Source organism: Pseudorasbora parva, chromosome 16 (genome assembly GCF_024679245.1).
Source record: "Pseudorasbora parva isolate DD20220531a chromosome 16, ASM2467924v1, whole genome shotgun sequence".
NCBI classification, from domain to species: Eukaryota; Metazoa; Chordata; class Actinopteri; order Cypriniformes; family Gobionidae; genus Pseudorasbora; species Pseudorasbora parva.
Genome location: NC_090187.1, coordinates 24,886,769 through 24,947,716, shown reverse-complemented (window position 1 = coordinate 24,947,716; position 60,948 = coordinate 24,886,769). Strand labels below are relative to the sequence as shown.

The following is a 60,948-nucleotide window of genomic DNA, read 5'->3' as shown; positions in this document are numbered from 1 at the left end:
ACACACCCTGTCTCTGATATGTTAAGGGAACAGCTGCCTATTCATTCTCATTCCTGTCTCTGGGAGCTAAAATTACATAGCTGGTGCCTGTCACACATAAAAACAATTGTCTCTGTCCTTTGTGCTTTCAGAAGCTGGTTTGACCCCGCAGGCAACACCTAAGGTAACACACATCTCTCTGTGTCAGCTACCACTTTCCTAGACATCTCTCAACACTGGATCAATAGAACAGAGATTTATTTAGTTTAGGATTGAGAGTGCAACTATACATCATTGTTTATTTTTTGTATTTCTGATTTCGCAGGTTTCACGATGGCAGACGAGTAAGTCCTTTTTATGCGCTATTTTTTGTTACTGTGAAAGCATTAACACACATCTTTGTATTATGTATTTATTTATACCATTATTATTGTCTTCTCTTTTTCTTTCTTCATTCACTAACAAATGTAAAATCTGCAGCGATGTAAGTACATTGGAGTCCAGTCTATGGAACTTTTCAGAATGAAATTACATTAACATAATTAGTTCAAACTTTTAAACCATAATTATATTATACAATAATTTTCTGATAATGGACAATGTGATTTATGCCATGTATTTTTACTTTGATTTTCTTTCATCAAAAGGCACCTGGTCCATTGTCCCCTCGGGGAGTACAAGCCAAGGTAAGGTATTCACCAGCATATTCAATAGCATATTGTGATTATAATATTGTGACATGCATTCATCTATACATTGTTGAATGACAAAACATAATGCATAAAATCTTCGATTAAATTTGCTTTAATCTCTTTATTTCCCATAATTTTTAGCCAAAATCAAAGATCTCTGCATCTCGAAAACTCTCCCTGAAGGTAATGTGTGTGTGTATGTGTGTCTGTGTGTATGTGTGTGTGTGGCCCAGGTAAACCCTATGTTATGGGGACAAATTGTCCCAACAAAGATGGCAATATCCAAAATTATTTGGACATTTTTTGTCCTTCATGAGGAAAACAACTCAGATAAATCAGAGTAAATTATAGTAGTTTAGTAGTTTTTTGGAAATGTAAAAATGCAGACGGTTTTGTGTGATGGGTTTAAGAGTAGGGTTAGTGTAGGGGGATAGAAGCTACAGATTGTACAGTATAACAAATCAGTATGTTTATGGAAAGGTTCCATGAAACATGAAAACACAAATATGTGTGTATATTACATATATTATATTATATATGTAATATATAATTATATTACATTGTAATTATATTACATTGTAGGGCCAAACATCCCCATAAGGATAGTAAAACCTGAGATCACCTATTGGGGGGACCAACCAGCGGTCCCCACTTTTCAAAAGACTTATAAATCATACAGGATGAGTTTTTTTTTTTTTTTGAGAAAGTAAAAATGCAGAATGTTTCCTGTGATGGGTAGGTTTAGGGGCAGGGGAAGTGTAGGGGGATAGAATGTACAGTTTGTACGGTATAAAAACCATTACGTCTATGGAGAGTTCCCACAAAGATAGTGAACCAGACGTGTGTGTGTGTGTGTGTGTGTGTGTGTGTGTGTGTGTGTATTTTATTTACTCAGAGGTGGACAGTAACTAAGTACATTTACTTGAGTACTGTACTTAAGTACACTTTTTGAGTATCTGTACTTTACTGGAGTATTATTTTTTTCTGGAAACTTATGAATTTTACTTCACTACATTTGAAAGACAAATATCGTACTTTTTACTCCACTACATTTCTATCTAGGTCGAAAGTCGTTTCTGTTGCAGCTCTGAAAGTCAGAGGATGATTTTTTTCCTTCTTTAAAATGTGTTTTGTTGTTCTTGTTGCAGACAGTCTATCAGGAATCACTCTTATAGGGTCACATACATTTCCCCAACTTTTTTTGAACACTGATCTGTTCATAGCAAAATGGAAGAAGACGGTTCTTAGGCACAAGTGTGTGCACTCATAGCCATAGTTTGAAAGTATGTTTCAGTTTTAAAAAAAAAAATCAAGATTGGTTTAGTTGGCATACACTTGGTGCATGTCTTATAAAATATTAAAAATATACACGTCTGGGAGAAAGAGTATGGTAAAGTTGGGAGAATATCAGATGTGTATTAGTGTATTGGATCCATGTATTCGGCCTTAAAGTAAAAGCAGCTTTGTAAAGAGCTTTGTAACTTGTATACAAGTATTTAAATGAGTTTAAGTTAGTCGTATGGTAGTATGTCAGATGGAGCATCACTGACTGGCTTAAACCATGATGACAGTGTGCATTTATACAACAATAATAAAATAATGCATTGGCATAAAAAAAGGAAATGTACTTTTATACTTATGTACTTTTGAAAACAAATACTTCTGTACTTTTACTTGAGTAAAAATCTGTTTTTACAACTTTCACTTGTAACGGAGTAATATTTGACCACTAGTACTTTTACTTTTACTCAAGTAATAGAGTTGTGTACTGTCCACCTCTGTATATACTATGGGAACTAAGCAAATGTGCATGTGGTAGATATGTTTTTTTTTAATCTACAGAATTTCTCTGTGTTCTGTTTTCTAAGATCCTTTTGCTCCAAAGAGCCATGGAGGAATTGGAACAGGAAACGCTCAATCGTGACGAGGAGAAGGTGAAATATCTGAGTGAGAAGCTTCCGCCTCTTCAAATTACCGGCCTCCAAATAGAGGAGTTGCAGGTTAGTGAAAGATACACATTACACTCTAAAAACTAATACTATGATTTACTCAATTTTTTTGGTGAAACATTTTTACACTAAAAAAAGTGAGTAAATTTTAAAGCAGTGGAATCAATTATAGACACCATAAGAACTGAGTAAATGTAAGTAAAAAAATTAAGTAGATCTGAGTAACTGCATTTGTTACATTAACAAATTCAATTGAGTAGAAAAAATTGGGTAAAAAGCATTTTAAAAACCAATATGTATGACTAATATGAACTGTTTTTATTTATGAGTATTACTAACTTGTATTAGTATAACTTTAATTTCCTCTAAACCTTTGTAAAATACTCCACAGTCCACACAAACACACTTATACATGACATGGCCTTTATTGTCGACGAGTACAGCAATAACGTTACAGCATATAACAGTTATTAGGCTACTGTTTTGACATGTAAAGAATAACAGTTATTTTACAACATTTAAACTCATGTAACAAACATTTTAGAAGTAAAAAATAAACATTTAAAAGTAATTCAAGTGTAATCAACCGGTCTGTTATCCCATTTCCACCGTATCAGCGCTGATTCTCGAGCCTGAGATGGACTAACGTTAGTGGTCTGCGGGTGGACTTTGAACTTGAGACTGCTGTCCTGCGTTTCATTTGTAGCTGAAAGATGCTGCGAGGCGCCAGACTCCATAACCTGACAATAAACAAAAAGTGCCCAGTTTTAATAAGATTTTATCGTCCAAATTCATTATATTCATTATCTTTACGAATAAAGTTGTGTGTTTTGAGCCACAAAGCAGGCGTTTCAAAGACCAACGCCACACGTTAACTTAAGGTGACTCACACTGTCCCTGTATGTTGTTTTGAATTAAATAAAATGCCTTTTAGCACAGTAATGATTATATAGATTAAAAAAAAACATACAAACCTGAATTTCAGTGGAAATGCCCCAATTCTGCGACGCTGAGAAGAAGAGAAACTGCTCTGGTGACTGAGGAGAATTCAAATATCCGCACTCACTCAACCGTCCAGCTGTCGTCGCGTCAGGGTGGGGGAGGGGCGCATTGTTTTAATCGAGTAAATTTACTCAATTTCCTCAGTGTGTGTTAAATATTAATAATCTTGATTTTAATTAAGTAATATTTGTGGTTCTTGAAACAGATCGGTTTAATTCTCCATTCTCAAATATTTTGAAATAAATTTCACAAATGTATTAAGTATATTTAAAATAAAGAATTGGTTGTTTGAATACTAAATTATTTTAGTGAAAAAAACTTAAATATAACTATACATTTTAGACAAAATTAACTGTTGGATTTTTAGTCAATTATTTTGGTATGTTTAACTAAAACCATCAAGTAAATGATATTGAGAGATTTTATTAAGTTAATAAAGTTAATTATTACTGTGATATTTACTAAGCCACTGAATTATTTTTTAGAGTGTAACATATACAATCACTCATCAAATAAAAGTTAGTTAAAATAATAATTTATACTTGAATTTAGATTTTTCAATTTAGTGAATTTAGTACTTATATTTATAATTATTTATTACCACACTGACTGGAATTATGTTTATCATGAAGCTCAAATACAAGATAGTTTGGATATATGTATTTATATTTTTTTCAGTCACCTCACAATTGGCATATTTCCAATTGTGTTATTAAGATCTGATGGCTTAAATGATATAGTGATAATTAAGAATAAGTATTTTCGCACATATCCAGAAACTGTGTCGGCAGCTCCACGCCAAAATCGATATAGTAGATGAGGAGAGATACGACTTTGAGGCCAAAGTCATTAAAAACAACAAAGATGTGAGTATAAAGTAAAATGTACCTTTTATAAATTCGCACTAAATGTTTTTTTGTAATGAACAGTGCGTGTTTGTGTGTGTGTGTAAAAGATCCATGAGCTGAAGCTGAAGGTGCAAGATTTAGGAGGGAAGTTTAAGAAACCTGCCCTGAGGAAGGTGCGTGTGTCTGCGGATGAGATGATGAGAGCGCTGCTGGGCTCCAAACACAAGGGCTCCATGGATCTCAGAGCCAACCTCAAATCTGTGAAGAAAGAAGACATTAAACAAGAGAAGGTAAACGCACAACTTTACAAATAGAATTAAATTTTTGCATTACATTAATGGGGCAAATATGCCGCAATGCTTCAGACGTTTTTCATTTGAATTGTCCTGGATAGGTTTTAGAGATTCGTCTGAATAAATGAAACCCGTTTTCAGTTTCTAGACATAACTGCACACTGCATTTCTGTTTTGTCAGGTTATGTCGGCAGAGGTGGGTGACTGGCGTAAGAACGTTGAGGCCATGTCTGGTATGGAGGGCAGGAAGAAGATGTTTGATGCTGCTGGTGGAGGACAGTAACGAGAGTGTATATGAGTGTATAATTGTGTATGTATGTGTGTGTATTTGTTATTAGTGACTGGTAAAGTCAAACTGAAGAAAATCTGACATTAGTCACCAATAAAAAAAAAATACAATAGTGCATTATACAAATCTCAAAAGAAAGATTGTAACTATATATATAATGTTTCATATGAATTATAAAAAAACATTGATTAAGCTAATTATGTGTGATTCATTATGACAGCAGACTGTGATGATATTTTTAACACACTGGAGGGATGGAACTTCATGACCTTGTGAGACTGACAGTGACTTACATATCAAGGCTGTGAGGTCAGGTCACAATCACCAGTGACAGATGACAATTGACTCATTCAGAATATTCACACTGTGTGACTGACTCTGTGTTTGTGCTCAAGGACAAGAGAAGTTAGTGTCTCCGGCAGTGATTTATTTAGTCAACACCTGTCTGAGACTGACAATAGAGATGAGTTGTGGACATGTAATGTGGCCTGGTTTGGCAGGCATACTATTATGAGTATGCCTATAGCATACAACAGTGTGGAAAGAACAGTTTTATCACCTCAAAATAGCATGACTATGTTAGGGATCAGTAAAGTTTATTCTTTTTATTCTTATCATACACATTCAGTGACAATGGAACTCATTTTTAATGTCTGTTTTAGTTCCTGTTATTCTTAGAGGTGCTTATTACATTCACATCAGTGGAATTTGCTCATGTATTTTTTAAAGGGATACTTCACCACTTTTTCATATTAAACTATGTTATTCCCTTAACTTAAACGAGTTGACACATACCTCTCTCGTCTGAGTGTGTGCACTCAGTGCGCGCAGTGACGATCTGATAGCATTTAGCTTAGCCCACTAAGCCCAGTTCATTCACTATGGTACCAAACAGAGATCAAGTTAGAAGCGACCAAACACCTCCACGTTTTCCCTTTTTAAATACAGTTACACGAATAGTTGAACCATCAAGTATGATGACATAAAACGTGGCGCTTTTCTAAGCGGATTAAAAAGGAGAACTATAATGTATGGCGGAATAGCACTTCTGAGAGTACTTTGGGGGAGGGGGAGATGTGAGGGAGGATGTTTCAGGTGTGACTTTTTACTGTGCCGAGTCGAAGTACTCTCAGAAGTGCTATTCCGCCATACATTATAATTCTCCTTTTTAATCCGCTTAGAAAAGCGCCATGTTTTATGTCATCATACTTGATGGTTCAACTATTCGTGTAACTGCATTTAAATAGGGAAAATGGGGAGGTGTTTGGTCGCTTCTAACTTGATCTCTGTTTGGTACCATAGTGAATGAACTGGGATTAGTGGGCTAAGCTAAATGCTATCAGATCGTCATCGCCCGTCAGAGAGATTAAGTGCACGCACTCAGATGAGAGAGGTGTGTATCAACTCATTTTAGTTAAGGGAATAACATAGTTTAATATGGAAAACCGGTGAAGAATCCCTTTAAATGTTTTATTAAAAAAAAAAAAAAACATAACCCAAGGAATAGTATATTATAAAACGTAGTTTAAAGGGTTACTTCAGCGATTAGCATATGGCTTTATATCAGTAGAAATCCTGGAGTATATTCAAATGATTGTGCTTTCCCTCCTCATATCCCCCTGAAGCAAGAGATTTATGCAATTTATTTCTGGAAAAATTCCTCCTATGATGCAAATTGACGATATTTGCATCATAGGAGGAATGTTTGCCCAAAGGCTAAAGACTACAGCCAGCAGAGGGAGCCTTTTCCGCATGTTTTGAACACGTCCATGGGGGATGGGAGATCACACTCAGAGCTCAGCTCACAGCTACAGGCACTCATTTAAACGGAGCTATGGTGAGCAATGTAAGTCTTTAAAATTCTCAAATTAATTTCTATGAAAGTTAAGCTTGCAAAGGCATGAACTGAAACGCGCCAGACTGAACTCGCATTGTGAATGTATGCCACGAGTGTAGTCGCGATTACCTCAGCTCTCATCATGAGAGTTCATTAATCTCACTCCTGCAGTTAGTGCTCAGTGCTGTGACACTCGCACGGTGACTCACTCATTATATTTAACAGACACGTTCAGTTTTTAATTGTAGTGTCTTCTTCAACTCAGTCACAGTAATCAAGTAGCTTTTGGGAATGGCCTCACTGGGCAGCGAAGCATTCTGGGAATTGTAGTCTTTCATCCCCATGAGACAAAAATACATTTTCTGTCTTTTGTCAGTCTAGAAGGCACCAAATTCAAAAATAATTTCACATTTCTACTTCATTGATGACCCAGTTTAAATACAGGTTAATCTTCCCAGCGCTGAAGTACCCCTTTAAGAAGATTTTTGCATTAATGCAGAAAATATGGCTAAACGCTGCAGGAAAAGTTTCTTCATTCTGATGAACACAATTGGGGTCATGTTAATACATATCCTGACGCAAGCTTTATAATGGCAGTGACGGCGTCCACTGAGTTTGCAGCTTTAAAAAAGTGAATCCATCCATCATAAAAGTAATTCACATATATGGCTCTGGGGGATAATCATACAAGGGATAATACAGGCCTTCTGAAATCGATGGAGTTTTGTAAGAAAAATATCCATATTTAAAACTTTATAAAGTTAAATATCCAGCTTCCGTAGAATGCTTCAGAATGCGCAGAAAATGCAATGCCTCGCCTAGTTCAAAACGCTTGCGGTAGCCTACGTTCTAGTGCGTCATGCCAGTTACGCTTCATTCTTAAGTTGAATACGGAAGGCGTTCTGCCGGAAGCATGGATATTTTACTTTACACTTTTTTAAATATGGATATTTTTATTCATTTCAGAAGGCCTTTATGAACCCCCTGGAGCCATGTGGAGTAGGCTACGTGTATAATGGATGGATGTGCTTTTTTGAGCTTCAAACTCAATGGAGCGTGTCACTGCCATTAAAAAGCTTGGAAGCATTAGGATATTTATTAACACAACTGAGATTTTGTTCATCAGAAAGAAGAAAGTCATACACCTAGGATGAGTAAATCATGGGCTAATTTTCATTTTAAAGTGAACTAATCCTTTAAGTGTCACATGATCCTTTATGGCCTAGTTGCATAAATATAGCCATTATGTTTAGAACTATGACAAACTAGCAGTCAGGAGTACTTTTCAAATTACATATCAAATTAGACCAATCTACATTTTTGTATGTAACTGACTTAGACACTCTTAAAAAATGATGTCTAAGACTAAACTTAGTTTATGCAACCAGCCCCAGTGCTGTATTCTTTTGGAAATACATTTTTGTTCAGGATTCTTTGATGAATAAAAGTTTAAAATAACAGGACTTATTCTGAATAGATATCTTTTGTAACCATGTAAAAAGTATTTACTGTCAAAAAACAAAAACAAAAAAAAAACAGAAAAAAAGGTGCAGTGCTGTCACTGGGTGAAAAGGTGAAAAGCTGTTACATCTACCGTAAATGGTACCCTTAAAAGGTACATATCAGTACTTTAAGAGTGCGTTTTAGTACCTTAAAAGGTACATATCAGTACTTTAAGAGTGCGTTTTAGTACCTTAAAAGGTACATATTAGTACATGTTCGGTTTTTTACCTTAGGGTAATACACTGTAGGCCTACCTTTTTTCTGTTTGTGTAGGCTGTATCTAGTGTGTAATGCTAAGCTAATACTCTCATACTGAAATCTGACTGCAAACCTTCTTTAAACATGCCAAAGCTTAAACAACCGAGTTAGATAATGAATGTCTGTATTTGTAGGCTAGTTTACACTAGTAGTGTTGAGTGCTCAGCTGTCCAAGATGTGAGAGTTTATGCCACGCATAGAACTCCAAATAAAATGCACGGACGTGAGCCTTAACTAAATATACCCATCATATAAAATTAAAAGGCATTTGCAGAACTGAACATGCTCAGATGGAAGTCAGAGTCTCCTGTACTCGTCTGAACCCTTCAAAAGCTCACCAGCAGGTGGAGGGTATATATAGCTTTCTAGATGCTCTGGAATTAGGTACTATTTAGGTGCACATTTACTGGCATTGCTTATTTTTTGGTGGATTTTAAAGTCACCAAAAGGAAGTTGCAATAATCTGAAACAAATGGAGGGTGGGACTTGATTTCGTCCATTGTTGATTGGCTTGATGAATGCTTGTGGCTGAAGTGACAGGCTGTTTCGTACTCACTCAACCACATTCTCAGAAAAGAGATGTTTGCAAGAGTGAAGGCACAATATTTTGATCGTTTTAGATTATGAGGGCACGTGAATTCGAAACAATAATGTGCAAAATAAGAATATTTTGATCTAATGGTGACTTCAACTGCAGTGTTTCATTTTAAGTGGCAAGCTTTATAATAATTGGTTCAAATATTTTCCAAAATGTACAACGGAAGACTTCAAATACAATGCTGAATAAAGAGATGTTTATCCAAGTTACCATATAGGCTACAATGTAGCTTAACTACTTGTTAATTTTTTTCTTTTTTTCCAAAACAAATGTACCTGCTTCCACTTTAAACAAATCATTTACATTTGAAGTATACTGAGAATCTAACTTTGGTACTGAGAAATGTTCTTCGAGGTCTTGGTCTAGTTATTTATTACAACAATGATGCATGTTTGGTTGCAAACAGCTATTTTTGGAGTCTGGCACAACAGACAGGATTAGCCTGCTTAACAGAAGAATGATGAAACTAACGTAGGCTACATGTGTTGGACAGATAGAAGAATTATTTCAGCCATACTGAAGTAGACTACAATATGTTACAGAGTCAGACAGTAAAATAAGTAATATAGATTGTTTGACTAAAGGCCATAAACACAGGTGTTGATATTTACCAAATCAAACTCACCACCTGGCGAGCGAATCTTCGTTGTCTGTGCTAGAAGAGCCTATAGGGTAGACTTCAGATACAGTTTAGCTTATGTTTTTAGCACCCAACACCCCTTCCTATGGTGTTGTCAAATATGTCACCTTGGCAAAAAGCATTTGGGAAACATGTAAACCCGTTGGAGAAAAATGTTGGGGAAGCAAAGGCTGAGCTTTATGTTTATATAATTTATTTTCATGGAAAACAACTGGTGAGAAGAAATGCAAGTCAGAATCAGAATCACCTTAATGCGATTGAACAAATAAATTCTGAATGTTAAATGAACAAAACAAATCCTGCATTCCAATCAAGAACTGAGCAGCAAAACCAAGGGAAAAGGGCTTCAATCCTTTCATCTGAAAAACAAAGCAGTGTTAATGATGAAAAAATATCAGGTATTTACATTTTCTCTCCGAACTTCTATGCTGTATTAGAGAGCCCCTAACGGACAAGGTGATGGGAAAAATATGATATGGGAGGATAAATATTTTAATGTAAGCATTCTCTTGTCAAAGTTTTGGTTTCGAAGAACTTGGTGTTCGATTGCCTGCGTTACCCTGAGAAACTTTGTGTTCCCAAAAGCAATTTCATGATTGATTTTCCCTCATCCGATCTCAATGGCCTCATCCTATATTTTGTCATTTCAAATGGTAAAAAAAAAAAGTTTAAATAGACACTACCTAAAAATGTTGTTCCAATCCAAATACTCCTTTAAATCTTGTAACCAAAGGCGCATATTGTATGAAACCACGTTTAAGGTTCCTCTCTGAAATTTCATAAACTTTTCATCTTCCAGAGTGAAGATGGATGACCGAATAATATTGATAAAGTTAGTCATGAATACAAAACTTCAACAAAACAGAAAACTTTTTATTGGTTGTCGGTACTTGGCTTCCTACATGAAGATCCTTCATATGCAAAATATGGGAAAAATATGAATTATCAATTATTAAAAACAAAACAAAAAAAACTGACACTATTGACTGTCAGATCTACAATTCATTACATTTTTTTTTTTGCTTTGTTTTTACAAACATTCCACCAAAAAAACAAAAAAGGCAGTGATATTTAGAGCATGTATAACCATTGAAAAGAATCTCTGGAAAAACAGCACCAAATCCCCACACAAAACATACATACAGTAGATATTTTCCATCTGATTTTCTCAAAATGAAACCTAAGGCACTCATAAGTGAGCATGGCTTATGTCAGCTTTTACTGGGCAGTAATTTATCAGAATACAAACTCAAACCGAAAAAGTATCCCTATAGTAAAAACTAAAAACCATATCACTGTTCACCATATCATTTGTTTGATAAATATAAGGATCTAATTTGTTTCAAGTAATACTGTAAGGGTTTGAATCAGTCTGAATCAACATGAGCCAGGTTTAATGGCTGGAATGCATCATGAAAACTGCCTGCTAAGGCATGGAACTCAGGAAAATCCCTTTCTTTTGTACAAAAAGGAGCATTTATCTGCAAAACACCTTGAATTTCACTATAAAATGGCAAATATCACAAAACTGCCATTTCTTACCCCATAGCTCCCTCCCCTCAAAAATTACATTTTGCATAAAGAAAACGTCTGCCTCCAATGAAGGTACCGTGATGATACGTTTAGTGACGATTAAGCACATCTGTACTAAAAATTCTCATGAATAGAATTTAGTAAAATTGTCATCTTCCTGTACTGTATGAATTACATTTAAATCAGCATAAATTTAAGGCAACATAAACACTACAATGATGTATACAGCCTTTCAACTTCAGAATTGCATTACAGTAATGAGATTATGGGAGTAAAATGTGCTTAATTTTCAAGAAAATTACTGGGAAATAAAAGTATTTAAACAAAATGATTTATTTATATGTGCAGACGTGTTCTTGACAGGCTTTATGTGATTGACCTGAAAATAGAACAGCATTTCTAACTTGAACAAATTCACTATTAAAAAAAACACGCCGTTTGCCTCTGGGAATATTGCACATTTCTTTTGGCCACATATTCTTTCAGTCCCTAAGAGGTCACACAGCATAACGCATAATAACAGTGTGCAAAGTCAAACCCCTCACCCAAGACACGGCTCTACCTGAATAAATACACATCTTCTCAGTATATACATCTTATTGAACGTCACATTTCTGTCAGAACAGAATACTTAGCCATACGCAACTGAAAGCATATTATTGACCTGGAAGTGATGACAACACCAAAGTGATGCTGAAACCATCAATGACCTGGGAATGTTCCTTTAGCTCAGTTTACAGTCTTTTTTCCTTGACAGTGTAGTTGGCAGCTCTGGAAATTATCCCATAGCAGCTGGAGATGTCGCATAACTCTTCAAACAAACATCACAGACATCCTTTTCCTGAGTCTGTTTGTTTCCACAAATTTTCATCTCAAAATCACCTTCAATCAGATGCAATCTGGAACGCACATCTGGATCGTCCTGAAGTTCCCCAAAAGTTTAAAGTGCCGTGGTAACAGTTGCTCAGCAGTGGAGAGACCGTTGACGCGGTTACGTGTTGCGCAGCATCTGGCGATTCCACATTCCACGCTTTGAGTGAAAGTGATGGAAGAAGTTCCTCAGGTAGAGACGTTCCACCTCCAGCCCACCCTGAAGGATCCTTAAAAACCACAGATAATACAAGACACTTCACACACCAAATAATTTTTCTTTAATATCAAGGACGCACTGATATTATATTTCTGTGTGACGATAAGCTGAATTATTTTCATGTTATAGGAAATAACGATAAATCGCCAATATTAATACTCTAGGAAAGGCAAGTTTATGTAAATAGCACATTCCATACATGATGGTAACTCAAAGTGGTTTATATAAAAGAAAAGAAAATGTGCTGTCAATCGTTAAAAAAGGCTAATTAAATTGCATTTTTTAATGTAATTTTTAATCACAATTAATAAAACCAATTTTTATAAATTTATATATTATTATTATTATTTTTTTTAAATTTCCAAATTAACTTAGAAACAACAAAGACAGTAGCCAATATTCTAAATATATATATATATATATATATTTTTTTTTATAAAAGAAGGCATCACCGACCACCAATCCCGCTACTAATGTCTCCATGATTTTTTTTTCTCAATTTCTCAGTGCATTCATTATTACAGTATAATACAAAGGCATAATTTATGTTTATTTATTACCATTTATTAGGCTTTAAATAATAATAAAACAACTTAATTTATAATATATATATAGCACATTTCATACACAACAGCAATTTAAAATGCTTTACACAAAAATGGAATTAAAATATTTTCACAACTTGAGTCAACCCTGTTCGGAAGTGGACGAAAATAGAGTCAGGCTCACAATTTTACTATTTATATTTGTCAGGTAACTGCGTTTAAACAGAGCCCTTGCAGACAAATCTTCCTGGACTAACCCCCAGGGCTATACAGATCTATCCGTCAGAGCAGATCTAAAAGGATCTAAACAGAGGGATTTCGGTTTTAAATTATTTGTCAGGTAAATTATTTGTGTGTTTATACAGTACCCTGTATACCATGCATGCATCACTATTGAAAAAAACATGAAAATCAGCCGGACATCTGCAGTCCGATCTGCTTTGTGATTATGAGTCTATTGTCTCATGACTGACCTGTCCAGTAGTTCCCAGTCCTCTCCGCCCCAGCGGTCAGAGAATTCTTTGGTGTTCATGCCCCCAATAGAGTCCAGGTCTGATTTATAAATGCCCAGAAGTCCAAAGCCATTGACCTCCCAGTAACCTGCACAATAACACACCCTGTGTATATGGTATTCAGCAGATCTGCAGTGAATTTAAAGGAACACTCCACCATTTTTAGAAATAGGGCTAGAATGTAATATTTTAGAATATTAGAATATAATCCTCTGGCTGTTGAGTGATTGCAATGTGTTGTGTGATATCTCATGCTAGCTGGCAACATAGGATTCCATTCATTTATGCTAAGCTAAGCTAGCAGCGACCCTGCCAAACTAAAACAACACATGCACTGAGACAAAAATGCATTTGCCCACATATCTAAACATTGGAAAGAAGTTGAAAAGCCCTATTTCTAAAAACAGTGGAGTTCCTTTAAAAGTGTCACGAATTAGCTTTTTTAATTTTTTAGGTCAACTAATGATGTTTGTGTGGTTTTCACATTAAAAAAACATCATAACTAATAAGTAATAGGATATTTTCTACACTGGTTTAGAGGCTCTCTCCTGGGTTTTGATGGGCGTGTCGCACTGGAAACTTGAAAGTAAATGCCCATGGCTAGGATTGGATAAGATTTGCATATTTAATGAGCTTCAGCTCCACTGTCAGTTCACATGAGGGAGGGATTGTTTTGAAAGCGAAGCAGGATGATTCTTTCACAGGGCTCTCAAACGTCTTTATCTAGCAAACACAATGATTTATTTCTCATCCACCCGCGATTGATTGGAATATTTCTGTATTACATGGCCTGCACGATCGGTGAATACAAGCGCACACACACACGCGATAAAGTATCACACATTCCTAATATTAGGATCCAAAGGAAGCTTATGCAGCGACTGTGTTCTTCCACAATATCTTGCCATCTTCAGCATGTTTATTGCTGCTGGCTAGCATGATCTGTGAGTCGGTGGGCGGGGCTACTGAATTACAAGTGCTTATTCTGTATAGGCAGTGTTTCGTCGCCCGATGATGCAAGGATGAAGCACACGATCATTTCCTGGGCCTGGTGTCATATAAGCTTTTCTTTGACTAACAAGGAAGTTTTCAGCTCTGAAACTTTACCATTACCATGACCTTTTCATTATCAAAAGCTCAAGGGAAAGTTGAGTTCAACAGTTGATTTCCCCTTTAAACAACTACATTACTGTTCAAAAGTTTGCGGTCTTTTGAAAAAAGAAAAAAAAGACAGTAATATATAAATGTTACAAAAGACTGAAATAAATGTACTTTTGAATTTTCTATTCATCTTAATTCAAGTTACTACGAAACTATTAAGCAGCACAACTTTGGTGAACAGCACAACCTTGATGAACTAAGTTCCCATGTTACTCCCTATGCAAAAAAACCCTGTTTTTTTTTCCGTTTGACTCGGTAATTCGGTTTAATAAACAAATTCATTCTGTTTTTAAATCCTTTTTCTGCCATTAACGACGCCTTGCCAAAGTTAAATCGTTTCTCTCTGTCAAAAATTTTGAAATAGTGATTCATGCATTCATCACATCACGTCTCGATTATTGTAACCAGGGATGTAGTGGAGGATAAATGGCCGTAAATGCCGTTTACGCACCTCCCAAAATTTGGAAATAGCGTTTATCCACCTCTAAATTGAGTTTATCCACCTCTAAATAGCCTACAGTTCCTAAGCCATTTTAAATTAAGCTTATGTCGTTTTAGTTTCATATTGTTCATTTTCATTGGTTGTTTGTTGTACAGTTAGACGAAGTCTTTCATATTGCGCTACAACTGTCAGTGAGAGTAGTGGGAAGTTCGGATCATTTTACTGACTCGGATCTTTGAGTCTCGTTCAGCAAAATGAACCAATCTTTTCTCTTTCCGTCTCTATGGGACTGACAGGAAGAACAAAAGACTCGATCTCACCTGTCGATTCAGAATCAGAACGATCAGAAGCCATATGTTGCGTAATGCGCATGCGCGGTCAACACAAAATGAACGAATCACTCTCTGAGACAACTCGGTAGTCCCGAGTCATATTAAAGATTCGTTCAAAATGAACAAATCATTCATGAACGACACGCAACCAAAAATCAAAAAAGGATATCCGGCAATTTTCAAAATGACATAATTATCCATTTGTAGTACATTTAATCAGCTTGTGACACTTTTCAATCACTTTTCAAGTGGACAAAGAGGCACTCTGGACATTGTTGTGATATTAATTAATCACAGGCAGCTGGTTTATTGTAGAGAGCATGTCGAAACCCTGTAAAAAAAAAAAAAAGCTGTAATGATGCAGTGTATTTTGTGTTTAAATGGAAAAATTTTGGTATTATTGTTTTTTTAGTTTAGCAAAATCGTCTGTTAATGTCGGCAGCCATTAGGCTAAACACTTGTGGAAACTACAGTGCAACTTATATTGTCTTTCTTCTGTTGATTACAGAAACTGAGTTCTCTTTAAATTAAAATATGTGGCACCAAATTCATCCTTCTGTCGTTAATCTGCACCTGCCTCATTAGCAATTGGCAAAAACTGTAATCGACAACTATTTTGATGATCGATTAGTCGGCTTGAGTAATTTTTTAAGACAAAAGTACAATTCTTTGATTCCAACTTGTTTAATGTGAATATGTTCTAGTGTGTTCTCTTATATGTGCTCATATTAGCCACCTCGTAAAATTAGTACGAATTGCCGTGAGATTGGGCTGCATACACCGGTAGGCAGTGACCCACCTTACCGTGACCACGATGCGGTCACCCAGAATTTATAGTTTACCCACCTCTTTTTTAACCACTACACCTCTGATTGTAACTCACTGTATTATGGAGTTAACCATTCTTCCATTGAGCGACTTCAAATGGTTCAGAATGCTGCGGCCAGGCTGTGGACAGGTAGTCCAAAATTTGATCATATAAGTCCAATTCTTTCTTCCTTGCATTGGCTACCAGTTAATTTGAGAATACATTTTAAGATTTTAGTTCTTGTTTTTAAATCTTTAAACAGCCTAGCACCTGGTTATCTTTCTGAAATGCTAAATATGCATATTCCATCAAGGTCACTTAGGTCCGGGGATCTTGGACTTCTCACGGTTCACAGGTCTAAATTGAAACATAGAGGGGACAGAGCATGTGGAATAGCAGGCCCAAACCTTTGGATAGCCTACCGATTTCGATCAGAACGGTGTCATCTTTCTCTAATTTTAAATCAGTACTTAAAGAACACTTATTTACTATAGCATTTAACACTTGAGAGTTTTTGTCTTGTATCTTTTCTTTCTATATTTATTTTTAACATTTCTTTTGTTTTTGTGTATTGCCTTGTACAGCACTTTGGTCAGCCTTGGTTGTTTTAAACGTGCTTTATAAATAAATAAATAAATCAACAAACAAACAAACTGTTTTCAACATTGATAAGAAAAGTTTCTTGAGCAACAAATCAATCATCATATTAGAATGATTTCTGAAGGATCATGTGACACTGAAGACTGGCGTAATGATGTTGAAAATTCAGCTGCCATCACAAGAATAATAAAAAAGAAAAAAAAATAGAAACCTTTTATTGTGCACATTCCTGTTTTTAAATGTTAACGGGTTAGTTCACCCAAAAATTAAATTTATGTCATTAACTCCTCTCCCTAATGTCGTTCCACAACCTTAAGACCTCCGTTCATCTTCAGACACAGTTTAAGATATTTTATATTTAGTCCGACAGTGTATCTAAGAGTAGCCACACTATACTCTCCATGTCCAGAAAGCTAAAAAAAAAAAGTAATCAAAGTAGTCCATATGTGACATCAGTTAGTTAATTAGAATCTTTTAAAGTATCGAAAATTAATTTTGGTCCAAAAAACTCAAAAACTAAGACTTTATTCAGCATTGTCTTCTCTTCCGTGTTTGTTTTCAAACCTCAAATAAAGATTCAAAAGGTCATGAATCAGCTTATTGATTCATGATTCATTCCCAATGTCACGTGATTTCAGCAGTTTGAATCTTTATTTGAGGTTTGAAAATAAAAGCAAAAGAGAAAATGCTGAATAAAGTCTTTTTTTGCTAATAGTTTTTGCTATTTTATACATTTTATTTTTGGGTGAATTAACCCTTTAAATGCACATAAATGCAGCCTTGTTGACTTCTTCAAATATATTAGACTTAAAGACCCTAAACTTTTGAAAGGTATTGTATTTGTTAATGTACAATATTAATGTTAATTAATGTTTACATCTCTCTGATGTATTTGACAGTGTTATTAGGTCATAATAACATTATGACCTTGTCATCCTTTTTAGCAAACTCCTTTTTACCAGAGCTTTTGATTGATTTGTTACTTCTTAATTTTTCAGTTTTATTTATTTTATTTACTTATTGTTGTTGATTGTTTAAATTATGTAGCACTTTGAGATTTTGTTTAATATAAAGTGTATTACAGATTAAAAAATACATATATATTATCTCATGTTTGTAAAGACTGTACCATCCGGTTCCAGAGGTGTAGCGCCACAGTTCAGTCTCATGACTATAGGAGCAAAAGCCATGTGTCTCTCCACACAGTGTTTTCTCACAGTGTCGATGAAGCCAGGAGGAAAATGGATGTGCAGATCACAAAGAAACACAATGCTGTGATCATCCTGACAGAGACAGAGACCTTAATTGAGTGACATCCATCAGCTTGCATTAGCGAAGATCAGGCATTCATGGCATGTTTTGAACACAAGTTTTAAAAATTCAAGCATATTTTGTGCTTGGTGTGTGATTGTGTGTCTTTAACTTACAGTAATAAGGTCAATTCCTGCCTGCAGTCCTGCTGATCTCTCAAAGTTTCCACTGAGCCTGAGGTACTGATACCTGAAATAGAGGCCACACAATAGAAAATTAGCCTGAGTGAGGTTTCATTTTACAAGGTTTGTAGTACATGAATCATTAAAACAGCGTATTTAAGGGGATAATGGTCAATGACTTCCATAGTAGGACAGAAAATACTGTGGAAGTCAATGGGTGCTGTCATCCATCTGGTTACCAACATTTTTTAAATATCTTTTGTGTTTAACAGAAGAAAGAAACTCTGTTTGGAAAAAATTGAGGTTGAGTATGTTCATTTTAGGGTGAACTATCCCTTTAACACGGTTTTAGAAGAACAATGCAAAAGAATAATAAATAATAATATGATAGTTACAGAAGCATTAGATGACCAAGTACTATGATCAAGAAATCAAACTCATGAAGTTCATGGGATCACTCTACTGAGCATGTATTTTTAAACCTGCAAATGTACCTGGGTAAATAAGAGTCTAGTAGTGCTTTTTCTATGTTCATATCAGTGCTTTCATAGTCAGTAATGATGACGTTGAAGTTCTGATCTCCAGTGGTGCGGTATATCTCCTCCATGTCAGAAATAAACTGTTGTACCCAACGGGCCTGGTTCTTCACTGCAGACACACACACAGCGTCTTAAGATATTTCATGCAACAGACATTAAACATGCACAGAACCCAGCCAACACCCAGCATCTCCTCCAAATTATGGTCAGTTTACAGAAAAAAAATGTTGCAGAGAGGTTTTTAACATATAAATACAGCTCTGGAAAAAAATTAAGAGACCACTTAACATTGATTTATCAATGTTATGAGCTGTATATAATAAAATAATAAATAAATACACTACAGTTCAAAAGTTTGGAATACATATTATAAAATTCACTTGTCCGAGTAAAAAATTTGCTTGTCTGGATTTTTTTTTTTTTGTGTATGTGTGTGTGTGTGTGTGTTTAAAATACAATTTATTCTGAAGCAATATTCTCACCAGAGTTCAATCAGCTTTGACATTTAAATCTGCATATTTTTCAAATATTTTTAGCTTTTATAAAGGACATGTTTTCCATAATCTTATTAAATATAGGCTATGCATCAGCTTTCATTTTATATTCTTAACTTTAAGATATAAATTAAATTAGAATAAAGACATAACAGGGCTGTCACCAATCAAATTAAATAATTTGCAGTGAAACATTATAACCATTTTAAATTATAATAAATGAAATAAGTGTAATTTTCAGTAATGATGGTATTGAGGAAAACAGCACTCTTGGTAGTGCGATGTTGCTTAACCATATCATATGTTATAATTATAATTTGTTTTAACCATGTATGTTGTATGTCTTTGTGTGAGGGGTACTCATTTGTTTTTTTGATTTCTCTTCGAGAGGAAGCACGAACGTCAACAGTGCAACCGGTTACCAACCGGTTACCATTTACCTGGGATGATGACTAGTTTCACCACTTACACTAAATTAATGCAGAATCATTCTTGCATTTTGGTGAATTCCCTAGTTATTATTTTTTGTTATTGACGTTTTAATCAGGCTACTTGTCCGGTCGGGCAAGTAAAATTCTCATTCACTTGGCCCTTCAAAAAAATACACTTGTCACACACAAGCAGACAAGTGCATGTCGAGTCCTGACATACATATGTTCCGGATTGAAAATCTGGATCTTCATCCTTCTCTATGAGAGAGTTTACCTGGGATGATGAAGTGGACAGTAGCAGTCGGGTTCCAGGAGAAGCTATATGGATTGCAAAGCTTAAGTTCTGCATCCTGAACCTTTTGTTTATTATGAGAACCCCAATCTTCAGTTCTTTTCACAAAGATGTACTGAACCAGGCGCAGGTGGTTTCCTGAAGCCTCCAGCAACTCCAGTTCAAGTAGATATCTACTGCCCCGATTATAATCAGGCTTCTTCTCAATGTTCACAATACGATCTAGGGAAAACTGACTACAAACACAGACACACACATTTATAACAGCATATTATACTCATACTATTGTTACTGTGCAGAGATTTTTATGTGTATGCAATTTAATAGGACCAGAGGATACTGTGAGACATTCAAAATGCCAAATATAACATACTGCATAGTGCATACAATTTAAAATGCTTAACAATGAAAACATATAAAGTGTATCATACAGTTCAAAAGTTTGGCTTAGGTAAAAAAATGTTTTATGTTTTTGGAAGAAGTCTCTTACGTTCAACAAGGTACAGCAAAACAGTAATATTGAGAAATTGTATAATTAAAATCAACTGCTTACTATTTAAGGGAGTCATGAACTGGCTTTTTAACGCCCCTGCAAGGATTGGATATGAATTACATATTTAATGAGCTTCAGCTCCCCTGTCAGTTCACATCAGGGAGGGATTGTTTTGAAAGCGGCAACCAGAATGATTCTCTCACAGGGCTCGCAAAACGTCTTTATCAAATAAATATAATGATTTCTCTTTCATCCACCCGTGATTGATTGGAATATTTTTTTTTTTATTACTTGTCCCGTCTGATCGGTGGATATACGCGTGAACCACACACGCACGCACACACACTCAAATATCAAGTCAAGAGAGTGAACAACACAGATTAAGAAAGGATTGTTATTTCACTATTTAAGATTCAACGACCTGCCGACAGGCTTCCGTTGTGGTAGCCCGTCTGGAAAACACATAGCCCCGGGATGTCGGGCTTTGTGAGCCCTGGCCCATACATGTCTGAGTCTGATCCCAAAACGCAATGAACCAACAAATAAAGGATTGTCTAACCTGTTACAGCGTGCTAAGGTATGTTTCTGTTAGACACGTACACATAATCAAACCGATCTGTAACAATGCAATATAATCACATATAAAAAAAAAACATGATAAGTGTGTTGCATTCCTGAAGGATCCAATATAGAAGGCACAGCATTGTGTTTTAGGAGCTTTCACACTTGTAGTTTGGTTAGTGTGGTTTGTTTTAGGGGTGGGCGATATCTCGATATATCTCATCCTTCGGATGAGACGTTAAACCGAGGTCCTGACTCTCTGTGGTCATTAAAAATCCCAGGATGTTCTTCGATAAAGAGTAGGGGTGTAACCCCGGCATCCTGGCCAAATTTGCCCATTGGCCTCTGTCCATCATGGCTTCCTAATCTTCCCCCTATCCTGATTGGCTTAATAACTCAGTCTCCTTTCCACCAATCAGCTGGTGTGTGGTGAGCGTTCTGGCGCAATATGGCTGCCGTCGCATCATCCAGGTGGATGCTGCACATTGGTGGTGGTTGAGGAGATTCCCCCTTCTATGTAAAGCGCTTTGAGTGCCTAGAAAAGCGCTATATAAATGTAATGAATTATTATTATTATTATTATTATTATTATTATTTAAAATATATCGAGATATTTTTTCAGCTCGATATGGATTTGGACATATCGTATATATCGATATATTGTTTATTAAATTCTGATTCCGCCACTTTGCTTGTTTGCCTTCTCTGTGTTGTGCTCGCGGAGCCTCGGGCGCCTCCCGCCTCTTGCTTTGTTCCCCCTCCCCTCGCGTGTTGTCTCATTGAACACGGCTGCTTCCACAACCAGGTGAGGATTAGTTATCATGTTGACAAGCGCGCACGTTGTTCAGGACTCAGTTTAGAGACCATGTTTTCCTTCTAACACAACTGCTTGCTAAAATTCATAAAGAAATATTAATGTTCATCATAGTTCAAATCGCACGTTTCACCCACAGTCAGGTGATTGACACTACTGGTGCGAGACGCGGTCGCAATCATGCCAGTTTATGATCTGTGTCTAACTGATCGCATAGTTTTCGGTTAAAATGTCAAAATGATCGCATATCATTTGAAAACATTTAAAAAGTATTGCAATATCATTACTATTATTATTTTGTCAGCTTTATCACGGGATTATGATGAATAGGTCTATTCACGTTTTAACCAAGAGTGAAAAACGCGACATCCCGGGTGTCCTGAGACACGCGGTGCTCTTCTGTCAGTTGTACTGTATCATATTATCATCCTACCTTCTGACATTCATATTTCTTTCTGTAACTGGAAAAGAAGTGAAATTCAGCTCATGTGTAGCCTACATGATCTGCATGATGAGTTTGAATTTTGTCAAACTCATGACAAACATCACTGTTTGAATTTTGATACAAATTTAACAGGAAGTGGTGTTATGACAAACAGTTTATTTATATCTCAGTCATGCCCCCATCTTTCGGCAAAATGCTTACTGTTTACTTTAACTGTAAAAAAGGGAGTCTTTGATTCATCTTTTGAAAGCATGAAATAAATGAAAAGAAGGCAATATTATTTATTTTCTTTTACAGTTAAATTATTATTATTTATGTAATCAGGGAGTTTTTTTATTTTAAATGTCGCAAAAGCACTTGACTACCTCTTTGCACTTCAATTTAAAAAAAAAAAGGTTTTTGTGGTATTTGGCATATTTGTTTTTGCTGTAGTTTTTAGGGGGTTATTTTTCCTGTAAAGATATCGAGATATATATCGTATATCGAGATATAGCAAAATATATCGAGATATATTTTTTGCTCCATATCGCCCAGCCCTAGTTTGTTTGGTCCGGACCAAAAAACAGAAACAAAACATATAGGCCTGATGCGTTCGATTTATATAGCGCTTTTCAAGACACTCAAAGCGCTTTACATAGAAGGGGGGAATCTCCTCAACCACCACCAATGTGCAGCATCCACCTGGATGATGCGACGGCAGCCATATTGCGCCAGAACGCTCACCACACATCAGCTAATTGGTGGAGAGGAGACTGAGTGATGAAGCCAATCAGGATATGGGGATTATTTTCATTTTTTGTATGTCTGTGCTCTTTTCTCCTTTGCTCTTGTTTCTGCATTCTGCGCTTGCGTTTCCAAATGTTGCAGTTCGAGTTTCATGTAAATCAGGGGCGGGTCTTAGCATCACCATTGGTCCACTAGCTCTAGATTGACAGCTCATCCCGTAGCCAATCAATCGAAGTTGACGTCACAGAGTCTCGTCTCGTGCCGCTCAATTTATTCAGCCAGCCGCTGTTGACTTCAGCTACGAGTATAACGAGCCCTCTCTATCACAGTATCGGCAAGGAAATGCATTATTTTATTGTTATGAATATAATCTTAAGAAATCTATTATTTTGTATAGATGTTTTAGGGGGCTTCTCACAATTAAAGCAGTCAAATGAACGTGATCATGACTGGGTGCTTATGCTCCCTTCACGTGCTCTCGGAGTTTCCTAGGTAAAAATTGCACATTTTGAAACTTGAATGCAATGATCTCCTAATCACGACTTCAGAAGTCAGAATTATAAAAATGTCCGATAGCAAATGAAGGCAGCATTACTGACGCTTGGCTGGCCGCTCAGTTCAACTATAGAAAGCATTCTCTTAAACCTATTTAAATAAAAGGGTTATTGAGCTGTTTACACTGTCAATAAACGAGTATGTAGAGCGACATGAAATACAAATGAACGCAAAATGTGAGAAAATTAATGAAGTAGGTGAGAAAATTAATGAAAATTAATGAAGTAAACTACAAACAAGTTTAAATTTTGATATTCACATTTAAATTAATAGGCCTATTCCAGTTTAATTAATGGCATATGCACTGAAATTACATGAAGTCATTACTCATAAATTAATATAATTTTTGTTTAAATTCTATGTAGATTTTGTTATTTTTTTCCCTGTGACACGCTGATTTAATGACAAAGATTCAGTACTTCCTCCACCATTGGTGATAGAGAACTCGGCTGGCTGAACTGAGCGACCAGCGTCTGTAAGCACCCAGTCATGATCACGTTCATTTGACTGCTTTAATTGTGAGAAACCCCCCTAAAACATCTATACAAAATAATAGATTCCTAAGATTATATTCATAACAATAAAATAATGCAGTTCCTTGCCGATACATTGATAGAGAGCTCGTTAGCTGAAGTCAACAGCGGCTGGCTGAACTGAGCGGCACGACTCTAGACGAGACCAAGCGGCAACCTCCCGCGATCTCTCTTGAAGCCAATACGGAAGTAATGTAAACTGCAATTCCTGACCTGGCCACTAGAGGCAGGCTCCAGAAGGGAGCAGAATCTCATTAAGCCCCATGTTAAAATTCTTAACTTTACAGCAGAAAAAAACATGTTTACAGCCTGGTACAAATTGTGGTTTTGGCTTATAAGGCTAATTTTGATCTTCATGACAACTCTGAGGGGGGTGAATTTTTTTATAACTCATTTGTTTACGTTATATAAAGCCTTAAAGTTCTGCATAATTAAGGGCGTGGTTACAAGTGGATAGCCATTTATCCGCCGTCTATAGTTATTGCGTCACCTCAGCTCCGCGCAGATCCCGCCTTTTTGCCCATTTTCTGTTATCCGGGAGTGATAGGCGTTGACTCGCTCACAAGATGGCAACGCCCAGCTCGCCTCTACTTTAAGCTTCAGAACGGCTTATCGGAATCCTATGGGTGACGTCACAGACACTACGTCCATATTTTTTTTACAGTCTATGGACGAGACTCTGTGACGTCAACTTCCCTCTTCGATTGATTGGCTACGGGATGAGCTGTCAATCTAGAGCTAGTGGACCAATGGTGATGCTAAGACCCGCCCCTGATTTACATGAAACTCAAACTGCAACATTTGGAAACGCAAGCGCAGAATGCAGAAACAAGAGCAAAGGAGAAAAGAGCACAGACATACCAAAAATGAAAATAAGAGTATAAAACATGATTTTGTGTGCGATTCAGATATTTTTGAATTCATGATTCAGTTTTCAGCAATATAATTTTAAACTTGTTTAAATGTTTGACTCACTTATTATTTGTATTTCTATGTCCGCATTGTTTGATGTGATTCTGCATTGAATTTTCAGTTTTGTGCGTTATATTTTCACATGTGTTTTTAAAATTTTGATTCTTGCTTATTATTTTTTTATTGCTGACTGCAATTCAATTGGCGGGAATTTGAGCCCATAACTGTGTTCTTCCGCAAACAAGGCACAGTGAAATATCTTGCGATCTTCAGCATGTTTATTGCTCTGTAGCGCGATCCGTTTAGCTCCACGAGTCAGTGGGCAGGGCTACAGAAGCAGTCATATTTATCTGTTGAGATGGCGTTTCCCCGTTCTATTACGACAGGATCAATATATGTTTGAGAACTCTCGTTTGCTGAGCCTGGTGTCAATAAAAGCTTTTCTTTGTCTAACAAGAACATTTTCAGCTCCGAAACTTACAGATGATTCTTTTAATCACAATGAATATATATCAAAGTGTCAAGGGAAAGTTGATTTCTCAATTCATCACCCCTTTAAATATATTATGAATTGTGATTTATTCCTGTGATGTAAAGCTGAATCATTACTCCAGGCTTCAGTGTCACATGATCTTTCAGAAATCATTTTAATATGCTGACTTGCTGCTCTAAAAACTTTTCTTATTATTATCAATGCTGAAAACAGTTGTGTTGCTTCATATTTTTATGGAAACTGTTACACATACATTTTTTGGGATTCTTTGATGAATAGGAAGTTCAAAAGAAAAATGTATTTGAAATAGAACACTTAACATTATAAATGTCTTTACTGACAATCAATTTAATCAATTCTTTTACCGATCAATTTAAATGTTTGCATTCTGAATAGCAGGACTTATGTTTTTCCAAAAACAAACAAAATACTTACTGACCCTAAACTTTTGAACGTTAGTGTATAATGTGCAGTATATACTAAACATGTTACTTTCTGAACAAATCCATAAAAAGAAATGTTGCCCTGTTAATGCAGATTTCACATAATATTTTTAATAAAATTGCAGGCAGTATACTGTAAAATATGGCAATAATATTCCATTCTAAACACAGCACAGATAGTCCTATTTTGCATATTGTAATCAGATATTTGATTCAAAATAATTGTAATAGTCAGCCTACCTTGGATATTTCTTGTTTAGTTTCTTCATGAAAGCATTGACTACAGACAGCGCTTCTGATTCGTTGAGCAGCAGGTTTCCAGACACATTACACTTCAGATCGATCCAATCGGAGCGCATGGCATACAGATCTAGGGGTTTAGCCTGGAACGTCTGAGTCCATTTGACTTCCTCGTCAAACACAGCCATATTGATGAGGTCGTAGTCTTCTTCCTCAGAGAAACCATGATCCACCCAAGAGTCTCCATCTCGTCCGTTGTCAATCTCTTTTATATGCATCTCATTATCCTGCATCTCATTTCTCTTTCTGGCATCATTTACCCGATCCCAGTGGTTGTTATGTTCTTCTGTGGACGGAGCAGTCAGGACCAATGTCTTACGCTCATTGGCCTGGTTATATGACGCGTTTTGGTGTGGATCTTGGGTGATTTGGAGACGTTGTGCCAGATTTTTAATGATATTGTTGTCATCTACTACAGCCTTTTCAGGATTGCCCTGCAAATCATGCATGCGTTTTGGGTGTTCTGGCCTCATCATTGCTTCTGCTTTGACTTCATCCCCATCCAAAGATGGGTGTTCATCTGGACTGTTCTTCTTTACTTCTACCACATTTAATGAGTTCTTGGGTGCCTTGTCCACATGTTCTCCTAGAAAGACATTCTGATTACCCATTCGATTCACAAGGTCATGACGTTCACTCTGGATCTCATCAAACATGGCGGGGTTGATCACTGGTCTTTTCTTCAGCTCATTGACTTCTCGTATGTTCTCCTTGGGAATATTTCGGACTCTGACTGCAACAGGGTTTGGATTAACATCAATACTATTGCCGTGTTGGGCTTTAAGGGGGTGGAGATCAATTCCACCATCCTGACGGAGAGATTGGTCCATTTGATGTTTCACCTCTGACCTCCAGCGGCCTTCTATCTGAGCTGGTCCTGGATTCTGTTGATCAGGTATCTTCTCCATGACATTATTCACAGAGTCTTTTTCTTTTCCCTGGTCATGGTTCTTCACCTCAGAAGGTGTGCTTTGGAGGTAGTGTTGGTCTTTTAGGTGTTGTTGTGGGCGTCTCTTTTTCTTCTTTTTCCTTCTTGGTTGGAGCTGTGGATCCTCTGGGTGATTATTTGGTTCTTCAGTTTTTTTGGGGATTTCCTTAGCTTGATTGTATTGGTCCATCTCTATTTTTCCATTTTCCCTCTTTATTACGATTCCGCCATTTTTCTGGATAGAGAAGAGTTTGCGGCGCATCTGCATTGAGTAATCATCATATTCGCCGTAATCTCGGAGATCCTTGTTCCTCTCCATACCTTCCATTTGCTGCTTCTCATCATTTCTAGCACCTACAGAAGGATAAATATAAGCAAGAGGTGTCTTAAAATGGGAAATAACCATCATGCTAAATGAATATTTTAACGTTAAAGACAACAGCAGTAAACAAAACTGACCTTATTTATATAAGTGTAACTTATCTTATTACAAATAATTAATCATAATAGATTATTATTGACAAGATTTGGTTTTAACCCTGGTCATTTACTGCTAAATATTTACATTTAGGAATTTAAATGCATTGTTAATGTTGTGTAATGTTGTCTTTAAATGTAAAGGCGTGCTTGATGTACCTTTGAATTTGACGAACTCTTCATTTTTAGGCAGATCAAGTTGAATGTAGTTTGAGAAGCCATATCTAAAAAAAAACTTTTTTTTTAAATTTGAGATCATAATACACAAGGTGCACCAAAGAGTTCTAGATTGGTGGGTGTTCATGCAGCAATTCAAGTTTGAGGTCAGTACATTTCTTATTTTAAATAAATTAATAAATTGAATCATGTTAAAAATATTAATATTTAAAATCAATGCTGTTCAAATAAATAAGCGTATTAGAATGATCTCTAAAGGATCATGGGTCAATGAAGATTGGAGTAATATTTCTATTATTACTTTTTACTATATTTTTGATAAAATAAATTAAGCCTTGGTGAGCATCAATATATCAACATAATTATGCATATGGTAGTGTTTTTGTGTGTCTACCTGTCCAGGTAGTATGGATTTGCACGGTAGAAACATTTGTTATTGCCCTCCATGTGTGTGAGTCGTGTGTAGTCATTAGGATACACATATGTCAGGTGCACCTGCATCAGATCAGATACGGATTAGAACAACATACATTGATTTACAAAAGGAACAGAATGTAAAAAAAGGGATCTTAGTTTTTAATTTATTTTTAAGCACTCACAAACTGCAGGCCCTGGTAGCGCATTAGTGGATATCCCTTTATAATGTAGCTGGGGTTATAGATACAGTCAGGTAAAACTCCCTTCAAACGCATCCTGTCTAGTAATGGAACTACACATACAAAAACAGACAAACAAACAAACAAACAAGAAAGACAAGAATTAACACTATGATAATTAAAGGAAATGTATGTAAGAAATGTATTTCAATTAATCATAAAATGGCCCTGATATATCACTAGACATTAATAAATCGTGTTAATTTCAAATACTTATATCACTGGCAACAATAGTCCAGCCAGGATATTGTAGTTTACAAGTTGTTGTTGCAGCCCTCAACTGATGTTGGCGTTGACATGTGTTTTGGCCCGAAGCTCCACCCTCCACCAATCTACCAATCACGTATTGTTTCGGCATCTGATGCCAGATCTGCTCTAGTTACCACAGTTGCAGCTACAAACATTCCTGCAGGCTATTTGGCAACCTCGAATCAGGAGGAGGGGGAGGGGAAGAGGCAGACACCGCTCTACAGTCATTTGAAAGTGATTGCAGGACCAGTTTTGGCCACAATCTTACATACACTTCCTTTAATAACAAACAGAGTTAGATACTTTGTTGTATTAATTTTACAAAGAAAAACCTCTAATGCAGTGGTTCAACCAGGAAGCCTCAGCAAACATCCAAGGGTGACTTTTAAATTACTAAATTATCCCTTTTTCATTCATTGTTTTATTAATATAATCCCTCAACTCTACATCTAAACAAACTCAATAACTACTGTTTCTACTGAAGAACATACAGTTCTAAAAACTTCTGGAATCACAAAATGGATTGCAGTTAATTAAATGTAATATTTAACTGAAAATGTAAGATTCTCAGTTTCCATTAACAGTAGGGTGAAAAAAAAAAAAAAAAAGTGTCCCCACATTTTGAAGGACAGTCCCGAAACTGGGAGCTTTGTCCCGTGTCCCACAAGACTTGATCAGTATCACGCATTTAAATTATGTCTGTTTTATTTTTTCTTCTTCCCTGAAATCATAATACCACAATAAAAAACTATAATTATAAAAAAGTGTGATTGCCGCATTTGCGCAGTAGTCATGACGCTAGAGTGGAAGAAAATCACCAACCAACGCATTCGTAGAGAGGGATTTTTCTGCTGATGATGACTGTGTGGATGAAGTAAAGGAGCCATGGGACCTCATGAAAAGTCATTAAATATAGCTACAACAGCCAGGACAACAAAAACATACAAGTTTAAGATGCACTGAATCTGGTAAAAACACAGAAAATAAACTAGTCACTACTTAAGAATTTATTTTAGTATAAAATGTGATTTATTACTTTATTACTACCTACACTAGCCTGTTATTCGGTTCATTATATTTACTACACGGAATAGGTCAAGTAGAGTAAATAACATTGCATCACTCGAATCTGAGCAAATTGAGAGCCAGTCACAATTAACAAAGCTTACTGATGATTAAAAAAAATATTATCCAACGTGATGGCAAATAGGTTTTGCAACTAATGTAAATCAATATTTACATAGTATAATAGTAAATTTAACTCTCACACGTGTCCCGCATTGTCCCACAGCAGAGCATTAAATAGGTGTCACCCTAATTAACAGGGGCTGCCTTAAAAAGGTTGAGAAATACTGCCAGTGGGAATGTCTTTTTTGCCACAAGGTGGCACTGAATTCATGTTCTGAATATCATATATTTTAGTTTTTAGAAGTGCTTGTACATATGCACCTTGAAGATCTGTAATACTATTCAATACATCAAAACATTTAAAGAGCAAGCAAGCTACTAGAAACAAGAAGAAAATATGAAGTGCAATTAAGATAAAGGACACATGTATTTATTATAGCATAATATAACTTTCATAAATCAGCCACTTAATTAGAAAATTCTGTTCATATTCACTCACTGTCATGTTTTAAACCTGTATACCAGGGGTGTCCAAACTCCTGGAGGGCCACTGTCCTGCAGAGTTTAGCTCCACCTTACACAATGACAAAACACATCTGCCTGGAAGCTTCTAGAATGCCTAGTTAGTAATGCTGCCTTCACATGCTATAGGAAATGTCCTACTTCCCCTATCTGAAGGCGTGATTATCAGCTCATCGTATTTAAATTTTGACTTGAGAGGAGGTTCACAATGTTTACATTGTTATTTTTGGACATGGACAGACATGGCCACCACAAACTATTAATGTATGGAAAGAGTTGATTGACTATTATTCAGAATGTTTACTTTAACTTGTGTTTCGCTGAAAAATACCAGAGGGTGAGTATAATAATGAGTGTTAATAATAACTGAAAATTCATTTTTGGGTGAGGTAAAGGGTTAGGATACCCAAAAATGAAAATTCTGTCATTAATCAGTCATCCTCATGTTGTTCCAAACCCGTAAAAACCTTCTTTCATCTACGGAACATGAATCAAGATATTTTTTATTAAATCTGAGCTACTCACATGGACTGTTTAATGATGTCTTTCCTACCTTTCCTGGCCTTGAAAGTGGTCATTAAATAATAAATAGTTGTCTATGGAGGGGGTCAAAGAGCTCTCAGATTTCATATAAATCTTTATCTTCATTTGTGTTCTGAAGATAAATGAAGGTCTTTCGGTTTTGCAACAACATGAGGTTGAGTATTTAAAGTAATTAAGTAATTAACTAACCCTTTAAGTTAAGTTTAGTGTTTGATGGCTCAATGTCTGCATTGTTAGTGCATTATGTTTATTTTGACTATGAAAATTGTGTTAAGTGGGTGTGAGTTTGTGTCTGAATCTCTCACCCTGATGAAACAAGTCTCGTGGATCTGCCCTCAGCATGTCTACGCCATGGGGCGCAGTCTGAGATGACCTCTGAGGCGGAGTCACATGACTGGCAATGGTCTGAGGAATGTGATTGACATCTCCTGCCTTCAGAGTGGACTCATCTGTGCGCACACACACACACACACACACACACACACACACACACAGTCAGGACTGGCACAGCAGTTTACTCCATAAACTTTGACACAAAAATTAGGTCATCAGTTTGGAAAGCATACTACCCATATTACACATTCTTTTTACTATCCCAGGTGTTTACACTAAATAATATTTCCATAAAATATTTTTAGAACAGTATGCAATGTGTATTGATAAACTTTTCAAACAATGTATGCCGTTTAAAATAAATTTACTACTTAAAACATACTGTTTTTTACATACCTACAAAATCTAGAGAAAAAATGTAAGCATACACACAATGCAGTGTCATTCTTGTATTATAAAAAAATTGAGTAGCTTTTATTCATTACTTTACTAATATATTATTAGTAAGTTTACTGTTTTTTTCCTTTTTATAATACAGCTCTGGAAAAAATTAAGAGACCACTTAGTATTGATTTCTCAATGTTAAGTGGTCTCTTCATTTTTTGAAGAGCTGTAATTCTATTTAGTTGCCAAGTTTTTATTATTTAACATTTACATTCGATTTGATTTCAGGTTTATTTCAATTGAAATGTAATAGTTTAACATTAAAAACAGTGGTGCAGTTACACAGACACATATTGACAAACTGATTTGGCAATCTGAAGTACACCAAAAACACAGTTTTGCCTAAAGCTACATAAGCATATATTGACATAGAAATGAACGCAAAGGGCAGCTAAAGCAATAAGATGACAACACACACACACACTATGCGCAGTGGTGGCTACCCCATCATTAGCTCTATTTCAGGGCGTGTGTGTGGACAGGATCAGCTATTTCAGGCGACCTAACACTACCCTGACATTTCTGCAACCACAGCTCAAAATAACACGCACTCACTCACTGGTATAGAGGGAGATGAACTTGGATTCGATGATAGAAAATCCATGTCCTGTCTGTTTGAGCTGCCACTGTAAGTAAATACAGGCAGTGTCATGACAGTGTAAAACAATCACATAGCAACACCCTCAGTAAACACACTCACCGCAACCTCCACGTGGTCCGTTCCTTGATCGTTTTGTTTATGAATGAGCTCAAAGAAATATTTATTGTTCTTCTGAAGACTGTAAAACACAATATCAAAATGTGAAACTTCATTTGAAGACGTTTAAAGCTTCTCAAGAGTTTTAAATGTTGAATGAAATGTATCATATTTTATTAATGATATAGAATAATTCATGAATAGAAACATCACACTTGTTTCTTTTTTAAAGCGCTTATTCAGCAAGGATGCATTAAATTGATCAAAAGTGGCAGTAAAGACATTTATAATGTTACAAAATACTTCTATTTCAAATAAATGCTGTACTTTTAAACTTTCTATTAATCAAGGAACCCTGGAAATATGTATCAAGTATAATATGTATAAGCAGCATAAATGCTTTCAACATTGATAATAGTAAGAAATATTTTTTGAGCATCATATCAGCATATTAGAATGATTTCTGAAGAATTGTGTGACAATGAAGACTGGGATCAATAGCGTGTTTGTTTAATGTCCACACACATTAGCTGGATCAGCATTGTTTTGAATCACAGCAGATTAATCCATTTTTGTTTGATTTGAGGTATGTTACTGACATGTAATCTTTACCAACGACTGCTGAGATTTCAGACACACACCACAAATCATGATATAACAGACTGACTTCCCGCCTTGTGCCATGACCAGAATTAGGACACAGCAGCAGCTTGCGAATCTACGCATGCTGAGTCTAAAAATAGCTCTTCATCATTGAGGTATAACATGGAGAGGTGTGAGAGCATTTCCCTGAAGCATTATCAACCACAAACTCCGCCGCATTCACTTACGGAATGAGATCTGATATCTGACTGGCGTATTTTCCATATTCCCCTGGGGCTGTCCATTCTCTGCCCGTCTAAAAAATGAAGGAACCACACAAAATTAAGTGCATGCATTTCACGCATTTGTCACACAAGTAATCGTAACCTCGACACTTGTCTCGCAAACCTTTCCAACGTAAGCACGGAGCTTCAGATTGTCGGGATTCTCATCATTGCTGAGCCAGAACTCACTGTTATCATCAGACGCCACTGCAAACAGAAAGTCACCTGTCGAACACAGGGAAGGATTAACAGTGGGACAACAAAGGGACAATCTGAATGTGTGTGCGTAAGAGTTGTGTGTACCATCAGTATAAGGATGTATGTAGCCAAATATCCTGAGTCCATAATTGGTCCAGCTGGGCGACACAGCAAGTTTCTTCACAGTTAAACGAATCTACAGAGATTAAAAACAGTGTTATCATGGGCAACATGCAATGCATACAAATGTAACATTGCAAGAAAAGTATGTTGCTAACTGTGTTGTTAAGTAACTCACTTTGTAAGCTTAAATAAAAAGTATTAGATAAGAAACAAACGGAAAACAATGTTAAATTAAAAATGTATTGGCAAACCCCCCCAAAAAACTGAATTTAAATCTAAAATTACCAAAACAAAAAACAGCAAAATTCAATTTAAAACATTAATGAATACTATAATAGTATACAAATAATGTGTTGTCATGTATAATATTATAGTAGAGAATAATTTAAATAATTTAGATAATTCATAATTTAGATTATGTTGTTATCATAAAGCCTTTTATTGCGCCTCCTACAAAAAGAGATGATGTCATCGATGTTTCTGGTGCTTTTTCAGGAAGAGAGAGACTGAAAGTTCTAAATGTGTATGTGCTAAAAAAAAAAAAACGTTTAGGAACAGTCGTATATTGATTTCCTCAGATTAATACCCATTAAAACATCATGTGACAATCAAGAAATATTGTCTCATTCACTAACCATACGCATGGATGTGTGCATTAAAGGGATTTTCCCTTTTTTCATATTAAAACTATGTTATTCCCTTAACTAAGATGAGTTGACACACGCCTCTCGTCTGAGTGCGTGCACTTAAATCTCTCTGACGCATGGTTAGAAGTTATCAAGTTAGAAGCGACCAAACAAACTCCACGGTTTTCGCTATTTAAATACAGTTACAGGAATAGCTGAACGACCTAGTATGGTGACATAAAATAAAACGTGGCACTTTTCTAAGCGGGTTTAAAAGGCGCAGTAAAAAGTCCCAGCTGAAACATCCTCCCTCACATCTCCCCCTCCCCCCTATTGACAGAAATGAGAGAGGGAGATGTGAGGGAGGATTTTTTTTTTCAGTATTTAAATAGGGGAAACTCTAAATTAACTGTATTTAAATAGGGAAAACGTGGAGGTGTTTGGTCGCTTCTAACTTGATCTCTGTTTGGTACCATAGTGACTGAACTGGGCTTAGTGGGCTAAGAGATTAAGTGCATACACTCAGACGAGAGAGGTATGTATAAACTCATTTTAGTTAAGGGAATAACATAGTTTAATATGAAAAAAGCAGTAGAGTATCCCTTTAAAACTCTGTATGAACATTTTCACAAACAAACCTTTTTTTATCTAACAAATTTCTTTCCAAATTTACCGAAGATTGTAGGAACTAAAACCACACATAAACAAAACAAAAATACTTTTTAAGATACAATTTTTTACATAATCTTATATTTATTATTTTTCTCTGCATAAAGATGCAGATTTGGATATATACAACTGGCTAATCAGAGGTGTGCAATCTTGGTCTGTATTAAAGGTGCTTTTTGTGGAAATTGTGGTAATTCTTTGATGAATAGAGTTCAAAAGAACAGTATTTATTTGAAACAGAAATTCATATGAATGTCTTTTCTGAACTAATTAATTAATCCTTGCTGAATAAATGTATTCATTTATTTAAAAAAAAGTTTCACTGGCCTTAAACATTTGAATGGCAGTGTGTATTTGACAGACATATAACCTACATGAGGATAGAGTGGATAATGTAGATTCTTCCGTAGTTGAGCTACAGACGTGCCACACCAATCCTCAAAGACGTGAAGATTAGCCTGTCCTATATACTGCAGCAAACACAAACAAACTTGTAGTCAATTAACAGATTTTTAACAGAATAGATTATACAAAAGAATAATTAGGATTCAATACTGCACAATCATTTTATCCATCAGACTGTATAAGGAAAAACCATGTACACATTAATCAATGGAAGTCTATAGGGCAAGGCAATGCACAGGAATAAACATTAAAATACTGTTTCAAAAGTAGAGCTACAAGACCTAAACATCATGCATATCAGGATGAGCTGGGTCATGGCTGTGATAAAACACCACCCACACTGTGCAAAGTTATTTGAACTCCTGTCATAACTGTGTAAAGTTGCACAATACTATATCATAAGTGTACTATTTACTGTATATTCACTGACCTAGAACATTTTTCTATTTCTAAAAGGATAAGATAGACATCTTTACAGCTCCAATAATATATATTTTTGCAAATAAGAAGAATTAAAGGGATAGTTGACCCAAACATTAAAATGGTCATCATTTACTCACCCTCATGCTGTTCCAAACCTGTATGAGCTTCTTTCTTCTGTTGAACACAAAAGATTTTAGTGATAAAAAAGATTAATAGATATTTTAAAGAATGTTGGTAGCTAGTCAGTGGTAACCACCGACTTCCATAGTTTTTTTCCTGCTATGGAAGTCAATGGCTACCGTAGTACCACCAACTGTTTAAATACCAACAATCTTTGAAATATCATCTTTTGTGTTCAACCGCATTTCACACAGGTTCAGAACCACTTGAGGGTACAAAAATGTACAGCTCATGTCATGGTTAAAATAGTGCATTGACACCAGAGCCACACAGACTCATGCAAAATTTAACAAGACAGCAAAAGTCTTGCCAAATACACACATAAAGAACCACGGGCAAATTAGAGGGAAATGTTCTCATGGTTTAATACCATCATCCTTAAAGCATATGTACATCAACAGATCATACATACAGAGCTACGCAAGAGAAATATTACAAACTATTACACTAATAAAGTACCAAATATACCACGGTATTAAGGTTTAATATTGGGCACATAACATGGTAATACTGTGTTATTTGAATATGTACCATGACAATACCATGTATTTTTTTAACCATATTTTTGGACACCATGGTAACACCATCCCTGTGTATTTCTCTCATTGTGGCCATGTCTTTACCTCCATCCTCCATGTCTGTTGAGTGTTTTTTGATGTCCAGATGTCTTTATCATGATTATCATCAGATATATGATCTTTAGCCTGTGAAACACACAAACAGTTTGTTGAAGCATCTTTTTTTTTTTTGTGACTAGCTGCTGATTCATGTTTTTACACAAAACTGAATTAAAAAATAGGAAAATAATTATTAAGTATGACTGGACTCTAGGTGAATGAAGAAGGGCAACATGATTGAGTGTATACGAGCTTTTACCGCATGTCGAGCAGCAACTTTTGCCCCGGCGACGCTGCGGATGGTTACATCTGAAAGAGAAACAGTAAATATTTAGTCAAGTAGCCAATTAATTAATCAAACCTGACTGACCAGGTGTGTGTTTAATCCATTACAGTAACATTAGATTGCTGATGAATCTTTAACAGGGAGGAAAAAAGCACTCTCTCTCTCTCTCTCTCTCTCTCTCTCTCTCTCTCTCTCTCTCTCTCTCTCTCTCTCTCTCTCTCTCTCTCTCTCTCTCTCTCTCTCTCTCTCTCTCTCCTCTCTCTCTCTCTCTCTCTCTCTCTCTCTCTCTCTCTCTCTCTCTCTCTCTCTCTCTCTCTCTCTCTCTCTCTCTCTCTCTCTCAAATATATTAATTCTACACTATAAGAATCAAACAGAGTTTAAACTGGTAATATGAGTTTCACAAAATGCAACACTGTGATCTGATAAACTTGAGGTTTCAGTGTGCGGCAAAACGTGCCAACCACATTGTATATAGTTTGATGCATCGTGAATGTGGTAAATCATGGTAAACTATGGTAAAAATAGTTTATGCTAGAACGTGGTTAATCAATGTAAATCATGCTAGAACGTGGTAATCATGAATGTGGTAAATCATGGTAATTCATGCTAGAATCATGGTAAATGATCATACTAGAATGTGATAAATTATGGTAAACTATGGTAAATCATAGAATGATTGCCTTCCATTTTCGTAACATGCATCCCGACAACATAAAACTCTCACAACGAAATGAGCATGCTCGGACAAAACTGCGGCTCTGCAGTCAGACCCTTTTCCACCAGGTGCTGACTAGCAGAGTCAGAAGATGAAGATTCTGAGTTTTTCTGAGGCTTTTATATAATTCAAATCGATATCGAAATTATATTGTATCAACACAAATTAAGAAATATATCATGATTTCAATTTTGGCCATATCGTCCAGCCCTATACCCTAACTACATCAGAATAAAATTGATAATGTATAATTTTGATTATACAATACAATGAATTTAAGGATTATTTGGCTTTTCCCACAAAGTTACATTACATTAGGTGAGCAAAAACCAGTTATTCAAGTTACTTTAGTTTCTAGGTTTGAAGAAAAGAAATTTTGACACGGCATTCATTGATCAACTACTGCCTTCTGGCTGACAAACATCATGCTATGTTCTGTTGGAAGCTGGTCAAATAGGCAGTTAAAAATGCTTGGATGGAATACATAAAAAACTTTTTTTTATTTTTTTTAAAAGTTTATTTACACATAAGCTAACTGCAAACATTTACAGCAAATGTCTAGCTATGGTAACGAAAATACATACAATCCCTGCAAAAGAGAGAGAGAGTGAGAGAGAGAGAGAGAGTGAGAGAGAGAGTGAGAGAGAGAGAGAGAGAGAGAGAGAGAGAGAGAGAGAGAGAGAGAGAGAGAGAGAGAGAGAGAGAGAGAGAGAGAGAGAGAGTGAGAGTGTGTGTGTGTGTGTGTGTGTGTGTGTGTGTGTGTGTGTGTGTGTGTGTGTGTGTGTGTGTGTGTGTGTGTGTGTGTGTGTGTGTGTGTGTGTGTGTGTGTGTGTGTAGAGAAGTGCAAGTGTGCTTAACCTTACACAATGATGCTATAGCAACAAGGAACACAGGAAATGACGCCTTGCCTTACAGAAGGAAGGGTCACCTGACCCCCAGCGCACTGCGGGGAGGGCTGGACCGAGCAGGCTATTATGGTCTGTGTCTTCAGGTGTATTTACACTCTGGGCAGTGTGTGAACTTTCCTTAGTGTGTGAGTGAGAACAAATGAGTTTTAAGAAGAGACCCTGCAGATCTCATGTGCATGTTTAAAGTGTGTTTATAGCGAGCGGCCAAAATGTACTTCTTTGTCTTTCTTTCACTGTTCACCCAAAAAGTCACTGGTAGCCCCCGGAGGAATGTTGAGTTTGTTTAAACGAGAGAGAGAAAGAGAGAGAAAGAGAGGAATAGACATGCATTAGTCTCATGCCATTTCTGCTCCATGCACCTGCTCTTTGATGATTCCTCACAAAAAGAAAAAAATCATGATCTAAAATTCCAGGGATGGGACCACTGGTGCAAAAATAACCAAAGGTCAAGGGTCAGTCACAAGTGTACGTCATTTCACACCGACTTACAATGTCACCCCATTGCGTTTAAACTGACACACGCACAAAATTGAGTAAAAACAGTCCTTTCAAAGGGAGAGCTGAACACAGCAGCTGATTGTCAACATTCAAAACAACAGAATTTAGCTTGCTTTATATGTGCAAAAATTACATTGTCCCGGTACAGGCAGTCGTGTGCGTTAAGAGACCCCACTTTGCATGGCAGTTTGCCTGGCATTTTTTCTCTGGCATACTCTCTCTAAGTGTAAGTACTCTTTTTATAATATTTGAGTATTATTTTTTCTGGAAACTTATTAACTTCCCTATATTTGAAAGACAAAAATCATACTTTTTACTCCACTACATCTCTATCAAGATCCTCAAAGTTGAAAGTCATTTCTGTTGCAGCTCTGAAAGTCAGTGCATTCTTTTTTTACAAGAGTGATTATTGATAGTAATCACTCTTGTAGGATTATGTAAAGTTTCCCAAGATTTTTTGAACACTGATCAGTTTATAACAAAATGAAAGAAGACTTTCATAGAATAATTTACTAAACAATGAAAATGCTGTCATCATCAAGAAAGAAAAGCCACAACTAGATGCTGGTATAAAACGAACCCTCCATAAATACAGGATTGGATTGATGTTTTAAAAAGTATTTTTATGGAGAGAATTATATTTTTTTGTGAGTTTTCAGAGGGATTTGTCTGTTGATTTCCTGTCAAAATACATTGAATATTTAACTCCTATTGACCCAAATACTTTTTTGATAGAATGAATCAATGAATAAATGAATGTTCTCGTTTTCTCTGTCTGAGTGATTCGTCAATCTCCCCCTTCTTTTGTAAATAGTTTCTGAGGTGTTAAAACGGAAGATAACTTAAAGGGATACATTAAGAGATGCATTTCATTTATATTATGAAGACTTTAACACAGAGCTGCTATTTCTGAGTCACAAATATATTTATTAAAAGTGTAAAGCTTTAAAAGTGACAAATGTGAACTGATGTGAATTGTATCGTTCTGCAATACAGACAGAAAAAAATGCTGTCATTTATTCACCCTCGTGTTATATTTATTTATACTTGTCTATACAAAGGAAAACAATGAGATTCAGTGTTGTTTGGACCTTGCTGACTGTGTTCTGCAGAAGAAAGAAATTCATACAGGATGGGAGTGATGACGAAATACATGATGACGAAAGATGACAAAATGTTAATTTTTTTGTGAATGAATGTTTGGCAACTATATCTGATTTTCAGCTGAAAAACATATCTGCATGACTGATTTCAAATGTTACGTTCAAAAGCAAAAATCTATAAACAGCTTTGACACAATTGATAAAACAAAACATTGTGTTGTGGTGAATTAAGGAAATTGTGTAAAGTGTTTGCAATTCAAGTCAGCAAATTTATATAATTATATATGCAGTCATTACATTGCTCTTACAAAAAGAAAGAAAGAAAACATTGTTGAATTTTTTCAGTGATAACTCATAATTGCATTGCCAAAGGTAGAAGTACAAAACAATAGAAAACACATTACGCAGAGTTGTTTAGCCACTGACAGCCAATCATTAACCAAGCAACACTCATTAATTATTCTCATTAATTACTAGCCTCGTTAGTATTCTTGCACTTCTTCTTAGTCACAAAAACATGCAGTTTCGAAGGCAAAAAATAGAATTAAAAGTTTATTTAATAGACTGACGTGGTGGTGATATTTGACAAGATTTTGTGCATTCCTGTGTGTTGTACATGTCCAGTTAATGTTATTTACAGTGTGAAGTCAACCATCATGCAAAACATATGCAGGTTTGCAGAGGAATGGCATGCATGAGCAAGGGTCTAAGAGAAGATCAATGTCATGTTGTCATGAAACCAAAATTATGCCAGTGCGCCTGTAGGGAGTGTAAGCAGAGCACTGCACACACACTACCCTGCTATTATTCTTAAAAGAACCGATACTGGAAAAATGAGGAATCGCACCTGCATTTTTAAAAGCAGGGTATCACAATACATTTCTACAACCGGTATATCATGCAACACTAATTCAAGTCATGTCGGAAAGATCGTATTTATGAGTTTCAAGCGGTCATATAATGGCACATGCACTTTTACAAGCTAATTGTATGCACTGTAAAAAAAATTGGTTGTTTTTTGTTTGTTTAACTTAAAAAAGTAAGTAACTTGGTTGCCTTAAAATTTTGAGTTAATTGAAATAAAAAATTAGAGTTGATACAATGAAGGAAATTTGTTTAATAAATAGAAACCTAAAATATTATTGTATCTGAACCACATAAAAAATGGGATAAATCATGAAAATAGCACAATTTGGCATGTTTCACTGCGGCATCACAAATAAAACACACATAATTACCCAATATGCTTACAAAATCTTTGAATAATATTTTGATAAATGTTGTCGAATTTCAAAAAATGTTCATTGTATTAACTCAATTTTAATTTCAATGCACTAAAAATGAAGGCAACCAGGTAACTTTTTTTCTAAATAATTTTTTACAGTGTGGAAATATGTATTGGCAGTGCCTGTACACAACCATCCTATAATGATAAAAATCCTTCCAGTGGTTTTTTTTTTTTTAACCTCCTTATACGTTTCCCCCCTGTCTCAAAACGAGCTGTTCGGCCGTGTGACGTTACACGGTCGGACACCCCTCCCACGATTGTTGATTGACAAGCAGAGCTCTGTCATCATAGTCCGCCATTGTTGATACGCTGGAGCGGATTGGAGTCTAAGCGATTGTGGTGTTCTGTTCTTAGGTGTAATAACAAACACAGCAGTCATTTTGATGTTCCTAAATCCGAACCACTGAAGACGCAGTGGCTGAGTTGTTTTCGATGGGAATATTCCCCCTGATCAACATCAATGCTTTTATGTTTGAATAAAGGATCTGTACCAGTGTTCCTGCTCCCCCACCAGAAGAAGTGAGTGTAGTTTGAAACGCTTGCACACTTCACGATATATATATGCAGCTAAAGTTTACAGGGTAAGTTAACTTACATTACAGCATGCTTTCTATGTATGAGGTTTTCAATATAATTCAATCTTAATTATGTAGATGGTTTATAACTGTCTGATACTGTAAAAAAAACTTCCATCTTTCAAACTTTAGTTAGTGTGTAATGTTGCTGTTAGAGCATAAATAAAACCTGCAAAATTATAAAGCTCAAAGTTCAATGCCAAGCGAGATATTTTATTTAACAGAAGTTCCCTTTCAAAGCCTACAGCGAACGGTCGGTTTGGACTACAGCAGGAAGTGCAGGGATGTAATGACGTCACTAGAACCGTTTGTTGACTAACCCTCCGCCCACAAGAACACGCAAAAAAGGGGGCGTGGTCTTATTGCTCTCCCACACGCATTCAGTGCTTGCATCTCCCCGTTATGGTAAGAGGCGGGACCTTTCCAGGCAAAGTGCGCTAAGTTGCTGTCCAATCACAACACGGGAAGTGCTGGCCCAATCAGAACACGTTATGCATTTCTGAAGGAGGGACTTCATAGAACAAGTAAATCATCAGGCCGTTTTTAGGACAGAGGAAACAGCGCTGTACAGATAAGTAAATTGTGTGAAAAATACTGTTTTTTTTACACTCGAAACATGAACTCCTGTTATATTGCACACTGTAAACATAATCAAAGCTTTGAAAACACGCAAAGAACGGGACCTTTTAAGCGGCACTCCTTTGTGAAAGCGCAACCCTCATTTAAATGACCAGATCATATTTAATTTTAGTAGTATGATTATTCAAAGCATTTCATATGGTTCATTATTACATAGGCTACTGCACTAATAGCGGGAGAGGCAGGACATAGCAAGCATGGGAGAAATGCGGCCTGCATTGAAAGCGTGAGTAATGCGTGAGGGAAAACATTTTTCAGTGACATTACTACATTAATTATCTTATTACATAGAATCATACAACGACTATACATAATGTAGAACATAATGTAGAATAATGCAATGGGGGAATATTTGTGGGTCCTGATAATAATACACAAATAATAAAACACACACACTATCGGGATACATATCGTATCGTGAGTTCAGTATCGAGATATCGAATCGTGACACAAGTGTATCGTTACACCCCTAATTGTAACAGTTATTACAATGCATAGATAACATTACGATCACGGAAAAAACGTCATTAACAGAAAAAAAGTTTATTGTATTAGCTGTAACAATCTGTCAATGAACTAACGTAAACATCAGTAAACACATAGCATTCTATCTCACTACGCTAACGTTACCCTACCAGTACATAGAGACAGATCAAAGTGACATTATGCTAACCAACCATTCAGAAATGTCCTGTTTAGCCTTAATTGTCGAATTTCATTGGAGCCGTCATCTTGTCCCAGGTCTGACTCCAGTTAAAAGGATACTTTAACTTTTACATATTAAACTATGTTATTCCCTTAACTAAAACAAGTTGATACATAACTCTCTCATCTGAGTCCCTGCACTTAATCGCTCTGACGCGTGGTGACATTTTGATAGCATTTAGTTTAGCCCACTAATCCCAATTCATTCACTATGGTACCAAACAGAGATCAAGTTAGAAGGGACCAAACACCTCCACGTTTTCCCTATTTAAATACAGTTACCCGAATAGTTGAAGAACCTAGTATGGTGACATAAAATAAAATGTGCCGCTTTTCTAAGCGGATTAAAAAGAAGAACTATGATGTTTGGCGGAATAGCACTTCTGAGAGTACTTCGACTCGGTGCAGTAAAAAGTCATGCCTGAAAAATCCTCCCTCACATCTTCCCTCCCTCTCATTTCTGTCAATAGGGGGGAGGGGGAGATGTGTGGGCATGCCAGCCCACAGAACAGAGGGGCGGGATCATTTAAAGCCATATGCACTGAAATGGCTTGGTGAAAACAAAGCTGGTTTTGACCAGGTAAAAAAATATTTTTTCTTACAATACTAATGAGAATTTTTAAATAAAGTATATTACACACTTTTCATTTAGACACTAAAGAATCAAATTAACTAAACAAAAATGGCATTATATGACCCCTTTAAAGGGTTAGTTCACCCAAAAATGAAAATTCTGTCATTATTTACGCTGATTCATAACTGTTTGAATCTTTGTTTTGAAATCGGCCCATCACTATAAAAGTCATAATTAGGGGTTCAAGCTGGGCTGAAACCCTATTGTATTTGTTCAGATTTTTATTATTATTATTATTCTGCTGTAAAACGCAACGTGCAGACCAAACCATAAGGGCTAGAGACTTGAAACTTGGCCAATAGGTAGTCCAAAAATCGAGGAGAGGTTATCAAATTATGAGCCAGATTGGCTAATTGTTATAGGTGGCGCTACAGCAACCAAAACCGCGAAATGGCTCATAACTCTTAAACCGTTGGTCCTAAGGGGTCAAGTGTTTTATTTCCGTTTTGTTTTTGTTTTTTTACAAAGAAAAACTGTTCTCGTCGTTTCATAAAAAGATTGTAGAGCCACTGTAGTGAGATGGACTTTTTAACGATGTCTTTAGTGCCTTTTATGGGTCTTGAGAGAGAAAATGGGTGTCAATGGAGCCCTTTCTGAGCCATCGAATTTCAACAAAAATATCTTCAATTGTGATTTAAAGATAAACGGAGGTCTTACAGGTCTCGAATGACTTAGTGCAATTATTGACAGAATTTTCATTTTTGGATGAACTAACACTATAACGCACATGAACGTAGAGTGGGAAGCTCGGGATTTTCTTTAACCCACAATCTCTATGAATTGGGTGTGTGTCAGTGAGAAACGTGGCCCAACATGTAAATACGAACTTCCCAGGAGGATTTTTAAGCATCGTAATGCCATGCACAGGTCAATCATTCACCTCAGGATTTATTTTGGAAATACAGGAGGAGCAAGGAACTCCACCCAATCAAAATTTACATGAGTCCAGGCAAAGCTCAATCGTGACAGCTGTGGCTTCTAACCTGATTTTGTGCAGGTCAGTGTGAGTTTACTATTCAAATGTAATTTTAGATGCACACAAGCAGGCTGGTGTGGCTGGTACTGCTCCTCTGGTCTGACTCTGACCTCAAAAAAGATGGCAAACCCCTTCTGCAGGTCAGTGCTCACCTGACATATCTCAGGTTTCCTCGATCACTTAAGCTTCTCTTTGTAGAGACTTTGGAAAACGGGACCAATGATTAAACGTTATTAAAAATGCTGCAAGTTTCAAGGTGCCGGAGTCAGATGAAAAGCAGCAGAGACTGAGTCACTAGTATAGGAATAGGAAAGAAACACATTGGTTTTCAGCTGGTGTAAAAAAACAAAAATAAAAAAACTAGCTAGACCAACAGGACAAAAAGAAAAGAAGCAGCCTGATGTTATTGTGTTTGCATGCACACTGAACATATCCTTCTTACCAACACAATGTATTCTGTCATTGTGTTATATTCATTGTGCTCTACTGTTTGCATGTTGTATTGTATTGGGTTTATTAATAATGGAAGCAATTCACCACGACAAACTCTTCTTAACAAACTCGAAAACTGTGTAGTGAACGCGTACAAGTTTTTAATTTTATTTGAGGTAAAATTGGTTCGCCAAAAAAGTTAAATAAAAAATAATAATTGGGAATCCCTGAACTAAATTAATAAACGCTGCACAAATATAGTTTAGTCTCTTAACAATACCTAATTAATGAAAGTGTAAAGTAATGAGTCATTACTCGTGGACAGGGCATCAGATGTCACTCACCAGTGCTGCTCCACTCGCTCGTGGCCATGAACTCCAGATAAGCAGCCAGTAACGCGACCATCAACACCGCCCCGAACACAATATATGTGCCGTTGCGCTTGAATTTCCGCACCGGGAGAAAGTTGAGCATCATCTTTACGTCCTTCGGACTCCGTGTGGATTACAGAAGTTGAAAACCGCTGGAAGGATCATCGATACTCGCGTTCCCGGTTTCAAACCCTTTGGAAAAACTCAATCTCTCGACACACTCGTTCACATTTCCTTCTCTGTGATTCAGCGTCTACAAGTGTCTCTCAAACATCAGTGCAAGCACAGGTTGAGGAGGCCACGCCCTCTGCGTGACGTCACTGCTCCTCAGAACAGGTAGATTACGCTACAACAGGGCTTGAACCTCTTTGATAATTACGTTGCAAAAATATATGGACATTCAACATAGATTTTTCCTTACAAACAGAGTTAAATGAATAACATTTAATTTCCTCCATTTATCCTGTCAAACACTTTCTTAAAAAAACAAACAAAAAAAAACTTAGATCTGAGTTTTCCTTTTGTCAGAATGATACTGGAACTCCTCGTTTGTTTTGTTCGTGCACGGTGCAATTATACTTCCCAGCTCTGGTAAGATGTTAGTTTGTTTATCCCAGCCTATTATTTTACAAGGTTTTTCAATGAACCATTAATACAATTTAACTAGAATGAAAAACATGTCTATGGAAGTCAACGTGGTCTACCAACAGTTTGGTTACCAATATTCTTTAAAATATCTGCTTTGGTGTTCAGCAGAAATTCATATAGGTTTCAAACAACTTGAGGGTGAGTAAATGATGACACAATTTTCATTTTTGGGTGAACTTGAACTATCCCTTTAAGTCTACATTTGTTGTTATTTGCATCCATTAGAAATATACACTCACCTAAAGGATTATTATTAATGCAATTATCTAATCATCCAAACACGTGGCTGTTGCTTCAATGCATTTAGGGGTGTGGTCCTGGTCAAGACAATCTCCTGAATCCCAAACTGAATGTCAGAATGGGAAAGAAAGGTGATTTAAGCAATTTTGAGCATGGCACGGGTGGTGCCAGATGGGCCGGGCTGAGTATTTCACAATCTGCTCAGTTACTGGGATTTTCACGCACAACCATTTCTAGGGTTTACAAAGAATGGTGTGAAAAGGGAAAAACATCCAGTATGCGGCAGTCCTGAGGGTGAAAATGCCTTGTTCAGGGTGACAGGGTGAAAAAAAATGCAGTCCATTTGTTGATGCTAGAGGTCAGAGGAGAATGGGCTGACTGATTCAAGCTGATAGAAGAGCAACTTTATCTTAAATAACCACTCATTACAACCAAGGTATGCAGCAAAGCATTTGTGAAGCCACAACACGCACAACCTTGAGGCGGATGGGCTACAACAGAAGACCACACCGGGTACCACTCATCTCCACTACAAATAGGAAAAAGAGGCTACAATTTGCACGAGCTCACCAAAATTGGACAGTTGAAGACTGTTGTTGCCTGGTCTGATGAGTCTCAATTTCTGTTGAGACATTCAGATGGTAGAATCAGAATTTGGTGTAAACAGAATGAGAAAATGGATTCATCATGCCTTGTTGTTACCACTGTGCAGTCTGGTGGTGGTGGTGGTGTAATGGTGCGGGGGATGCTTTCTTGGCACACTTTAGGCCCCTTAGTGCCAATTGGGCATCGTTTAAATGCCACAGCAACTTGTTTTGTTGAAAATAATTTTAATAATAAAGACAGAAGGGATAAAGTCTTGTTTATTTTTTGTAACACTTTATTTTGTCCACTTTAGACATTCTAATAACTATAGGCTAAGTAAATTTGCAACTAAACTATCAATCAGTATTAACAGATGTCAACTTCTAGCCCTATCCCTAACCTAAACAGTCTACTAATTCTCTAATGAAAGTTAGTTGACAAAGTAGCAGCAAATTACCTATATTTAGTAAATGTCTAAAGTGGACTATATCTAATTAAAGTGTTACCATTTTTTCCATTTTAACCATTTTGTATTTTTTTTAGTGACGTTAATGCTTAATAGGCTATTATTATCCTGAAAGAGTTTGCACATTTTCTCACATTTTAGAATTTAAATTTCCAAAAAAAACTGGGTTTGTCTCCTTAAAATCCTTAAAGGTGGACAAGGGAATATGTTTGGATGTGTGAACGGCGTGGCTGGTCTGGAAAAACCTGTACGACCTGTGTGCAGATGCAGGCGGTTTTGCATGCAGGTTTTTTTGTCTACACATGCCAATGTTGTTTCCAGAAAATCTGTGCATAAACCATATATTTGAACCTTGAAACATAAAACAAGAGAGATGTGCAGTCCACAGGCAGGCACAGGGAAGGTCTCAAGTTTATGACATTTTATTTAACCCTAAAATGCAAGTATTTTTGCTATATAAACTATTTACCTAATATTTTTCATTTCATATAGATATTTGTGAACTAACCATTTTTACTTTGTATAAAAAAGGGTTCATATTATAATACCCATAATGTACGTGGGTCAACATTTTGTCATTTGCATCTTATCTTTATCTTCACATCCTACAGACAAGGTTTACTAACATGTTCAGATTTTTATGAAGCATGCAAATTAGCTGTCATTTATCTGATTTTTTAATTTATAAAGACCTTTTGACTTCAGTGTACACACACACACACACACACACACACACACACACACACACACACACACACACACACACACACACACACACACACACACACACACACACACACACGTCTGGTGCGCTATCTTTCTGGGGACTCGCCATAGACATAATGGTTTTCATACTGTAATAACTGTATATTCTATCCCCCTACACTTCCCCTACCCATCACACAAAACTTTCTGCATTTTTACATTTCCAAAATAACTCTTTCTGTATAATTTAAATCCTAGGCTTGGGCGGTAATACGGTAAAATGGTATACCGCGGGATCTAAAAATAGCAACGGTATCAGTTTCAATACCGTCAAACCGTCAAAAAAAACAAAAAACAGATCAACTTACATATTGCTGATCAACAATTAATTATTAAATATTTAATACGTTGAACTAATTAAACTATTTACATATTAAATACTATTTATTTATTAAATGCCTAAATATGTGTATGCGTTGTTGTGACAGCGCGGATGAGAAAGAGAGAGAGAGAGAGAGGGGAAAAGACGGCGAGTGACTGAGTTATTATCGAAAAAGAACACAACTTCTGCAGTTTGGAAGTATTTTGGGTTTTGACGGTAAATACAGACGAGGCCATTTGCAAATTGTGCAACAAAAAGATGACCGCGAGAGATGGAAATACCTTGAACCTAAGGACGCATATCCGAAACCACCATCCTCACTGCTGCGTGGATGAAAAACCGAGCGCACCCTCGGACTATGCTGTAATATTGCCGAAGCCTTTTGTCACACTGCTGGCAATGTAAGCAATAAGCATGAACTCCACAAAAATCAAGTGGACATGGGACTCACAAAAAAAAAAGTCAATTGTCTGACAATTGTCTCATAACGGTAAGCATAAAACGTGCAGAGAGTTTCTCAGGGGCAGGGGCTCAAATGTAAAAAATTAAATAAAAATATAGGCCTATATTATATATATATATATATATATATATATATATATATATATATATATATATATATATATATATATATATATATATATAAGCCAAGCCAACAGTTTGTTGACGCTGTCTGAGCCTTACATCATAATGTTTTAATTATTCACGGTAATACCGTATACCGAGGTAAAATAGGGAGGAGGTTTGACGGTATCAAAATTTGGATACCGCCCAAGCCTAGTTTGTACCCACGGGGACCTCAATTTAGGTGACACGAGTTCCCATAAGTCTGTGTGCATTCAGGGGTGCATTCCAGAAGCATTTAGTCGCCACCTATTTGGTGGTCTTGCAATAATTTTTTTCAATGTTTTCTTTTAATAAGTAATATTTATTCATTGAGAATAAAGTTATATTAAATAAAAATTATATTGTTTGCTTGATGCTAATTAATTGACTGCAAATCCATGTGTGACATGACAATAAAATAAATAATACATATATTTGAATTGTATTAACATTTAAACTTATTTTATATATTTTTTTATTCTAATTCTTTAGAATGAATATATAATATTGTATATTTTATAACTGAAACAAAGTTGGTTATATTTATAACTATATTAAAGGAACTGTATGAAAGAAATGTATTTCAATGAATCATAAAATGGCCCTGATATGTCACTAAACATTATGAAATCATGTTAATTTCAAATACTTATATCACTGACAACAGTAGTCTGGCCAGGATATTGTCATTTAAAAGTAGTTGCAGCCATCAACTGATGTTGATGTTGACATGTTGTGTTTTGGCCTGAAGCTCCACCCTCCACCTCACGTATTGTTTCTGCATCCGGGTAGCCAGCTCTGCTATAGTTGCAAAGTTCCTGCTGGATCCTGCAGCCTATCTGGCAACCTCGAGTTAGGGGCGAGGGGGAGAGGGATACACCGCTCTACAGTCATTTGAAAGGGATTGCAGTACCAGTTTTGACCACAATCTTACATAAACTTCCTTTAATTATATTAAGCAAACTAACCCTGGATCATAAACTGTTCTGGAGCAGGTTATGTTCAGAGAGTGAGTGCTATGGTTACTCACCCTGAACCTGTTACCTCCATTTTTAACTTACTCTTAAACTCACCCGGGTATGTCACATAACCTGCTTTCTGGAATACCCACCAGGTTAAAGTCCCCACCAGGCTAGAACACACACACACGCACACACATTTTCCATTATCATGGTGGGGACATGTTAACTTGTTTCAATGTTGTGCTATTGATAATCCTACCTATCCCTTTGCGCAATCATTATTTAGCATTTAAAAATCTCTTTGATGTCTTTGTGGTATCATTTCAGAGCTAGCCCAAGGCATAATAAATACAATTAAGTGGCTGCTTGACCCCCCTTGGCCACCAGGGGCCCCACAAGAGCACATGAAATTACCTTATGATGATTGAAATCGTAATCTCCTCCATATCGCTTTAAAATGCAGCATTCTGTGCAGAATTCAAATGGGTCGATATGTTTGTTGTCTGCACGGACTCGCGCATATGATCCACGCTGCGCTCTAGTGTCTGTAGTCTAAATTTAAGTTAGACCAGAGCCGTTGGGGTGTGTGCGCTGCTGCGGTGTGTGAAACTAACGTGAAAACAGACTTTATTCGCCTCAAATGAAAGCATATTTACACTGAATTGTTTCCTATCACATATAGTGTGCTATGTGCCTTTCACCATGTAGAAATTAGTAGATGTGTGTTAACAACTGCTGACCGATTTCAGCCGCCGCTTCAGCAGTGTAGGGGGCGGGCTTTAAATTCTAAAGAGCATTTTGATTGGACAGAAGATTTGACGAGAAAGTGAAGTCTGCTAGCCTGGTTGGCAGCCGAATTTAGCCCCGCCCACAACATTTTTAGGTCGGGCAATTCGGTCTGGCATCGCTCCATAGAGGAGTAATTATCTCCGAACAGAAACTGTTCGGACCAATGAAATCAGGGCGGGCTGATGACGGACAGATGATCAACAGTAACGTAATCAGGCATGTCATTAAAGGAGCTTGGATTATATTTACTTGAATCCTAAACGGAGAGCTTGTTTGTATATGCATTCACCTTCATAATTTCTCTCAAAGATGATGATCATGTTGGGTAAGTACTCTGTGTATCAATAAAATGTTTTTTTTTTTAAAACACCGGCAAAGATCGTGTATTCCAGCGCGCGTGCAGACAGGGTTGCCAAGTTTTTACAACAAAATCCGCCAACTACTAGCCCTAAACAATAGCTTCTCAGGGGGTTCTCCAGGGGAAAAAAGGGTGTTTGGAGGGTAAAATGTGTGTTATTTTGGCAAGGTTGCCTGCTAAAATTCGCACTTATGGGTCTATATATAACAACCGTGGAAAAAAACGCGGACTTGGCAACACATTGTAGTTGAGCTCTGTCTGTTGACATTTGACAATGTGTTGCTTCGTTGCTCTGATTGGTTTGCTCCATTGGGCTGCGATTATGAGGCGTGTTTCAATCATAGACAGTAAAAGAAATGGACTGAGCGATCCCATTGACGTCAACGGCGAAATAATGAAGTCAACCTAGGAGCACTCACTTCCTGATGGCTGAGCGAACTGCGCAGGCTCAGACTGAGCTTGACGACGTAGATGTGACGTGAGCCTCCTGTCTGACAGCTGTAGGTCTTCTAGTAGTTGTGGAAAGTGAAAGCTGAATCGCGTTGTTTAAATATTTTCTCCCGTTGCTTTTGGCTCACTATGGGCTTCTCCCCATTCTTCCCCCTTGACTTTATCAGACTTTATGTCTCCACGTCCCCCCGACAGTAAAAGATTGCTTGCGAGCGTCTCCTCAGGTCTATACGGTAATTTCTCTACTGTGCGACAGAGTCGCGTTGGTTATGACGCAATCGTTAGCCTATTTTTACAAAAACATCTTCTGCGGGGCGATAGTGTAAGATACAAGGTAACGGAGCCTTTTATGCATTGTCGTGTTTCTTTAGAAATAAACAATGGACAAATGGAGTCTTTAAACGTCTCAGATGTAAAGTTATTCACTGTCAAAGTGACTCAAAAATGAATGGGAGTCAATGGGATGCTAACAGCAGGTGATGGCTTGGTTAGCAATGGCAGCCCCTAGGGGTGGAACGCTTTCCGAGCGCTAGATTACCCCCTTGGTTTCAACTGAACCAGGAAAGACATCAATTGGATAGACCTACAAAGGTCTATCCAATTGATGTCTGTCCTGGTTCGGTTGAAACAATAGACTGTAAAAAAATATGGACGTAGTGTCCGTGACGTCACCCATAGGATTCCGATAAGACGTTCTAAAGCTTAAAGTAGGGGGGAGCTGGGCGTTGCCATCTTGTGAGCGAGTCATCGTGTGTCACTCCCGGATAACAAAAAAGGCTTGTTCGACTTCACCTAGCGATGCACAGACCGATCAGCGGCTGACTTAAAGCAGTGCATGCCGGTTGTCCGACTTGAGACAGCGAAATTTTGTCCGACTTGAGACAGCGCCGACGGCATGTGACTGTGACGTATGTCAACAAAGTACAGCGAGAGCGATTCGAGAGCAGGCGGCTGATGCAGCCGCTGCAGAATCTCAAGGGTGGCTGCAGGAGGCTGCACAAGCTCTGATGACGACACAGCTGATCCACGATTGGCCGATTCGCCGTATGACAGTGATCACGTGTGTTTCGGGTTTATTCTAAAAACTTATGTCATGCTAATGCTCACAAATCATTTATTTATAACAGTAAAACCTCTTTTCATGTAGTCGCGATGTTATATTGTCATGTTTATCAAACTAAAACTGATAAAAACCGTTGACAACACTTCATAAATAGTGTAGGTTTATATGAACTTTAATCTTCTCCAAATAGACGCTTTATTAAGCAGTATATAAAGTATTGAATGAAAATATAATTTGAAACATCTGTGTATTTGAGAAATATTGCATTTATTTAACTTCAGCTGTGATAAAGTTTGCAAACGCAGTGCAAGCGTCACCACGGGAGGTATAAAGTGTCCGACTTCACGTCTCCGTTTGCAGCTCCTCCCCGCCTGCACTCGGCTACTCTCGCCGATCGCATGCATCCAGCCACAGCCGATGTCGAACACACCTAAAATGAGCAAAAAGGCGGGATGTGCGCGGAGCTGAGGTGACACAATGACTATAGACGGCAGAATGACTATAAATGGTTATCCACTTGTAACCACGCCCTTAATTATGCAGAAATTTAAGGCTTTATAAAACGTTAACGAATGAGTAATTAAAAAAATCACCCCCCTCACAGTCGTCATGAGCCCCTTTCACACTGCACGTCGGACCCGCAATATTCCCGGAACATTGCCGGGTCGCCTTCTGTGTGAAAGCAACCACGTCCCGGCATTGATTACCGAATTCGACCCGGGTCGGGGACCTAGTAATATTGCGGTATTCGACCCGGGACGAGCGCTGTGTGAACAAAAGCCGAAACTAATGCCGCAACGTGTACGTAGTTATCGTGAGACTCCTAGAGCTTGTTTTTTCAATAATACAACCCTGCAGTGCCAGAAGAGCTAGTCAGTGTTTTAAACGCATAGAGTGTTCGTATACAAAAGAAACTAAAATTAAACAAGCAGAAATGAGCGCAAACTGGACACAAGTCGAGACCACGGAGCTCCTTACTATCCGCGCTGAAGCTGAGATCGCTCGCCATTATACGTCACATCAGGATGTCACGTGTCAACTCGACCCGGGACCGTTAAGCGTTGTGTGTGAAAGCGCACATATTACGGTATTTCGCTGGCAGTGTGAATGGACCAAATCTAGCGGCCCGGGAACAAATGCCGGGTCGCATTATCCGTGTATTTGCCGGAATCGCAGTGTGAAAGGGGCTATGAAGATCAAAATTAGCCGTATAGGCAAAAACCACAATTTGTACCAGGCTGTAAACATGTTTTTTCTGCTGTGTAAAGTTGAGAATTTTAACATGGGGCTCAATGAGATTCTGCTTCCTTCTGGAGCCTGCCTCTAACGGCCAGTTATGGAATTGCAGTTTACATTACTTCCGTATTGGCTTCAAGAGAGATCGCGGGAGGTTGCCGCTTGGATTGAAACACGCCTCATAACCGCAACCCAATGGAGCGGTTTCAGACTCATATTCTGACTAGAATTGAGTATGACCACATCAGGCTAGAAGTCTGCGATGATGTCACCAAAATCTGAGATTCATTTTAACGGAAGTGGGAGACTGTAAATTTTGAATGCTTATATCTCCTAAATGCAAATCGTGTCATAGTTTTGGAACATATCATCTTATTCATAACTTTAAGGCTAACACAGTAATACTAAAAGCTAAAAAACTTAAATTTTGATTTCAGTGGACTTTGAAAACACCAATAAACCACTAAGCTGCATTTTATCAATCTACTTTTAAATAAAGTGTGTCATTCAGCCTACATTTTAGACTTGTCTTTTTTCGATATTGCATGTTTACATAACGTTAGTCACAATGTAGGCTAACGTTACGCAGTGACTGTGATGTAGCCTAATCTGAAATACAAATAGACAAAAACATCATAGGAAACACCATACTTCAGTTCTCAAAAATATAAATATATCTTATATTTTTACCAAATGAATAGCCTTGTCAAATGACTGTCGTTTTAACTTATATGGTAGAAAAGGTGACGTTTGCTAGAAGGATCGAGTGAGCGATCTAAGCAAAGTATCTACAGTTGTATTTTGTAATACAAAATAATATTACCCTTTGTCATTAGACACACTATTTAGTTTTGTATGGTATGGAGTTTGCTATTGTTACTGTACTAGCATCTTGCGTTATCTAGACAATGCTGTCTCTTAAGAAACTTTCAATTTAATCCGAAATTGTTTAAACAGTCAATAAGTGGATAAATCACTACTTACTGCTTGCAGGAATAGTTGCAATTGCCACTTTCTTCAGTTTAAGACGCTGAGTGAAGCTTGCTTGAAATGGGCCGAACAAACGAACGATCTTGAATTAAATTGTTGTGGTATCGGATTAAACATCAACCAACAGTTGACATTTTTTATCTGTGGGAAGGGTAGAAAAGTCCTGCACAGCCTGGAAGTGTGTCCATGCGAGCAGCTTGTTTTGATGATTTGCTCCCATTTCCGCCTGACAATGCACATGTTTGGACAGATGCAAATGTTGGGGGCGTGCATATAAATTATCCCCAATGCTTGCGTCAAGGTTGGGTTTATGTTGAGAAGCACTTTTTTTCTGTGGAGTTTTGGATTCACTTGATTTACATAAAAGTAGGAGGCAATGATGTTTGAGACTCACAGTATGTGATGTCCATGTACTGAACTCTCATTATTTCACCATGGCAAGGTTAATTCAATTTTTCATTATAGGGCACCTTTAAAATATCTTAGTTGACAAATATTTTTGTAAATGGGCTAAAAAGTGAGTTCAAACCAATTTTTTAAACATTGTTTGAAGCTAAATGTGACAAAATGTTTCTGTTATTTTCAGCATGAGCTGAATATCCTGGACCTTACAAGTCTGCCCAAGACGGGCTCCTGTAGGGGACGTTACCTTTGGTAAAAGGCCTCCCCCTTTTTAAGTCCGCTTCTCTAAGCAGAAAGAAGCGAAGCACACTGCTCTCCTTTTCCAATCTCTTCCAGTCAGACAGCCCTAACCAAAAGTAATAATCAACAGATGTATAAGAAATAGAAATATACAGTTGTAAAGAGAATTAAAAATAATAAAATGATGATAACCAAAGATAAGAACAAAGGTAAACTAAAACAGATATAAAAAGAAAATGATGCATAGATAAGGTGCAATCAGTCAGACGTATGGCACAGTGTTCATTCAGTAAATGCACAGCTAAATAGATGTGTTTTGAGTCTAGATTTGAATGTGGCTACTGTTGAAGCACATCTGATCTGTTCGGGGAGCTGGTTCCAACTACGGCTGGCATAATAGCTGAAAGCAGACGCTCCTTGCTTTGAGTGAACTCTTGGTATTTCTAACTGATTTGATCCTGCTGATCTGAGTGATCTGTTGGGTTTGTATTTAATCAGCATATCTTCAATGTCATTGAGAGATTTATAAACAAGTAATAGTACTTTAAAATCGATCCTAAATGTAACTGGAAGCCAGTGTAAAGACCTGAGGACTGGTGTGATGTGGTCATATTTTCTGGTTCTGCTCACAATCCTGGCAGCAGCATTCTGTATGAGCTGAAGCTGTCTAATGGTCTTTTTGGGAAGGCCAGTGAGGAGACCATTACAATAGTCCACCCTGCTGGTGATGAAAGCATGAACGAGTTTCTCTAAGTCTTGCCTGGAGACAAAACATCTAATTCTTGCAATATTTTTCAGATGATAGTATGCCGATTTAGTTATGGCTTTGACATGACTTCTGAAACTCAGGTCTGACTCCAAAATCCCACCAAGATTCCTCACTTGATTTTTTTTTATTAGACCTTTAGCCTCAAGATATGCGTTCACCTTGAGAATTTCATCTTTGTTTCCAAATGTAGTGATTTCAGTTTTGTCTTTGTTTAACTTAAGATAGTTTTGGCACATCCAGTTGTTAATTTCATCAATGCATTTGCACAGGGAGTCAATGGGGCTGTAGTCATTAGGTGTCGTCAGCATAGCTGTGGTAAGCCATTTTGTTCTTTTTCATTATTTGGCTCAGTGGCAGCATATACAGGTTGAATAGGAGTGGTGCAAGAATTGACACTTGTGGGACTCCGCATGTCATGGATGTCCACTCAGACTTATGGTCTCCTACACGCACATAACTTCTCCCTTCTAAGTATGACCTGAACCATTTGAGGACCATCCCAGAAAGCCCGACTCAGTTTTCCAGCCTGTCAAGAAGTATGTTGTGGTCAACAGTATCGAATGAATTTTGCCTATGAAGGGGAGATTTGAGATTGGTCTGTAGTTGCTCAGTATGGAGTTATCCAGACTTCTCTTTTTCATAAGAGGCTTAACTATTGCAGTTTTAAGTTCCATAGAGAAGTGAGGAGTTTACTACTTCTAGGAGATCTGCTTCTAAACAGTTAAACACAATTTTGAAAAAAGTGGGGAGTGCGTCAAGGGCACAGGTTGATGTTCTAAGGTGCTGTACTGTCTTCTAAAATTTTACCGTCAATTGTTTCAAAATCAGACATAGTACATTTCTGAGGTTTTGGTCTGATCTGTCTGACCCCAGAGCAACTCAAGGATGAGCTGATTGCCTTTCTGATATTTTTGATTTTCTCTGAGACGAATGAAGCAAACTTACCGCATTTGCTGTCTGAGAGCATTTCTCTGGGAATGTGACTCGGGGGGTTTGTTAGTCTTTCTACAGTAGCAAAAAGAGTGTGTGTGTTGTTAATGTTTCTGTTTATAATATTTGAGAAGGTCTGTCTAGCTTTGCCTAGTTCAACATTGAAAGCATGAAGTCTTTATAGATGTTATAATGGACTACAAGTTTTGTTTTCCGCCACTTTCGTTCAGATTTTCTGCATTGTCTTTTCATTATTTGAACTGCTGTTGAGTTTCTCCATGGTGCCTTTTGTTTGCCACACTTTTTCCTGACTTTTAGAGGAGCAATATCCTCAATTACCATCTTAACTTTTGATTTAAAGGAGTCAAGGAGAAAATCAACAGAGTCTGCAGATATGCTTGGTGTTAGAGATAAAGCCTTCATAAACAGTACATTAGTGTTCTCATTTAAGCATCTCTTTTTAACAGAGACAGATCTAGCTTCAATGGCAGGAGAGATTGATATATCAAAGAAAATACAGAAATGATCAGACAGTGCCACATCCTTAATAGCAATCGATGAAATGTTTAGACCCTTACTGATAAGTACATCTAGAGTGTCCCCACAATTGTGTGTGCGTCCATAAATATATATATATATATATATATTTTTTTTTTTTACCCTTTCTAGTTTGGGATTATATTAACTAGAAACAATTCCATCCAATAAAATACAGCTTCAAATTTATATTAATTTAGAAAAATTATAAAATTGCCCATGACATAAGATTTTATTAAATTTATTTAGAACTACACTGGTTCTTAAATAAAACATGGCAGTTTCACAGTATTGTATCTTTAGAGAGACACAGAGCCATTTTGTACTACTTTCACATTGCACTAAATGCTACAAACCAGACAATACAGCATGAGGATTTTGAGTTTGTTTTATTGTTCTAGTCAACAGAGGAGAATCAAGGACATGGGAACAAAACTCTGTACACCCAACACAACAGTAATCCTGTCCTGGTTGAGCTCCGCCACGGAGCTGCAGGGGAAAGCGAGCCTTTTCTTCCATGACAAGTCACCGTGAGATTACAATGTGCAAGAACAATTATGGAGAAATCATGGGTAATCTTGTCCACAAGAAGATGAATAGAGATGAGGGACAAACTGCAAAACATCTCAGTTTAAGACTGCAGGTCTAAGTTCATGCTCTTTCTTTGTAAAATGACAAACATATCAGCCCTATATTGATGATATTCTCTGCTAGAACAATATCACAGAAAAAGCAACACAGAGTGAAGCAGAGACTAGACGGCTCTTCACAGGAAAGGTGCGTGGTTTTCCTCTAAACCTCTTTAGCAGAGAGTCACTATCAAAAGTTTTCCAGTTGTGATTAGTCGTACACATTATATGTGAATTTAACAGTGAAACAATAAAAAAAGAAAAAAAAGAACAATCAAATGAAAGAAAACAAAACAGTCTTTTGCCCTGGTGATCGCGTCCATGCACATTAAGTTTAGTGACGGGACGGAAATGCGATTTATTGTACAGCAGTGCGACTCGAGTTTCTAAGGATCAGCATCAGTTTTGTGGCAGACGCAAGAGACTGCAGTACAAGCCGCAGGCTGAGAATGAGTTTGTTTTATTTCCACCGTCTCTCAGCATAAAGAAGCGGCAGAGAACATGGTCAGGCCGACTAGCTGCCTTACAGTAATGCACACACAAACATTCATACACACCCTGGCCTAAGTGTCTGGCCACAGTACAAAAGCAAACGTCTCACTACATTAGATTAGAAACTGAAGCGTGCACACGTCCTCACTCGCACTAACACACTTCAGGGGAACCAAAATTATAGAAGGTATATATAAAATAAAAAAAACCTCTTAAAAAACAAAACAAAACACAGTAAATAATAGAAACGCATGCCATTATGCTGCAGTTTGTTCCTGAGCTCCGTTTTCTTCTATTTCCATTGCACCACCGTTCTGTTTCTTGTCCTGCTCCTTTTCTTGATTCGCCTCCTTCTGAAAAAACAGAACAATTTACAATTACAATATTAGATAGAAGACAACAGATATTTGGCGGGTAATCCTTTTGTCCGGTGACTAAGAGCTAGTAACCGTAGACACTTACTTTGGCATCTCTCTCTGCAAACTTCTGGAACATGTTGGCATAGAGGCGTTTGTCCTTCTCGTGTTGCTCTTTGATATGTTTTTGGCAGAGCATGATCTGGCTCTTCGCTGCCTTATTGGCTGGATACAACTGAGTGACACGCTGGAAGTCTGCTCTCGCCCTGTCAAACTCCTTCATGACAACCAGTGCCTCTCCTCGCCTAAACAAAGCCTTCTCATTATTTGCATCCAGCTCCAGTGCCTTCACAAAAACGGGGAAAAAATTGAATGAAAAATAGATGAGAACAATTAAGGTCAAATTTTCTAGCAATTTATGTAAGAAACTATTTCTAAACATCCTATTTAGCCACCAAATAAATAAATTGGGACCTTTAAAGTCAAAATCACAATGGCTGCATTTACACTGCAAGTGTTAATGTACAGATCAGATCTTTTGACCAATTTTTAGTCTGGCTTGTTTACATTCACCTTAGAAACGACTTGGTATCCGATATCTGTTTATATTAATCCCCGCCCAGAATGATTCTGTTGGTGATCACTTTACTATGTGACATGGTTGACCCAAGGGTATTTACTGGCCGTACTAAAATTACTGACATAACTAACTTTGGATTACCATGGTTATTTGCCAGCATGGACAAGTTAAAAGCTGTCATGGATGTTTGCAACGCAAATTCTGACTGAACAGATACTAGGGAATATTAGTTTGATATTTTATCTGCAGCTTGTTAGATATAGAATTCATAAGTGAAATAAACTAGCACAGTAAGATTTATTTGAATGAATTAAGCCTGAGAGAGAAAGAGAGAGAGAGAGAATTACAGAACGCATCTAGTGAAGCTTATGTACAAAAACAGCAAAGTTATCACCTCATTGCTGTGAAATATAATGCAGCTTTCAGTAGCGAGTCGCTTTTATTTATATAATTTATGGTTTAGAGGTTGAAAACCATTTTTTTTCTCCTGAGTGCACTTGCACTCTTAACAAAAAAGCAGCTGTTTTAGTGCAAGCACATACAGGCACCTCTGCTTTATAATAAGACATTAACTAGCCATCTTTGTGGCCAAACGTGTTGCCCTTGCCTTGTGGCTTGGAATTCCAGGGGGAATCAGATATACATGTTTAAACATAGGTCAGATATCCAGACATTAGATATGTATCTAATTTAAAACCACATTTGGAAATGCTCAGATCAAATGCGGAGAAGAAAAAAAAGGATCAAACATTCTGATCTGTCAGAT

The 60,948-nt window shown here is 37.0% G+C and overlaps 3 protein-coding genes across 3 annotated transcripts in view; 1 reads left to right on the top strand and 2 right to left on the bottom strand.

Annotated features, from left to right (window-relative positions):
- Positions 1-632: 632 nt before the first annotated feature.
- On the top strand, positions 633-5,262 carry tnni1c (troponin I, skeletal, slow c). The gene is made up of 6 exons (XM_067419618.1): positions 633-665; positions 813-854; positions 2,540-2,671; positions 4,399-4,488; positions 4,578-4,760; positions 4,945-5,262. The coding sequence occupies exons 3-6, from the start codon at positions 2,561-2,563 to the stop codon at positions 5,044-5,046; spliced, it is 486 nt and encodes a 161-aa protein (XP_067275719.1). The 5' UTR covers positions 633-665; positions 813-854; positions 2,540-2,560; the 3' UTR covers positions 5,047-5,262.
- Positions 5,263-10,747: 5,485 nt separating this feature from the next.
- b4galnt3b (beta-1,4-N-acetyl-galactosaminyl transferase 3b) lies at positions 10,748-46,091 on the bottom strand. Its single transcript, XM_067420013.1, has 20 exons — positions 45,741-46,091; positions 36,896-36,945; positions 36,643-36,723; positions 35,386-35,481; positions 33,699-33,789; positions 33,520-33,620; positions 33,360-33,427; positions 32,533-32,611; positions 32,392-32,458; positions 31,361-31,504; positions 28,557-28,666; positions 28,352-28,452; positions 27,940-28,004; positions 26,316-27,657; positions 20,083-20,336; positions 18,839-18,992; positions 18,339-18,411; positions 18,041-18,194; positions 13,530-13,656; positions 10,748-12,521 (listed from the first exon to the last, which is right to left on the bottom strand). Exons 1-20 carry the CDS (start codon positions 45,871-45,873, stop codon positions 12,413-12,415), a joined length of 3,399 nt encoding a protein of 1,132 aa, XP_067276114.1. The 5' UTR covers positions 45,874-46,091; the 3' UTR covers positions 10,748-12,412.
- Positions 46,092-58,499: 12,408 nt separating this feature from the next.
- Positions 58,500-60,948, bottom strand: part of fkbp4 (FKBP prolyl isomerase 4) — a 16,109-nt gene continuing 13,660 nt past the window's right edge. The window contains exons 9-10 of the mRNA XM_067420012.1: positions 59,709-59,948; positions 58,500-59,599 (exon numbers count right to left, since the gene is read on the bottom strand). Of these exons, the coding sequence (XP_067276113.1) occupies positions 59,504-59,599; positions 59,709-59,948 (336 nt within the window). The 3' untranslated portion in view covers positions 58,500-59,503. The remainder of the gene's footprint in view (positions 59,600-59,708; positions 59,949-60,948) is intronic.

Excerpts from the sequence above, each read along its gene's own strand:
- b4galnt3b (XM_067420013.1), bottom strand. The coding sequence starts at position 45,873 with ATGATGCTCAACTTTCTCCCGGTGCGGAAATTCAAGCGCAACGGCACA. Across the intron at positions 32,459-32,532 it reads CGGACCACGTGGAGGTTGCG|TGGCAGCTCAAACAGACAGG; the intron begins GTGAGTGTGTTT and ends ATTTACTTACAG. Across the intron at positions 18,195-18,338 it reads CAGGAATTGACCTTATTACT|GATGATCACAGCATTGTGTT; the intron begins GTAAGTTAAAGA and ends TGTCTCTGTCAG.
- tnni1c (XM_067419618.1), top strand. The coding sequence starts at position 2,561 with ATGGAGGAATTGGAACAGGAAACGCTCAATCGTGACGAGGAGAAGGTG. Across the intron at positions 4,489-4,577 it reads TCATTAAAAACAACAAAGAT|ATCCATGAGCTGAAGCTGAA; the intron begins GTGAGTATAAAG and ends TGTGTGTAAAAG. Across the intron at positions 4,761-4,944 it reads AAGACATTAAACAAGAGAAG|GTTATGTCGGCAGAGGTGGG; the intron begins GTAAACGCACAA and ends CTGTTTTGTCAG.